Raw genomic sequence first — 72,089 nt, forward strand, 5'->3', positions numbered from 1 at the left:
ATATGATAATAGTCGGCATCATGAGAATTTCAGAGGTTGCGTTCCGGCGATAATAGAATGGATGACAAAAGAATGCCCTTTAATGGTCATTCAGGAAGTCTCTTCCCTAAAGCAAGCAATATGAGCAAAGTTAAGCTTAAGGGACTATGTGCGCCAGTTACACTAAGTGTCATCCTCGCGAGCAAGGAATTTTATTATCCTTGGTACAAAAAGCATTACCACAAGGAGAGTAAGGGTAATCGATGATGTGAAAAGACATCAAATATATAGAGGTAAAATATCTATAGGTAGATCGTCGTAGTACTAAATCTTAGTACTCCCCTGAAGGGGGGAATATGGTGTGATATGATATTAAGTCGGAGTTAAGCGGTTCAGTTAACTATGGAATGGTAAAGGTAGAATGTGGTAAAAAGGAGAAAGGGATGATGTTGCATTTATTCAGTTCCTGCAGATATGTTGCGACTCCAGAACATTATACAAACATGATACCGGGGAGAGGCAGTAAAAGTTTCCGGGCAGGATGTTATTGATAAATAAGTGTGAATGGACACTTGATACATCATGAGCTAGTGGTGAGAGATAAGTTAAGACAAAGGATATATCCCAAGAGGGATTATGAAGAATATATATATATATATATATATGAGAATGGACCAACGAGTAATTAATAGTTGATTCAGGAAGAGCCCAGTTATGGCTAGACAAGAGGTCACGGATAAATCAATAGATCATGCATGATAAATGTAGTGAATCGCAGCATAGTGAATTCAGTCTCGCAGATACGAGATCGCAATCATTTGAAATTTTTTAGATAGGAGTTGAGGCAATTAAATGTACCATTTTTAAGGTTTATAAAAATAAGAGAGAGTGCCACTAAGGAGAGAATAAAAATTTGAGCTTAGAAGTAACCCTACGAGCACAAAGGCATAAATTTATGTAACTAAGGATTATTATGGGCGAGTAAGAATAACGAAAATTACCTTCGGGTGTGCGATATATCAAGCTTGCAACTTTACAAGAGCCAGAAGGTCTCCCTAAGTGCTACAATGAAAGACTAGCTGAGGAAATAAGGAAGAAGGTTTCCACCTAAGCATAGTGAGCTAAAGAGTAAATTATCCTATAACAACAGTCTCACTACAATATTGTATACACTCCATAAGAAAGTGGCACCTATCATGGCTAATGAATGGTAAAAAAAAAACATCAAAGGTGATGTTTGAGATCATATGAGGTACAGGAAATTATAGTATTCGTGGGAAAAAAGACAAGCCAAGTATTCATGCAACAAGTGATAGAACGACCAGCAAAAGTAATTGCTTACATTTAAGGACAACTGAGAAGGCACGAAAGGAAATTTATAGTGCTAGCAAGTTAAAGGAAGGTTGCGAGTAGTATAAATAGATCGGTGTAGGTCCTAAGGTAAAGTATTGTAGAGCAACAAGGTTTTAGGTAGATAGGAGTAAGGATATGAAAAGGTGAGTGAGAAGGTGACTAGAATATGCATGTCCTCGGGATTAAACCCATCAAAACAAGGGAGATGATGATTTCCATATGTAATAAAAAGCTCGGTACAGCCTGAATGAACACAGAGGAGTCTGAGACTAGGTGCATTTAGAAGAGATGGAATGCTGCCCTGGCGGTAGAATAAGGGTGTAATTGTGATAGATAAGAGGATGATTCTTAGGCCTTTGATTGAGTAATGATTTAACGAGAAATGGATTTCATTAATTGCACGGGATTAGAATACCCCCATAAGATGAATCGCATTGGGATGCAATGAAATACGGTTATTGAAGTATAGTATTATCCCTAGGTGGATCAGAAAAATCACTTCATATGTTCCCCGATAAGATGTGAGCCCTAGTGACAATGTATTACGTAAGAGGTTGCAAGTTATCAGTGATAGATTATAGATCAACATTAAGGTGAATAAACAATAGATGGGTACAAGTTCCAAAGTTCGAGATGAGATTTGTTTGTTATTCTTAGATGAATAATAATGAGGAAACACTAAAGGACTTAAATTTATACATATAGGATAAGCAGCGAGAAAGTAACCTGGAGTTGGGTAGCAAACCTCGGTAATAATAAACCGAAGTAAGTTTTATGGTATAGTATAACCTACCTAGATGTAGTAAATCCATAAGGATAGATATACAAGGCTATGAAGCAAGAGATAGAAATAGTCTTAAGTTCGATAAAGTACCAAGCGAAAGACATCAGTACACCTATACATGCCTAGAGGGACAGCTTGTCATAATTCTGTATATGTTCATAAAGTAAGGCTTAGAGATTGGCTAAAAGATGGAGGAAAAAGAGAATACGAGTCGCTAGGCGCTCATACAAGGACACAGTCGTACATACTGCATGACATAAGGTATCAAATGTTACGATCTTGGAAGAATTCCAACCACATGCCATGGTGTGACAAAGAGGCCTAAAAGGGGGGAATGCCCAAGCGTTTGGATTTATTCACAAAACAATTGCTTAGATGGAAAGATGAGCATTAAAGTATTCGTAAGAGCCATAGTTTATGAAACTGACAAGCGCATCAGTCAACATTCGAGGACAAATGTTCCAAAGGGGGGAATGATGTTACACCCCAAGTTTTTATACGTGAGAGTACGTCGTAAGTCATTGATGTAAGCTCGGAAATGAGATTATATTTGGAAGAAAATAAAGTAAGTTAATCATGTTACCTTGGAGGTTACAAATATTTAAGATCATGAATAACGAGTACCAAGAGGGTTGGAAATCATAGAAGCTAAACCAATTGAAGAAAATAAGTTTCGTCGAAAGTCGACAAGTTTCGAATGTTAAAACATGTACTTTGGGGTGAGACTAGGGTTATTAACATGATAAGGAGGTTATTATATGAGTTATTTTAGTCTTATGATATTCATTTTCTACATTTTGAAGGCAAGCAAGTTGTGGAACAAGAGTTGGCAAAGGTCATCACAAGTTACATTCATAAATTTGCTGAATTTTAGGTCAAATGTATTTGAGAATTTCCCCAAATATACTTGGAATCATGGAGTGTTATACCTACCAAATTGAAGATCTACGAGTCTAGTTTCTAACTCATTAAACCGTTCGTCAATATGACATCGGAGTAGAGAGATATTCACATTTTCGCGAGACCGCGCAAGCAGCTCCCAATGGGACCCACTTAGGCGGTGGTTGACCTACTTCAATTTATAAACGATTTGGACGCCTATTTTTGCTCATTGTTCAACTAATATTCGTCTCTAAACTTATCCTAACCCTCCTAAACATATACCACAAGGGTTTGAAGTGATTCCAAAGTGATTACACCATATTTCAACATCAAAACTTAGTTCTAGTGAAGAACAACACCTCTTTGAGGTTGTTGTGTCATTGAGGATTGTTGTGGGCTATATTTGGATGAAATTCCAAGTTGTTGCTGCTGTATAAGGTGAGTATAATAGCCTACTAATTGTGCTTAAGCTTGCTTGTATGTTGGTTAAGTTGCTAGGATGATAAACTACAAGATAATACTTGGATTAGCTTAAGTCACTTCTATGGTGTTGTATTGCTATTAAGGGTTGTTGTAAAATGAATATAACTTGGATTTTGACTTGAAGTTACTGTAGGAGGTATGTATATTGTGTTATTGCTTGTGCCTAAGGTTATCTTGATATTGATTAAGTTAAATGGATGGGCTAGACATGAACTAGTGAATAAAGTTGCTAGTTGGGGATAGTTGAAGTTGTGGATTTTTTTCGTTGTTATAAATATATGGTATAAGGCTGGAATAATTGATTAATGACTTCATTATCAAGTTAATGATACTTTTATGTTGAAGTAAGAAGTCTATAAGGATTGATAAGGGGTATACGGATTCCAATCGGAGCTTGCCGCTCGTCGTAATGTAGTTGTGACTTGTTGTGGTTATATGGTGTCTTGATATTGATAATTATGTATTGATGGATTGCTCTGGTCATTGTTGTTTGTATATGGTATTGGAGGAGGCCCTTGTTACAAGGGAGATGCTGCCAAAATTTACGTAAACGAGCTACTAGCTTAAGTTATAGACTTAGCCTTTGCTCAACACTGATTTTGAATCTCCTTATACTATGATAGATTGAGTTGACTTGTTTGAAGAGTTGCTTGGAAGTGATTAAGGACTCAACGGGTTTAAGGTATGTTAAGGCACTTACTTCTTTCTTTTGGCATGATCTAAAATGAAATGAACATAAATGATACGTTATTTCATAATGACTCTACTCCTAGCAACTAAGGTTGTCCATGTTGTTCTTTCTTTATAAAATTATTCTAAGCAAGTGTGTATGATCCTTGAATCCTACTAAGGTTCATATTGAGGGTATGGATGTCCATAGTATTCTTAAGTCACTCCAAAAGGTTTAGAAGGTGATTCCATGAGTCTAGCATGCATTATATATAGTATCTATTTTACTCTACCGAGCCGCTCTATAGTCGGCCGGGTACGGAACCTATTGTACAACCATTGATCAGTTGGGTTTACCGAGCTCCATGTGGCCGGGTACGATTCTATCGAACCTTATGATGGTCGGGTACGCTTTTACCGAGTCCTCTTTGAGGCCGAGTATGATATGATGATGATGATGCCTGCAGAGGCTAATGTTTTAAAAAGTTTATGTATATATATGTATTATGCATTTCATATCAGTAACCCCAGAGGCACTCTGATGTTACAGGTTGTATCTCCTCTATCTCTCTCTTTACATTACCGTTCTTGTTTATGGTTTCCTGCCTAACATACTCGGTACTTTATTCGTACTAACGTCCCTTTTGCATGGGGACGCTGCATTTCATGTCTGCAGGTCTCGATTGATAGGTTGACAGTCCTCCAGTAGGCTATCAGCTCAGCGAAGGTGTTGGTACACTTCACTTGCTCCGGAGTTGCATATTTGGTCAGTATGCTTTGGATATGTATTGATTGGTATGGCGGGGCCCTATCTCGACCTTTATGATTTTATGTACTCTTAGAGGCTTGTTGACAGATGTCAGGTGTATGGATACTTGTATGGCCTTGTCGGCCTATGTTTCGAGTTTACTAATGGTCATGTCGGCCTTATAGGCCCGTATGTCACATATATTAGTTTGTATATCATGTTGGGTCTTCATATGTTGAGTATTCCCTTATGTTTTATTCTTGTTCTCTCATGACGGGTTTTCTGGCTCATTTACTCATGATAACTTGTTAAGAAAGATATGTTACGTTGGTACTCGATTGAGTAAGGTACCGGGTTTCCATCGCGGCCCTTCGGTTTGGGTCGTGACATGCCGCTCCAAAGCCTATCCCAAAGAAATTTTGAATGCCTGATCTTCTGAAGTACAACGGACCCTCGGACCCCAACGAGCACGTCACTACTTACACTTGTGCGGTGAAGGGAAACGAAATGAGGGATGACGAGATCGAATCCGTCCTGCTAAAAAAGTTTGGAGAAATTTTTTCGAAAGGGGCCATGATGTGGTATCATAACCTAGCTCTGAATTTGATAGACTCATTGGCCATGCTGGCAGATTCCTTTATAAAGGCACATGTTGGTGCCATCAAGGTGGCTACAAGGAAATCCGATGTCTTCAAAATCAAATAAAGAGAAAACGAAATGCTGTGGGAGTTCATGTATCGCTTTCAAATGGAGTGAATGGAATTACCACCAGTCTCCTATGACTGGGCAGTACAGGCCTTCACCCAAGGTTTGAACGAACGAAGCTCAATGGCTTCGAAGCAGCTGAAGTAGAATTTGGATGAATATACCATCGTGACTTGGTCGGATGTCCAAAAATGATATCAGTCGAAGATTAGGGTCGAGGAAGACCAACTGGGAGCCCCCTCAGGCTCGATATATCCAAGTAGACTCCTGGCAAATGAGCCAAAGTGAAACAAAGAAAGATACCAACCATATACCGAAGATAGGAGAAATGCCCCAAGGCGTAACATACCTCGAAATGATCGAAGGACAAATCGAGGTCAGAATCCTCGGGGACTCGTGAGCAGAGCCGGATTTGACAGATACGCACAACCGATGGAGGCACCCCGCATGTCGGAATACAACTTTAACGTTGTCGTTCCAGAAATTGTATCTGCCATCGGTAAAATTAGAGACACCAGGTGGCCAAAACCTGTACTATCAGATCCGTTGTAGAGGAACCCCAACTTAGTGTGCGAATTTCATGCCACAGATGGTCATAGGACCGAAGAGTGTAGACAGCTCCTAGAAGAAGAAGCCCAGCTACTCAACAAAGGGCACCTCCGAGAGTTCCTTAGAGACCGAGCCAAAAATCAGTTCCGGCAAAGAGAGGCGAACAAGACAAATGAAACAGATGAGCTGCAACATATCATCCACATGATCATCGGAGGGATCGACATCCCGCAAGAAACCATTATCAAACGAACAAAAATATCCATCACCAGGAAAAACGGACTCGAGGTTACATACCCGATGACGCTCTCACATTCAACGACGAGGACATTGAGACCCTGTCTTAGCCTCATAACGACGCACTACTAATTTCTTTACTTGTGAATACATTTCAAATTAAACGTGTACTTATGGATCCAGGTAGCTCAGCCAACATTATCAGGTCGAGGGTGGTGGATCAGCTCGGACTACTTGACCAAATCATGCTAGCCTCTCAAGTTCTCAACGGATTCAACATGGCAAGTGAAACAACAAAAGGGGAAATCACCCTCCCGGTCAACGTGGCCGGCACGACCCAAGATGTCAAATTCCATATCATCAAAGGAGATATGAGGTACAATGCCTTGCTCGGAAGGCCATGGATACACTGCATGAGAGCAGTACCATCAACCTTAATCAAATGATGAAGTTTCCGATGAAGGACAGAATAAAAACCGTGTTTGGGGAAAACATGCAGCGAGGGAAATGTTCGTGGTGCACGATGTGGCACCGACATTGACGCCTTCAATATCGAAGGAGCCACAAGATCAGCAAACAGTGAAGTAGCAATCTCGAGTCACATTCTCAGCTACACCCGAATAAAACAAGCAAAGGACCGTGCTGTGTCCCTGGAACAAACGTTGGAAGCATGTCGAGGCTCAAAGCGCCATCACTGCTAAGGTATAATTGTCTCCTTTTTATTTTATCTTACAGTAACCTTTGTGCAGGTGTCCGATCAGAACAGTCGAAGCATTGTCCAGCTTGAAGACCTTAGGTTTTAAATCATGCGTTGCACTCTTTTCCTTCGATCGGATTTTATCCCAAGAAGGGTTTCGCCGGCAAGGTTTTTGACGAGGCAACATCTATATGCTACCTAAGGAGAAATCAACAAGTATCCAAGGCTTCTCTCCAGTAAACCCCTAATACTGGGGGGGCATCCCCCGGGAGATCACCTCCTTAGAGAAGTCAAAAATGTGCCATAAAGGGTCTCGATAGGAAAACGATGTATCGGGCCAAACGGTCGAACGAACCGTGTCCTCATAGAATAACCGAACGCCTGACAACGAAAACATGTATACTTGTTCCAAGTAGTCAAAGAATATTTTTCCTCCATCAAAATGCTTTACACTTCAAAGAAGTCTGTTATTTTTTACAAGAAACGACTCTAGAGCCAGAAATTTCCCGAACCCTCGGGAACTGACGTCAAAAACTCGAAGCCATACGACCTCCGGGTCGGAAACTTCAAACTCGTAAGCCCTCAATGAGGCAACACTAAGTTTACAAAGAATGGCTCTAGAGCCAAAAATATTTTGACATCTCGGGGACTGTCGTCAACTGTCATCCCTTCGAGCAATCAGAAACTCAAGGCTGTAAGACCCCAAACAGGCAACCTCGAGCCCGAAAGCCCTCCATGCGGCAATACTAGAAAATGTAAAACCTCCAAGAGGAATTATAAACAATATAAGACCTCTGTGAACACCTAATATTTGCCCTATATGAAAATAACTCCTAAAAATTAACCAAAAATGATTTTTAAGGGATTGTAGAAGTTTTTCTTTATTTAGTTGCATTTCATGCATTTTTAATATTTTTAAATCATAGAAAAATCATTAAAATTGTCACATTTTAATTTCATGCCATCTTAGGTTCAATTTGCATGTAGGAATTAATTTTATTAAGAAAAATCACAAAAATGGTCATTTTTACATATTTAGCTTTTAGTCTTTAGAAAGTAGTATTTTTATTTAGTTTTAAGTTAATTAGTTATTTTAATAGATAAACAATTTTAATTTTTACAAATTAGATTGATTTAGGATTTTATTAAATTTTAAAATCAAAGAAAAAGAAAAATGAAAAAAAAGATTTTGATTTAGTCTTACTATATTGGGCCAAAGTTAATTAGCCCAAATTCATGACCCAAATCCCTTCAAGCCCAAAGCCTAATACCCTAAAAAAACCCTTCTCCCTTTAATAAAAACTAAGCTAGACCCCTAGACCTAGACCTTAGACTTTTTCATCCGCCGTTTTTCAACATCAAAATCCCCCTCTATCGATCATCTTCTTCAAGCAGCCATTTTCCATGGCTGATTCTTAACCAAACCAACGACTCCCTGCTCTCATCAAACATACAAACAACCATTTCCCTTTCTTCTTCAATGAAAATGGTCTCCAAGACTTGAAATCTAAGCAGCGAAAATCAATAGCAAAACTCCCCTCCTCCCTTCACCCATCGTCGCTTCTGCTTCTTCCCGTTCTTAACAGCTCTCCGAAAAATGCCATAAACGACGACCCCCACATACATGAACAACACGCAGACACAAAGCAAATCAGAGGTGCCAATTCGAGGTTCCGTCGTGTTCGTGTCCGGTTAGTTCTTTTTTGGTCGTTGCTCAATGTTTGGCTCATTTTTTTTCTAACTAAACAGAGCTGCAAACTCAGAAATTCTATTAATCGGAAAGAAATCTGCTCACTTGTCTATTTATGCCTCTAAAATTTTCTGTTTATTATTTGAACTTTGGCTTTCTTCTTAAATTCTAGAAGACTTTTGATCTGCGTTAATATTCATTTAGAGTTAAACTTCACCCTCGCTCTGTGAAATTTTGTTGATGTTTAATTGTATATTTCTTGGTATTGTATCTAATATCTATCTTGGGTTTTTCTATTTACCTTTTTGTGATTAGATTATTTTGACTCGTAAGAAGGAACCTTGGAGGTTGTTGGATATCTTTGTTTTGTTTTCTTGCTGAATTTCTTAGCGGGATAGCCAACTTTTCACTTAACATCATGTTTGTTTGGCAAATTCTTATGTGAATTGTGATGCATACGTAGAGTTCCATTTGACTTATAATTCTCAGTAAGGGCTGTCTAATGATCATGTTTGCTGATCATCTTCATGTATACCTGTTCTCGATAGAAATAGCTTATCAATGAGCTAATTTGGCCACTATTAGCTAAATTTGTAGCAAAATGCCTTGAATCTCTTTCATTTTTGGGCTGAATTCTGAGCCCAATACAAATTCAATGTTGGTTTGGCCCTGACTAAATAACCTAATGGGTATATAGCTTTATACTAATTTCAAATTAGTATTAAATATGAACATCCTTAGTTCGCTTTAGTTGAGTACAATCCTTCAAAAATAAATCGAGGTGTGCCATTCACAATTGAATCACCTAATCTATGGCCCTCACATTAATATTATAACTTAGTGTAAAAAACATTTTGAACATTCGTAGTTTGCTTTAGGCGCATTTATAATAAAATCCTTATAGCTACAGGTACGGTTCCTGTGACGTAGCTGTGATACCTAATTCCAAATCCGAGGGTACATTTATGTGACCCGACCACAACTTCTAATAACTTTAATAAATTAAACATGATGTAGATCGTGGGTACAGTTCCCCTGACATGATTCACACTGTGTATCAAACAAACAAGTGTACGACAATCGTGAATTGTTCCAGAATAATTCCATAAAAATAATTAAAAGCGGTTATAAGGTTAAAAATGCACAATAGGTTTTAAATGTGTAGTAAATCAGATAATAGGTCAATTATTAATTGTTTAAGCGACCGTATTAGAACCACGAAACTCGGGAATGCTTAACACCTTCTCCCGAGTTAACAGAATTCCTTATCTAGAATTTCTGGTTCGCAAACTTTTAAATAAAGTCGATACTTTCCTCGATTTGGGATTTAAAAATAAACTGGTGACTTGGGACACCAACAAATAAATTATTCCAAGTGGCGACTCTAAAAAATTAAATAAAATAATTCCATTTCGATTAATGTCATTTTAATTGGAACAACTCCCTTATATCCCCTCTCGGGCGGTAAAAAGGAGGTGTGATAGCTCTGGCGACTCTGCTAGGGAAAGTCACCCAGAACTTTGGTTCAGGGTTCAAGAATTCAAGCTTAGAATAACTGTTATACTTGGCTTTATTTATTATCTGATTTTTACATGTTTGGGCCTAATGTGCTAAATGTCGCTCTTTACCGCTTTGATATTATTTGAACTGTATATAAACTGTTACGAAACCCTTCTCTTCTCATCTTCAGGGATGTGAATGCTGGCGTGACTCCTCTTCTGTTAGTATCATACCTTAAATTAGAAAGAGGCTCGGACAAGTTACAAAGCCGGATGGCCTTTTGGTTCCCGGTACGTAGCCCTCCCCCCCGGGCTCGAGTTGTCCGCTCGGGTACACCAAGTCTAGAACAATATACCAAGGTTTTAAACCTAGAATAACTCAGCCTCATGCCGGATCTCTAGTAGGAACGTTTGTTTGCATCATGTGCATTTTACTTTGGGAACTCAACACAGGGGTTGGATCCGTCCAGGACAGGTGGACTCCAAAATCAAAAGACCATCTTGATGCATATTTTATATGCTACTTGTACAATTATTTGCTTCGATTTGCATGTTGATCGGTTGCTAGATTAGGGAGGAAATTGGAAAAAACAATTGAGGTATGAGAGAGATAATTACCCACTTTTGAAAAACCTGGTGTCCAAAATATACCGAAATTCTGCCGAAATTTTGAGAGAAAAGAAATAAGGAAGAGAAAATGATTTCAAAATACTTCATGTTTTTCTATTATGTCAAAACTGGCCGAACTACGCGGGTCTGATTCTCACCGGATGTGAGAGACATAGGCAAACCTCATCGGTTCTAACCCCAATTTTCAAAAATCCAAAATAAGTTTCCTTTAGTTCCTTCTTATCTATCCTTAGAAAATCCAAAAAAAGAAGTTGTTTTTAAACTCAAAAAAGAGTAGTTTCTTTCTTTCCGAAGTCTTTCATACGAGAAAATGAAATAAAAAATATTAAAAAAAAAAAAAAAATCAGTCAAATTCCAAAACACGGGCTTCCTTCATTTTGAAGTATTTTTCCCAAAACCAAATCAGAAACAAAAATCCAAAAATATTCTTTTCTTTTTTAGAAGTGTTTCTTTTGTAAAAAATTTGAGAAATAAAAGTCCAAAAATATTTTTGTTTTTCTTTAAAAGTACATTTGTAAATTAAAGAGAGAAAAAAAGAATGAAGAGAAACTCAGAAATCCGAAATATTTTCTTAAAAAGTCCTTTCGAAAATCCACAAGCCAAATCAAAATTCAAAAAAAAAACAAAATTTTTTTTCCTACCTTTTTAAGAAGTCTTATCCCGAAATTTCAAAAAAATAAGAATAAAAATAAAATTCTTTTCTTTGTTTAAAAGTCTTTTTTTCATTTTTTTTTTAAATTGAAGTCCAAAAATATTTTTGTTTTTATTTAGAAGTACTTTTGTAAATAAATAAAAATAAATCAAAAATTTGAAATTTTTTCTTAAAAGTCTCTCTTTCGAAAATTAAGAGGCAACATCCAAAATCCAAAAATATTTTCTTTCTTCTTTAGAAAAAGAAAACAAATAAAAATTCAAACAAAAATATTTTCTTTTTACTTTTGAAATGCCCAAATTCAAATCAAAAGAAAAGAAATTTTCAGAAGTCTTTCTGTAAAAAACAAAAGGTCAAAATCAATAATCCAAAAAAAATATATTTCCTTTCTTCTATTAAAGCATTACTTTCGAAAATTCCAAAAAAAAAACAACAAAACAAAAAATTAAAAAAAACATTATTTTTCTTTTGCCTTAAAGCTTTCATGGTCTCAATGTTATAAAAACAAGAAAAAGAGAAAAAAAGTTAGTTTATTTACTCCATTCCCAATCTTCCCGAACTACGCAAGATCTGATTCATGCAGCGTCATGATACGTCGGCAATCACCATCGGATTCGATCATAACCATAAAAAAAGTGAGTGAAAAATAAACTGAAAAAAAATGAGAAAGAAAAATTGAGTGAAAAATAAAGGGAAAGAAAAGAGTGAAAAAACAAACAGAAAAAAGAGAGTGACAAAAAATAAAAAGGTGATAAAACAAAAAAAAGGAAAAGAGAGTGCCAAGAAATAAAAGAGCGACACAAACGAAATGAAAAAAATCAAGAGTGATTAGAGAGAAGCAAGAATGAAGAAAAGAGGTGCAGATTAAAAAAAAGGTTAATTAAGGCCGGGATGAAACATGCAGCCGTTCAAACACATGGTAGAAGTGTTTAACTGTTAGGTGCATTGCATCCCAACGTATGATTTCCTATATGTTAAATGTCTCAAAACTAACAAGGTTGTTGGGTGTGCAAACTAGCCAGGTTTTGTTGGTTGGTTTTGTTGGTAGTCTAGCCTCCCCTCCTTCACAAGATCCAAAGGCACAGATGGCCTCCGCAAGCAATCTACTAATCGTCAGTCCTGAGGATAGCCCGACATCGGCTATTCTACAGCTAGAGTCAGCATCTGCTGAAAAGAATAAGATGTTGCGTCTCTGCATATTGGAAATGTGGGATGCCTGGTCTAATGGTAGAGAGCCGCCAAGTGCAATCCCTGGGTTCCCTGAGTTGACCCTCAAGTCAGGTGAGGTTACCAACGCCCCTGTTCCCAACCCGCTCATCCCATGTGGGCACTCTTTAATGTTGTTCAATGATCCTGGCATGCCTTCTGTGGTTCGCCCCCAGGCATCGGTTTCAAGGGTACCGTCTCCAATGTTCACCTTTCAGGATCCATAGCTTCAATCAAAAATAACATATGTGACCTCGTACTCTTTCACTCAATCTCCGCAATATAATCTCCCGGTGGAGCAAGAAAAGGTTGTTAAAAATCCCGAGCAAGAGGAAATGGCTTGGAACATGAAGAGCCTGGAACAAAGCCTGAGAAACATGCAAGGTCTGAGTGGCCAAAAGAGTGTCTCATACTCTGACCCCTATATATTTTCCCATGTCCATTTGCCAGCTGGATTCAAGATGCCAAAATTTGAAAAGTACAATGGGCATGGAGACCCGGTCGCTCACCTGAAACGATACTGTAACCAGTTGAGAGGTGCTGGTGGAAAAGAGGAGCTGTTAATGGCATATTTTGCGGAAAGCCTCACCGGAATCGCTTCTGAGTGGTATACGCATCAAGAAATTACTCATTGGCATGTGTGGGACGATATGGCTCGAGATTTTGCCTGCCAGTTCCACTATAATGTGGACATCGCTCCCGACAGAAACGCTTTGTCCAATTTGAAAAAGAAAACTGCTGAAAGCTTCCGCGAATATGATGTCAAATGGCGTGAGCAAGCTGCCAGGGTAAAGCCTCCAATGGACGAAATTGAAATGGTCACTGTCTTTTTACAGGCCCAAGAGGTGGACTACTTCCAGAACATGATGTCTGCTCTGGGAAAGTCATTCGCTAAGGCTATCAAAATTGGGGAAATGGTTGAAAATAGTTTAAAAACAGGTCGAATCTTGAGTCACTCTGCTTTTAAGGCCACATCATAGGCTGCTCAGAATGGTTCGGAGGGTTTGATGAATAACAATGGAAGTGAAGAGGGAGCCATGACAGCTTCAAGCTCGAAAGGGGGCCCGCAGGTCATTCAGCCAATCAGATATGCTTCTTGAGGTCCATCAACACTATTATCCCTTTCAAGATGCTACTTATGCTGTGGCATCGCCTCCCTATGCGGTGATGAACGCGCAGCCTTACCCGCGGCCACAAATTATCCAGAAAACCGAGTCCACCTTCCAGAAATGCCCATCCTTACCAAGCTTCATATAATCCTCAACCAAATGATCCCCAATACAATCCTCGCCCAAGAGATCCTTTCAGAAAGAATCAGTTCACCTCTATTGGTGAATCGTATTCAAGCTTGTTCTAGAAGCTAATCAGGCTAAATCTGTTGTAGCCAGTGGCCCCGAACTGGCCAAACCCCGAGTCCCCCTCACACCGAGCTGATGCTAGATGTGAATACCACTCTGGGGCAGTACGATATAGTACAGAGGACTGTTGGACCCTCAAAAGGGTAGTTGAAGATTTGATTGAAGCCGAAAGAATTGTTTTTCAGGATGAAGAAGCTCTTGATGTGATGAACAATTTGTTGCCTGCCAACAACAGCAGGCCAATAGTCAGAATAATTTTTGAAGATGAGAAATTTGATCCGGCATTGAAGGTCATTATAGCCATTGTCGAGACAGAAGAAAAGCCGAAAAACGGTCGCCAAGCCTAAACGTTTCCCATCAGACGGGAGTCTCGGTAGCCAGTCTTGCTATCCTTTCTGTGTCCGAATTATTTCAAGGTGTGATCTGGATGTTTTACTTTATTGTTCTACTTTTCGATGTAAACCCTTCTAACTTCAAAAATAAAATAAAAAAATTCGAAAAATCAAATAAAATTAAAATTTCATTGTCCAGGAGTGTCTCTTTTCTTAATCTTGTCATTTTTCTTATTCTCTTTTTAGTTCTTTTAAATGCAGATTTCAATAGCATGACATGCTTTCGGACTTCATGCCCAAATCCTGAAACGCTGTCAGACTTTGAAATAATGAATCAAGAATTAGATCGCAATGAAGACAATGTTTAAGGAAATAAAACAAAGAGTTGGAAGAGCTGAATGAAAATTGGTTCTAGATTGGAAAGGTCCATACATTGCAACAAGAGTACTGCCAAAAAAGTGCATTGTACTTGGGACACATCGAAGGAAATGTCCCTGTAATAATTGTCAATGCAAATGCAGTCAAAAGGTACTATGTTTGATCCTCTATATAGTATTAATATTCTCCGGTTGGGATGACGAAGGCTTTCATTCTTGCTACCCAAACACCATGAACCCTTTTGTAAACTATTTGAGCCGGTTACTCTTCTTTGATTACCCTCTTTGGAACCTAAAAGTGTTATTGAAAAAAAAAATTAAAAAATTGAGAAAAAATGAAATGAAAAAAGGAGAAGAAAAGAAAGATACAAAAAAGGAAGAAAATACAAAGAAAATGAAAGAAAAAGAAACGAAAAAATAGAGAAAAAATGAAAGGAAAAAGAAAGAGAAAACAAAATAAAACAAAATAGAAAAACAAAAGAAAATCAAAAAAAAGTTTCCTGAACTACGTTCGACTTGATTCCGAAAGGATACGTAGGCAGCCTCTCTCTGGGGTTCAGTCACACCTGTCACACCTCCTTTTTTACTTACACCCCGTAAGGGGTATAAATATAAATGAGTTTTTTCAATTAAAGGACAATCAAAACGGGATCGTTTATTTGTTAAAAATCAGAGTCGCCACTTAGGATAATTTAAGGTGTCCCAAGTCATCGGTTTAAAATACCGAATCGAGGAAGTTGACTCTATTTACGATCTGCGAACACAGAAATCCGGGTAAGAAATTCTGTTAAACCGGGAGAAGGTGTTAGGCATTCCCGAGTTCCATGGTTCTAGCACGGTTGCTTTGGTTATATTTGGCTTACTAAATTGTTTACTTACTCATTTTGGAACCTATGTGCTTTCACCTCTTAACCGCTTTTAAATTAAGAAAATTATCTTGAAACGGGTCACGCGTACGTGTACCCATTTTTGGCACGTCAAAAATCATGTCACGCGAACGTGTCCACAATTAATAACGCTTTTATTATTATTGAGAAAGTTTAGCCGAAGTTGCGCGAACGCATACTTGATTTATTTTTAGAAATCGTAACAGTGTCACGCGAACGTGTCCACAATCACGATAGTATTTTAAACGGCCCTAAGGTTTCTCTACGAACATTTGTTATTTACATCTACATTATGAGATTAACACAAGAGCCATTTGTTACTAAGTGTCTAATTATGGCTCACCTCTTAATTATTCGAAATGGTCTGACTTAAATAAAGAGGAAGCCCAAAAGAACTCAAAAATGGTAAGTTAAAACTAAAGCTTAAAATGGAATAAATAAACAATGGTCCGTTCCTTTTGAGTCCAAACCCCATGACGTATACAACACTTACGAATTGAAATAATTTGGGCCAAACTCGTTAACAGTCCCAGTTTGTACACACGAGGAGGAAAAGGGGAGATTTAGGATCAAGGCCTAATGCCTTATTCTCATCCCAGACCAGCTCTCTGCGTTTAGGCTCAATAGAGCCCAAATTGAAACACGGTAGCCTTAGCAAGAAATAGGACACAAGTTCGAATCCATAAACCAAATAGGAGATTGACCTCTAGCATTTCACATCTCCAATCATCAAACAAATGGACAAAACTATGGGTCATGACTATTGAAGCACTGAATAAAGATGCACTTTACTGTTTTATCTTTCAAAAGGAAGACTCATTTCCCCAACTGCTGAATAACCCCCTAAGGCTGGTTCAAACAATTCGAGCAACGAACACTTGGGACTAACTGACCTCTATAAAGCCATAATCCCAAAGATGGCTCTGTTAAGCTGTAACATTTATGGACAGACCCTAATGCGTGAAATGACCAAGTACAAACACCAGTAAACTGAATTTGACAAACTGCAGCTACCAATTATCATCCCCTAAACATTTTTCAATAGCGTACATGCTTAAATCATCACAATCAACTTGAGATTAAACCATAATTTGCAAAAATATAAACAATAAAAGAGCAGATGCAGCGAAACTCATACCCAAAAGCACAAAAAAAACTGTATGATTGTTTAACCAACATAATTCAGCTGAGTGTCTTTCCCATTCCTATTAAACTACTATGCAACTAGTCAAACAATAATTGTTGCAGCTAATTTTCATGTTAGCAACCTATTAGTTACAGCCATCATAATAAACCGTCACTGTACTAAGTAAATAACAAATCATAGGACACGGAAACAGTAGCACTGATCTAAGGAGCCAAGACATATTGGAGCTATTTCATTTCATTCTGCAAGTCAAAACTTCATACATGGCTTTAAATTCAGAAAATGTGTACCTGGAGAGAAAAATAAGAGAAACGATGGGGATCAGCACAACAAGATAGTATCAGCAGATAAGCAGCAATACCAGCTACAACACAACCCCGGATTGAAGAAATTGAACCCACAGAATCGATTATAAGTCCAATAGAACAGTAATTTTAACACAGCTTGACCCAAAATTTTCCGGAAATTAAACTCAAACCATGTTAAATCTATGTGAATCAGAAAACTACTTTAGAAAATCAAAGAAGTTTTCTAGATTTCTAGCTTTTCCAAATCTCCTGTGATTTTTTTTGCAGTTTTCTGTATTTTTTTGGATTTCAGCCCTCAAAAAAAATCCCCCTTCATCCTCAAGTAACAATGCCTTTATAGGCAAGTTACTAGGGCAGTTTTAGGGTCTAGTTATTTTATTTTAGTCCTTTTCAATTTTTTTTTGGCTACTTAGTCCCTAAACTTCTGACTTGTTGGCCAAGTAAGGCCTTTTTCAGCTTTTAGGAAGCTTCCTAGACAGTTATCAAAAGATTCCTTACCCAGGCTTCTCAATTTACCCTTTTAAACCCTGTTAATTACCCCTGGGCCAGGCAGAGCTATGGATCGAATTGACCCCATTTGAAATGTTGATGGGTCAAGTTTGACCCCAACACTTAACAGGCCCCTATGAAGGATTCGAAAATATCCTCAAAGCCCAAACAACATCGAAAGCTCAAACAAAATTTCTTGAACCTTTCATAACTAAAATAAGCCCAACAGACTAATTTTTTTTTAAAATTAAAACGACGAGCTACAAACAAACCACATATTCGAATTAACCTGATCCAATCATATGATTGGACAAGCATAACAGAACTCGAACGGGCAATATGCATAAACTAAAATGGAATCTTCAAGAACTTTTACGAGAAAATTTTAAAAACTCACGGCATAAATACAAACACCATATAAACACAGAAACTTGTAATCACTGCTTTAATACTTTACCAAATTCAAATCAAGAAATCTAACTAAGGAGAGACCTGAGGAGAGGGAGAGAGACAACGAGAACGAACAGAAAAGAGAAGAAGTAGAAAGATAGAAAAAGAAAAAGTAAAAAAAATACCTACCAAAACTCGGACAGTGTAGAATGGAACCCGACTCTTCAAATCTTCGAATTTTCGGCCAAATCTAATATTAATCATGTGTTCTTGAAAAGAATACACGAATAATGTCATATTAGACCTAAATCTTTCACAGCAACTCGATTTGGGATTTTTGAATTTTTAGGGCTCATCTTCAAATCCAGATTCGACGAGTCTGGTGAAGATTCGAGGAAAAAGGGGTGTGGATTTGGACTGAGGAGAAGGAGAGGGAGCTAGGGTGTAAATTTTATGGCCATCGGAGACCTACCGCCGTCGTAGGGCGATTTTCGGCAGCGGTGCACGACGAGGTTACATTGGGAGGGTTCTGAGATGGTGGGAGACGAAGAGACGGGGGTCTGAGAGGGGAGGGGGGATCCGTTCAGACATTTATATATTATTAAGACCCACGGTTCATGTCCGTTGGATTGCAAGAGATCAACGGCTCAGATATGGGGATATCAAAACGGCGTCGTTTGGTTGGGGAAGTGGGGCTGGACCGGGTCGGGGCGGGTTTGGGCTTGGGTCCGTCGGGTTTCAACGTGAGAGATTGGTTTGGGGCTGGAAAATTTGAATTTTGGCCCAAAATGATCTTTCATTCGTTTTCCCTTTTTATTCTAAAAAAAATTTTCTTTTCAAAATTAAAACCTAAATTAATTTCTAAACCAAATTATATTAACTAACTCTAAATAATCACCGCAACTAATTAAAAACCAAATTCAAGGAAAAATTACCAAAATTCTAAATTAAAATTAAAAAGTGCAAAATAAACTATTTTTTGTGATTTTTCCAATTTTTATAAAATAACTAATTTGTTAATTTAATCCTAAAATGTAGAATTAAATCCTAAATGCAAATGCATCATATTTTTTGTATTTTTCACTAATTAAAATGCACAAACACAATACAAACAATTGACAGTAAATGCCACGAAAATCCACAAAATTGCAAACACTGAAAGAAATTATTTATTTTTGAATTTATAGGATTAGTTCATATAGGGCAAAAATCACGTGCTCACAGTTGCCCCTCTTTGCCCGGAAACGCGAAGAGTTTTCGTGCAAAGATAAGTGAGCAGATATGAGCGATTTTTACTCGTTTGAATACTCCGTGGGAAGCATCTTTGAAAGATTTGACCGCACCCTGCTTTCGAGGTTGCCTATATATCCTTGGCTAAAAAGGAATCAGGTCAGTGTAGTTTAGGAATGTTTGGTAGCTGGGACTACCATGGAGCTGTGATTTCACTGTTGTTGTTGTTGCTGTTGCTCACTGATCCCCTTGTTACACCATGTCAAAAATAAAAGAAGCTAGACTAGACTGTGATCTATGCTTTACAAAATCCTATCTAGATCTTCAAGCTTGATGTTGTGTTTCTTGTTGCCTTGTTGTCTTGTATTCTCTTGGTAAAATTCCTTTGTTGCCGTCTTGAATTGTAAACTGAGATGCTTCCCTTTTTCCAGGCGGATGCCTGACTGCTGAACTTGATATGTATTCCCATGCTATCCAGGCGGGCTCCTAACTTCAAAACGTGAATGTATTCCCATGCTATCCAGGCGGGCTCCTGACTGCTAAACTTGAAAGTATTCCCTGCTCTCCAGGCGGCTCCTGACTGCTAAACTTGAAAGTATTCCCTACTTTCCAGGCGGGCTCCTGACTTCGACTTGAAAGTACTCCCTGCTCTCCAGGCGGGTTCCTGACCTCAAAAATAGACAAAACAAAGAGTTTGAATGCTAAACTTAAATTGTACTCCCTTGTTCTCCAGGCGGGCTCCTGACTGCTACGTTTGAAAGTATTCCCTGCTCTCCAGGCGGGCTCCTGACTTCAACTTGAAAGTACTCCCTTCTCTCTAGGCGGGTTCCTGACTTCAAAAATAGACAAAACAGAGAGTTTGAAGGCTAAAGCTTAAATTGTACTCCCTTGTTCTCCAGGTGGGCTCCTGACTGCTACGTTTGAAAGTGCTCTCTGCTCTCCAGGCGGGCTTCTGACTTCAAGAAGACAACACAAAGAATTTAAAAGCTAAAATTTAAATTGTACTCCCTTGTTCTCCAGGCGGGCTTCTGACTGTTGCGTTTGAAAGTATTCTCTGCTTTCCAGGCGGGCTCCTGACTACTGACTTGAAATGTATTCCCTGCTCTCCAGGCGGGCTCCTGACTTCTACAAAATGACAAAACAGAGGAAATTTTTATGCCCCCAGTTTGGTGGCTGGGCGCAGATGCGAGTGTAAAACTAAATCATATTACCAAGTATTACTAAGAATTTGAAAGCTAGGTCCCATTATTCAGGGGGGGGTCCTGACAACTCTTAACTAAATGACAATTTTAGATCTAAGTTATATCTTCTACAGGTGTGACTTCTGGTAAATCTTGTTATCTAAAAGAATCTTTAAACTACTCCCCATTATCTAGGAGGGTCCTGAAAATCAAAGGTCAAATTTTATCTTAAGGGCGACAACTTTCATGTCTGAATTATACTACCGTACAGCAGAGTTTATGCTAAATATTGTTATCTAATTGAAATCTTAAACTAAGTCCCATTATTCAGGAGGGTCGTGGCAACTCCTAATTGAATCCTATCTCGAACCTGCAAACTTCTAAACCAACTTATATTCCTTTGGGATACATTTATTCTAGATTATGCTATTTCTGAACTTTAAACTAGGTCCAATTTTCCAGGAGGGTCCTGAAAACTCTTAAATCAAACCTGTTCAGTGACTGCCTTTATCCACGGAGAGTTCCTCTGAAACAAACAAACTTTTCTGCCCCTGTTTCAATCAAAGACAATTTGTCAGTTTAAAATGGTGGTTAGCTGATGGCATTCTTCCTGAAGATCTTTCCGCTGCATTGTATTGTTCTGACTGGCTTCCCCGAACTGGACTTGAACTGCTTTGACTTTCTGATTGACTTTCACACCCCATGACCTTTGACAAACCGAGTGTTCTATAACCATGATGTTGTTTTACCTTTGACCTTTTTATCTAAACCTTTGCATCTCCCATGACATTACCAATCCATTCCACCGATGAAACTTTCGGTGATTCCTTGTACCCCTCTCTTACATCATGTTATCCTTAGTATGCTTTGACCACTCCATGCTTTGCAATTTTGGAAGTTGGTAGTGAGCTTTGAAATCTTTTTCACTTGATTTGAACAAGACTGACATTGAAACATCTTTAGATAAATACCCCAAAGAAAATGAAATGCAATGACTTTGCGGGTTAAGGATAAGAAGAATCCAAAACCAGATGACTGCTACAAAAGGAAAAAGAAAAAGAAACTTATCTGAGTGGAACAGCTGATACCAATGATCATTACATGCATTTTGGATTAATCGGCCCAATCTGTCCAACCAATCAACTTTCAGTTGTCGTACTTCGTTGCCCCAGAATTTCCATGACCTGATTACTTTACCCAAACCTTGACCTTGTTCATCCTGCGGCGCCTTGAAAGGTTTTCACCAGCAGACCTCTTTCATTCGTTCATCTCTCAACTCACTTTCGCCTTACGGTGCCCATGAGGGTTTTCACCAATAAGACTCTCTCATTTTAATTCCCTTCTTGCTTGAACCAGAGTGTTGCCCCCGACATGAATTACCTTTACCTGTTTGACTTGGCATTTCTCAAAGACTAATCAGAAGGTCTTTCTTTGGACCGTAATGTGGGCTTTTGGACACGGCTAGGAAGAAAGGGTATAAAAGGCTCAAAACAATTCAAATGGGTTAGAATTACAACTTTCGGAATCAGGTTTCCCACAACAACCACGGCTTCTGCCCCAGTTTATTGCTTGGGGACTTTTGAATTTTTGTTCCGATGAGATCGAACCGTGAGGCTGCCTATGTATCCTTAAAAGGAATCAGGTCGAACGTAGTTCATGTCATAGAAATTACTTTGTTGTTGTGATTTTATTTTCTCTCTTTCTTTTCTTTCTCTCTTTTTCTTCTGTTATTCTTCTCTTTTTTTTTTCTTCTTTTTCTCCTTTTTTTTCTTTTTTCTTTTCTCTTTTATTTTCTTTTCTTTCTCTTCCTTCTCTCTTTTCATTTTTCTTTTCCCTTTTCCTTTCTTGTTCATTCTTTCTTTTTCTTTTCACTTACTTATCCTCCGCACTTGCATTTTTGAATTGTGCCGTTGATCCCGAAAGAGGGGTATGAAAGAAAATAAATAAGGCTCAAAAGGAGGTAACAAGGGATAAAGTGTTTAGATAGCAGAACAAAACGCCTTCGTCATTTCAATCTTCAAAATATGCCAAACACAAACAAGTGCAATCAAACAAAGAAATGATACATAGTATCTCTTGACTGTATCGGAATTGATAGTCATTTCTACACATTTGCCTTCTATATCTATCAAATACAATGCGCCATTGGACAATACTCTGGATACAACAAATGGTCCCTGCCAGTTTGGGGCGAATTTTCCTTTTGCTTCAGCCTGATGAGGAAAAATACGTCTCAACACTAACTGACCCACTTCAAACTTCCGTGGACGTACCTTCTTGTTATATGCCCTCGCCATTCTCTGTTAGTACAATTGGCCGTGACATACTGCTGCCAATCTCTTTTCATCAATCAGACTTAGTTGCTCCAAGCGGGTTTTGACCCATTCAATGTCATCAATTTCTTCCTTAGCGACAATCCGAAGCGATGGGATTTCAATTTCTGCGGGTATTACTGCCTCCGTGCCATACACCAACAAATAAGGAGTGGCTCCTACTGAAGTACGGACAGTGGTGCGATAACCCAGCAATGCAAACGATAGCTTTTCGTACCACTACCTAGAACCTTCCACCATTTTTCGAAGTATTTTCTTTATATTCTTGTTGGGTGCCTCGACTGCTCCATTCTCCTTGGGGCGATATGGGGTGGAATTGCGATGTATAATCTTAAACTGCTGACATGTCTCCATCATTAGATGACTATTGGGATTAGTGCCATTGTCCGTGATGATTACCTTCGGAATCCCAAACTGACAGATGATATTTGAATGCACAAAGTTGACCACTCCTTTCTTGGTCACAGATTTGAAATTTTTCGCTTCAACCCACTTAGTGAAATAATCAATGGCTACAAGAATAAATCTGTGTCCATTTGATGCTGCTTGCTCGATTGGCCCAATGACATCCATTCCCCAAGCGACAAAGGGCCATGGTGCCGACATGGTATGCAGTTCAGATGGTGGGGAATGAATCAAATCTCCGTGCACCTGGCACTAATGACACTTGCACACAAAACTGATGCAATCTCACTCCATAGTGAGCCAATAATGACCTGCTCGGAGAATCTTCTTTGCCAGAACGTACCCACTCATATGCGGTCCATAAACCCCGGAGTGTACCTCGGTCATGATAGTTGTGGCCTGTCTAGCATTTATGCATCTTAGCAATCCCAGATCGGGAGTTCTTTTGTACAATACCCCTCCACTGAAGAAAAATCCACTCGCCAATCGGCGAATTCTTCTTTTTTGATCACCTATGGCCTGTACCGGATATACCCCCATCCGGAGGTATTCTTTGATATCATGGCACCATGGTTCCCCATCAAGTTCTTCTTCTACCATATTATAGTAAGCCTGCTGATCACGGACCTGAATCTACAAAGGGTCCACATAAGCCTTATTTGGATGATGTAACATTGACGCCAGAGTAGCCAAAGCATCGGTGACTTCATTATGGATCCTTGGGATATGCCTGAATTCTATTGACTGAAACCGTTGACAAAGATCATGCAAACATTGTCTGTATGGTATGAGTTTCAAATCTCGTGTTTCCCATTCTCCCTGAATTTGGTGCACCAAGAGGTCCGAGTCACCCAAGACCAAGACTTCCTGGACACCCATATCCACAGCTAACCTCAAACCCAGAATACATGCCTCCTACTCAGCCATGTTGTTGGTACAGTAAAAATGAAGTTGAGCAGTGACAGGGTAGTGCTGCCCTATTTCAGAAATAAGTACCGTTCCTATCCCCACGCCCTTCATGTTTGCAGCCCCATCAAAGAAAAGTTTCCATCTCGGCTTCTCAACTTGCTCCAACTCATCAATGTACATTACCTCTTCATCGAGGAAATAAGTTTTCAAAGGTTCATAGTCTTTATCAACCGGGTTCTCGGCCAAATGGTCCTCCAAGGCTTGTGCCTTAATTGCCGTTCGAGTCACGTAAACAATGTCAGACTCTGTGAGCAGAATCTGCCACTTTGCAAGACTCCCTGTGGGCATAGGCTTCTGATATACTTCAATGGATCCAAGCGAGATATGAGGTAGGTAGTATAAGATGACAAATAATGTTTCAGCTTCTGTTCCACCCAAGTCAGGGCACAGCATGTCCTCTCAAGCTGAGTGTACTTAACCTCATACGGCGTGAATTTCTTACTGAGATAATATATGGCCTGGTCCTTCCTGCTAGTGATGTCATGTTGACCCAATACGCAGCCGAATGAATTGTCCAAAACAGTCAAATATAGAATCAACGGTCGCCCTGGTTCTGGCGGGACCAACACAGGTGGATTTGACAAATACCCCTTTATCTTATCAAATGCCTCCTGACATTCATATGTCCACTTGACCGCAATGTATTTCTTTAACAGTTTGAAAATTGGCTTGCAAGTTGTCGTGAGCTGAGCGATGAACCTACTGATATAATCCAATCTCCCGAATAAACTCATCACCTCAGTCTTGTTCCTCGGAGGTGGAAATTCCTAGATGGCCTTGACTTTTGATGGATCCAGTTCAATGCCCCGGCGGCTGACTATGAACCCCAACAACTTTCCAGACGGCACCCCAAAAGCACACTTTGCAGGATTAAGCTTGAGATTATACCTGTGAAGCCTTCGGAAGAATTTCTTGAGATCCCTAACATGGTCAGACTGCTTTCTAGACTTTACGATCATATCATCCACGTACACCTCGATTTCCTGATGTATCATATCATGGAATATTGTTGTCATTACCCTCATGTAGGTTGCCCCAGCATTCTGCAAACTAAATGGCATGACCCGATAGCAGTACGTTCCACACAGCGTGATGAATGTCGTCTTTTTTGCATCTTCCTCATCCATTAAGATCTGATGATAACCCGCGTAACAATCCACAAAATAACCAATCTCATGTTTGGCGCAATTATCAATCAAGATATGGATGTTCGGCAATGAGAAATTGTCTTTTGGACTCGCCTTGTTGAGATCCCGATAATCAACACACACCCTGGTCTTGCCATCCTTCTTCGGCACAGGCACAACATTGGCTAACCAGGTGGGATACCGGGTGACCCGAATGACTTTGGCATCGAACTGCTTGGTGACCTCTTCTTTGATCTTTACACTCATATCTGTTTTGAACTTCCTCAGCTTCTGTTTGATAGGAGGGAATGCTAGGTCAGTGGGCAACTTGTGAACCACTAAATCAGTGCTTAGGCCCGGCATGTCGTCATAGGAACATGCAAAAACGTCTTTGTATTCGAACAGTGGTTTAATTATCTCCTCCCTGAGTTGAGGTTCCAGATGGACACTTATTTTAGTTTCACGGACATTTTCTTGGTCCCCTAGTTTAACTGTTTCTGTGTCATTCAAATTAGGTTTGGGCTTTTCCTCAAAATGACTTAGTTCCTTACTAATTTCTTCATAGGCCTCATCATCCTCAAATTCCAACTCGTCATCACACTCAATTTCTTGTATTATTATTTTAGAGTTAGATTGGCTTTTAAAACTGGGCCGAAGATTCCTCATGCATGTCATGTCATTGATATCAGCATAAAAAGAACTGTACAAAAGAAGAAAACAAAATAAAATTAGAAGAAATTAAGGGAAAGGAACAATTGCATTTCATTGAATATAAACATAACAGGGTTTTAACACATCCAACTAGACGAAACATAATATCTGAATTATAGACCCTCGAATAATCCAGACAACTAAAAGAAAATCAAAGCCCACTACCAAGACTCTCTCCGGGTAGGAAGAGGAGTAGCTTCCCAATTGTTGACTTTTGTGCATGGTCCCATGAATTGCACATCTGCCTTGCCGGACCCTTCCCCAGCCTCAACCATGTTGATCTCAGCGAATAACCTTTCGAACCCCATCTCCAAGTCTCTATCGGCACCAATCAATGGTCCAGGGACCTTTGACAATAGTTGCTTTCTGATACCCGGCCTGACGAATGACCTAGACAGACGTCAGATTGACTTTGGCAATTCCCATGCTTTCTATTTCATTTTTTTAGCTATTCTCACGTCTGCAATGGTAGGCTTGAACCCCATAGCAAAAGTATCCAAATTCTTTGGAAGAGAAACTGGCTGCACGATACGTTGAAGAGATGCACCTAAACCCTTGCCCGGTACGAAACCATTTTTCAACATTTCAACAGCTACCATAACTGATGCCGCAGCCATCTTTGGAGTTAGAACGCACTTTCTTTCCGGAATTTTCTCTACCGATACTGTGTTGAAAACCTGATAAACCCATGGTCCCTTGTCATCGTCAACCTCTATTAATAGAACAATGGAACTGTTGGGCACACAAATTATCTTCGCCGTGTACAACAATTTCCTGTCGATCCCATTCAAACTTGACCATTTGATGCAAATTAGATGGGACTGCTTTGGCCGCATGGATCCAGGGTCGTCCCAACAGCAGATTGTACGAAATAGCCACATCGAGCACCTGGAATTCCATGGTAAATTCAACTGGCCCTATTGTGAGCTCAAGCACTATGTCCCCGACTGAATCCTTCTCTCAACTGTCGAATCCCCGAACGCAAATATTGTTCTTGTGAATCCTTTCATCCTCCACTTTCAGATTGGTCAATGTGGAGAGAGGACAGATGTTCGCGCTAGACCCATTGTAGTAACGGGGAAGGTTCCTGGATCCAACCCAAGCTCCTGACTCAATTGTCGCAATATCCTCTTTCTTCTTCTTCCCGAGCACACCCCCAGTACCGTTTTGAATGGCCTGAGTGGTTGCCTTGATCGCTGAGTGACTCATGATCTTGTTGGACTTGAGTCCCTCTTCAACCATGCCTCCCATTTTCACGACTTCATTAAAGGACTTACCTACTGTTGACACCAAGTGACCGAAATAAGTGGGTTCCAAGGACTGCAAGAAATAATCAACCATATTGTTTTCTTTCATCGAAGGGTCAACCCTTGCTGCTTGCTCTCTCCAGCGGAATCCATATTCCCTGAAGCTCTCACCGGGCTTCTTTTCCAGCTTTGTCAACGATAGGCGATCTGGGATAATTTCGAGGTTGTACCGAAAATGGCAGGCGAAGGCTTGGGCCAAATCGCCCCATGTGTACCACCTGTTGTGATCTTGTCTGGTGTACCATTCTAAGGCCGATCTACTTAAACTTTGGCTGAAATATGCCATTAGCAATTCATCCCTTCCACCTGCTCTTCTTATTTTGCTACAAAATCCTCTTAAGTGTGCTACCGGGTCACCATGGCCATCGTACAGATCAAACTTGGGCATTTTGAACCCTGCTGGCAACTGAACATCTGGGAATAGACATAAATCCTTATAGGCCACACTCACTTGACCTCCCAGCCCCCTCATATCTCGGAATGACTGTTCCAAGCTTTTGACCTTTCTGATCATCTCTTCATGCTCGGGATTTTTGGGAAGTTTCTCGGTCTCTGTCGGAATATCAAGATGAGAGGTGTAAGGATATGGTTCTGGAACTTTGAAGGTGGGTTCAGGGAGATAGTACTGGTTGTCGTGAGTTTGGAACAAGGGTTCACTGGAAAATCGGTGTAATGTAGCAGGTGGAGGTGCCACAAAAACAGGTGTAATTGGTGAGGGAGGGTATGGTTCTTGTTTGGGTGGTGGAGCTTGAGAAGTATGGGAAGTGGCGCCGTGGCATTGTTGGTAGAGGGGAAAGGCTGGAGATGAGTTCACAGTGGGAGACTCCGGAGGTTGGGTTGATGGTGGGATATAAGCAGGGTTGGCGGGATAAATCGGTGGTGGATGCCCCTTCGCCCAAGCTTGGTACATTTCAGCCATCTACTACTTCAGCTTATACATTTCTTCCCTCATCGCATTAACGTCCATTTCTTCCACCTCTTTCGATGGGTCGACAATACTTGTTTCCGATTCCTGGTCGACCATATTCAGCCTGTCTTTCGATCGGGTGTTGTAGGAGTGAGTTGCCAAAATGCCAGTCAACTAACCACCTGCCTGGACTCAATACATCAAACAACAATCTTGTTAGCGGTTAGGCTTTAACATATTAGAAACCGCACATTGGGCATGAATGCACCTAAGCAGCTAACCGTCTCCATTATGTATTTGATCGGTTGCATGCGTCATCCCGGTCTTTTCTTACTTTCAATTGCAAACTTCCCCCTTTTCTTTCTTTTTTTTCCTTATTTCGTTCTCTCTTTATTTTTTATTCTCTCTTGATATTTATTTTCTCTCTTTTCTTTCTTGTTTTTCTGCTCTTTCTTTCTCTCTTTTATTTGGTTACGGTCGAATCCTATGGAGATTGCATGAATCAGACCAAACGTAGTTCTTGGGGATAAGTGTGAAGTAAAACATTTTGGGATTTTCAGTTTTCATATATACATATAAAAACGCTATTACAAAGACTGAAACTAATAGACTCGAAAGAAACTAACATACTCAAAAACAAACAACCCACATACTCTGATAACAGAACTACAGACTCCAAAACAACTGGCAAACTTTAACGGAAAGAAAATATAGACTCAAGAAATTACGAATACATCAATGCCTCAATTGTCCCTGGGACCCGCGGGGTGTCATTCAGCCTTGATGCGGGCCGACTCGCCAAATCCCCCTGAAGGTGGTAGAGATCTTCCATTACCCGGCGAACAAACATCATCATATTAGCGAAGAACATAGATATAGTCATATCCCCACAGCTACTGCACTTCATTGCGATATAGTTGGCAACCCTTTTGACTCGCTCTCTTATGATGACCTTCTCTTGCAACAAACACCCAATTTGTTCGGTTCTGGCCTCCAAAAATCGTTCGGCTACCTGGTTCTGCTCTTGGAGCTGTTGCAAGTCCCTTTCTAGCCGTGCCATTAAGGCATAACAATGTTTTCTTTCAGCCTTAAAATTTTTGGCTTGTTTAGCTATTTCACCCTCGAGGTTGCCAATTGCCTTTTCCCAACCTATGACCCCTCTTTCATATCTTTCTTTCATCTATTGAACAAAAGTTGCACGACCTTCGACACTTTTATCCAACCTTGCATGTGCTTTTGCTAGTTCAGACTCAGCTTTCTGCAGGTCATCTTCATAGTCACGTACCTTTTGAGTGAGGTTATAAATGAGTCTCTCATCTTTCCTGCTTCGGCCTGGGCTCTCGGCTTCAATTTTCAACTGTCAAACCTGAGCTTTGAGGGCCTCATTTTCTCGCACCAATCTTCTCCTTCACCTTAGGCCTCTTGTGCCTGCAAATCATTGTTGAAGGTGACATTTCCAATTCTTCTCGTAGACTATGGATGATGGCCTTATATTCCTTTTCCTTCTCCCCCCAAGCTAACCTCTCTTGAATTTTATCATCAAAGGCTTGAACATGAGTCCTTTTGGCGGGCCTCTTGGGCTCTGGCTCATCATTTACATAAGACATTCTCTCAAACCAAGTAGCATAGTTTAGATCTACTTCCCCCTTGGCGATATCTGGTACCTGGGTGCCATTTTTTAGATACCGACAGCTATTCCAATCATGCAGAACTACAGCCTCGGGCAATGCAGCTTCTGGATGTAACTCTATGACCTGGGTGCTTAGATCTTCATCTTCAGGCACAATCTGATACCTTCCCAATTGCCTCAAGACCCTCTGCGGTGCATATGGCTGAATACTCCTTACGCCCATTATCCTCAGGTACCCTTTGGTAGCAGTCATATAGATGGCCTCTATCCTCGGGAGCTATCCTATAGTCCATTCGACCTGACCTGCGTCAAGAACTTTCAAATAAGAAACCCATGCTTCAAACCCTTCTGGTGTGTTGTAATCTTTTATCCTCTCCTCATAACTAATGATGAAGTTATTTGAGCTCAAACCGTAACTCATGAATCTGGGATGATGGCGAAGGTGCTCGATCAACCACATTTGCAGTATGATGCTGCAACCTTCAAAAAAATGAGCCCCTACTTTGCATAAAGTCAATGCGCGATAGATATCTGCTAGCACCAATGGGGCAAGTGTATGATTTTCCTTGGTAGTAAGGATTTGTGCAATTCTAGCCATACGAATATCCACAGTCCCTTTCTCATTTGGAAAGACCATGATTCCCAAGAATGCCACAATAAATGCAAACTGACAATGAATTTGCCAAAGGCCCTTGTTTTGTTTGTTGCTCAGACCCTTTTCATGCGTTTCAAAACTAGCAGAATGCCCGAACCTGAAGTATATGAAATGGAAAGTACAACACCCATTGCTCACACGTTCCTTATTCGTCTGTTTACTAATATTCAGGAGGTCAAAGAACTTGTGCACCGATGGAGCCCTTGGAAATATAATTTGTTGCTTCCTCAAATCCCGTCTGAATTCGATGTACCCGACTATCTCCTCCAAAGTAGGGGTGATCTCGAAAACTGAGAAACGAAAGACATTGTGGACAGGATCCCAGAACGTTACCAAAGCTTTGATCAGATCTTCCCGTGGTTTGATTTCAAAGATGTCTATAAGAGCACCCCAAGTGCTTTTTCACCTATTTCTGACCATCTTCGTCTAGATCATTCCACCACATATGCAAGTGTAGCCGAGCCTGTTCCCTGACCACTTTTGGCGGTTCTTGGATGGTATTCATTTGTTCCTGTGGAAGATTAAGGTTAGGGTTGACTCGAGTTGACCCTTTTGTAAACAGTTTTTTGAAGAAGAAAAGAAGAAAAGAACCATAATCTCTTCCCCTATATGCCAATTTAACCCAAATGGCTGTTTTTGCAAATGCAACCCCTTTCCAATTTCACGCAAATTTTGAGGCTGGGGGAATTATTTTATGACCCCTCATAAACTTGTCCATTCTTTTACGAAAATAGCCTTTCGACAACTAAAAAATACTCTGAGGCTACCTCGGCAAGAACGGTTTAAGACATAGCCGAAGCTGGATCGGCTTATTTTGACCAAAATCAAGATTACATTCACTCGACCACCGACTCTCTTTTCTTGTTTTTCTTTTTTTTTTTTCAAAAATAAGGCCGAACCTTATGTAGGTTGCCTACGTATCCCACATCCGGTGAGAATCAGACCTGCATAGTTCGGTCAGTTTTGACACATTTGAAAAAACACAGTGTTTGACTCTTTTAAAATAACTCTTTTTTTGAAAACTTTTGGGCAGAGTTTCAGGAGTTGAGCCCCTGATTGGCGTATCTTGACTTCTCCGAGTAGGTGATCTTCCGGCTGGATGGCCCCTGGTATTTGAGGCTGGTTTCAAAAGAAGCCTTGAATACTTGTTGGATCTTCCTTAGGTAGCATATAGATGTTGCCTCATTAAAAATCTCATCGGTAAAACCCTTTTTGGGATAAAAACCCGATCGAAGGAAAAGTGTTCAATGCATGCTTTTGAAACCTAAGGCCTTCAAGTTGGAGAGTGCTTTGGCCGTTTCGATCGGATACCTACATTCGGGTCAGTGTAGAATATAATTGAAAGAGAATGGAAACGGTCATACCTTAGTGTACGATGTGTCGGTGATGTTTTGAGCCCTGATATGTTTTAGTTGCTTATGATGAGGACGCGGTACAGTCCCGTACTTTGTTTAGTCGGGATAGCCGGGAGTGTAGTTTGTTATTTTTATTTTACTGTTTGCTTATCCTTCGACTCCTTTGAAGGTGGATGTGCCAGTGTCGGGGCCACATGTTGTTCGCCGTAGATGGTCTTCATACCATCCTTTGTTGGGAATTTCATCATCTAATAGAGGGTGGAAGGTACTGCTCTCATGCAGTGTATCCACGACCTTCCGAGCAAGGCGTTGTACCTCATGTCTCCCTCGATGACATGGAATTTGGCACTTTGGATTGTGCCGACCACGTTGACTGGAAGGGTGATTTCCTCTTTTGTTGTTTCGCTCACCATGTTGAATCCGTTGAGGACTCGAGAGGCGCGCATGATTTGGCCAAGCAATCCAAGCTGCTCTACCACCCTCGACCTGACAATGTTGGCCGAGCTTCCTGGATCCACAAGTACACATTTAATCTGAAATGTATTTACAAGAAAAGAGATTACCAGTGCATCGTTGTGGGGCTGACACAAGGTCTCGATGTCCTCGTCGCTAAATGTGAGGGCATCCTCGGGTATGTAATCCCGAGTTCGCTTTTCTCTGGTGATGGATATTTTTGTTCTTCTCATCATGGGTTCTTATGGGGCATCGATGCCTCCCAAGATCATGTGGATGACATGTTGAGGCTCATTCTTTTCGTTCTTCTTGGCTGCCTCTCTTTCCCCCAATTGGTTTTTGGCCCGATCATTGAGGAATTCTCAGAGGTGACCTTTATTGAGTAGTCTGGCCACTTCCTCTCGGAGCTGGTGGCAATCTTCGGTCTTTTGGCCATGCGTGTTATGAAACTCACAAACTAAGTTATGATTTCTTTGCAAAGGATCTGATTGCATAGGCCTAAACCACCCGGGGTCTCTGATTTTACTGATAGCGAACATGATGTTTGATACATCTACGTTGAAGTTGTACTCCGACAAACGAGGTGCCTCTGCTGGCCCCGTGTTCCTGTCGAATCCGGCTCTGTTGATGAATTCCCGAAGATTTTTTCCTCGGTCCATTCTTCGGTCATGGCGGGGCATGTTATGCCTTGGGGCGTTCCTCTTGTCGCCAGTGTATGGTTGGTACCTTTCCTTATTTGGCTTTGGCTCCTTTGCCAGAATCCTGCTTGGGTATACCGAGCCCGAGGGGCTTCTAGTTGGTTGTCCTCAACTTTGATTTTTGATTGATATCGGTTGTGAACGTCCGACCAGGTCATGGCGGGATATTCGACAAGGTTCTGCTTCAGTTGCTTCAAGGCCACCGAGCTTCGCTCATTCAGACCTTGAGTGAAGGCCTGTACTACCTAGACGTTGGAGACCAGTGGTAGTTCCATTCATTCCATTTGAAAGCGAGATATGAACTCTCACAGCATTTCGTTCTCCCTCTGCTTGATCTTGAAGACGTCAGACTTCCTTGTCACTACTTTGATGGCACCGGCATGTGCCTTTATGAAAGAATCTGCCAACATGGCAAACAAGTCTATGGAGTTAGGAGCTAGGTTGTGATACCACATCCTGGCCCCCCTTCGAGAGTGTTTCCCCGAACTTCTTTAGTAAGACGGACTCGATATCGTCGTCCTTTAGGTCGTTGCCCTTCACTGCGCAAGTATAAGCAATAACGTGATCATTGGGATCTGAGGTCCCGTTGTATTTTGGAAGGTCTGGCATTCTGAACTTTTTTGGAATAGGTTTTGGAGTCGCTTTTTCTGGGAACGACCTTTGTATGAACTTCTTTGAGTCCATACCTTTCAGGATCGGGGGTGCGCCCGGAATTTGGTCGACCCTAGAGTTGTAGGTCTCGACCTTTTTGTCATTGGCCTTTATCTTCTTCTCGCCCGATTCGATCCTCTTTGTGAGGTCCCCGAGCATCTTTACGATGGTGGGGTCGGCTACCGACCTGTTGTTGCTTGACCTCCCTGGTACCTGCCCGGCTAGGGGAGCCGTCCCCGGCGCAACCGTACTGGGAGTTTTCTGGCGACTTTGCAGCTGAGCAATCGCTAGTAGTTGTGCCTGCAACATTTCAAAAATAACGTGAAGGATAACCTCCCATTCTTCCCTAGCCTGGGTTTCCTGATCTTCTTGTCGGTCCCCTTGGTGCACGCTCATGCTAGTGTGGGAGCTTACATCAACGTGTTGAGCATCGCACGAGACCGCGTCCACGGGAATCGGTTCTGGTGCGTTCTCAGGGTTTCGTGGTGGTACACCAGCACATGGAACATCTACACCATTTTCTCCATGGTTCTCAAGATTGTTGTTCACTGAGTCAGATATTTTAACCTGAAATCAAAGATCTTGGGCAAGAAAAAGTGTTAAAGATAGCTTGCGTTAAGTGGCTAAACCAGCAAGAAACTAATCACTATTATTTTTAGCCCCACGGTGGGTGCCAAACTGTTTACTGCGAAAATGGTAATAACAATTAAATTTGATTTAGTGGTTCTAAAAATATGTGATCTATTTTTATGCTAGTTATTAGGTAGTTGATGCTATGTGAAAGACTTAGAAACGAGATACAAGCTTAAAACGAGATGTTAACCAAACTGAATCGCTGCCAATCGAGGCCTCGAGCATGCCCGTTTGAGGGCCTCGGTGTCGAGTTCGAAGATCGGCTGGGAGCTATCGAAGGTGGTCGATGGGGAATAATAGTTATAGACAAATCAAAGGCGGCTCTTTATGGACAATAATAAGCAATAAATGAAGAACAATAGATAGAACACAATAAATACAAGAAATAAATGAGATAACGAGACCAAGAGAAAGTATTAGAGAGAAGAGAGGATGTTCTTGTATATTTAGTATAGAGTAACAGATGCTTACAAAATAACAAGGATCCCCTTTATATAAGAGGGGGAATCCCAACATAGTACACGTGCATTTATTACAAAGGTATGGAGATGGGACACCTATTTAATGCCACGATACGGGGTCAGACTAGCCTGACAGATTTTGTCGGCTCTAGCTTCACGCTTTGGGAACTCCCCACTTTCTTTCCGTAACCGTTGATCTCATACTGCCCGAGGTCGAGCGTCGATGGCCCTCGAGGGATGACTCGACCGCGATTTCGAGCCTACGAAACGTTATACCGATGGAAAATTGGACCTTCCGATTTTATCGTATACGCACAAATTCTGCACACAAGTCCCAAATGATATAACGATCCTTTTCCAACTACTCGAACAACAATACGAACTCGGTAGCCTCAAGGTAACCTACGAACCTTCCAAACCTTCAATTTTTCTAACTTTCGCTAATTAGAGACAAAAACAACCTAAGAACCACCAAATTCAAATCTGGACATACGCCAAAGTCCAAAATCACCATACGAACCTATGAAATTATCAAAACTTGAATTCGAGATCGTTTACAGAAAAGTCAAAATCTTGATCAACTCTTAAAACTTAAAGCTTCTAAACTGAGAATCACTTACTATTCCCAATCAATCCCGAACTTTCCGAAAATTAAAACCAATCATATACGCAAATCGTAATATATTATATGAAGCTACTCAAGACCTCAAAGCACTGAACGAAATGGCAATGCTCAAAACGATCGTTCAGGTCGTAAAAGATGAATAGAGGAAGTGGTGAAAACGTTTTTCAGAAAATGAAGAGATGACTTAAAAAATAAAAAATTTTAAAAATAGACATGCGGCGTCTTTAGATGCTTCAGATACAACTTTTACAGTTCACTTGGCTCATTTAATTTGTGTGTAATAGACACGCATGTCGGGTAACCCACTCTAAACAGTCGAGTGTGTAAAAGGTTGCATGTATTGGAGAAGCGTGTTATCGGAATTTGGTCTCAAGGTCAAGGGTGTTAAACTATATATTCTACCTTTTTTAGCCTATAGTTTTTGATATTTTTCAACTGTTATTTAATCTCCCTAGTCTAGGGACTTCTTGTAAGGGCCCCTTATTTATGGAATGGGTAATGTGTTAAGATATCTTCCAAACAGTTGGGATCGTTGCTCCGAATCTTGTTCTCCCGGTGTGAAACCAGTTGGTTCCGTAGTTTTAGAATTCTGCTGATCCCAAGCAGGGCTAGTCAGCGCCCCGAAGTACACAAAATATCGGCTGGTACAAAGCAGGTCAGGAAGCTTGACATGACAGAAGTTCGAGGTCTTGTACCAAATGAATAAATTATATATATTTACCAGCAAATAATATAATATGAAGAATGCCCCTGAGCAATTAAAAATATATAAATATTTCTCTAAATAATTGAAAAGGTTCAAATATAACTCGACATGACTTTCACTGTTAGTGAGAGGAATATTTGGACCCTTTTAATTGTTCAGGAGAATATTTGAGACATAAATAACAATGAGTACTTCTATGAGCGGATAACTTAATGACATCAATCCAATAGGTTAGATGAATTTTGGTCCTTTTCCGAGAGAAAAAAAAAAGACTGCAAAAATCTTATCGAAACAAAAAAGTAATTTCAGGCAACTCCAAATTAATATATGCTGTCAAGCATTCTATTTTACATATAAGGAAGCAGTAAAAAAGCCACAAAAATCACATATCAAGACTCGCAAAAGCAAGTAATTGTTACACATCTATGAAAAGGAAAGATTTAGAAAGTCAAATAAAAAAAACAAAAAGGTAACATTACTTGATACTTTATGAATTCTTGTCTGGCAATTCCGATTCATTTCTCTGATTGAACGATCTTTGCAAATCCGATTCACTTCTCCGATTGAATGACCATTCTCGGATGGTGGATAAAAGTGGCTTCCACGGTCGTGATTTATTTGATCCTTCTCCCATTCTGTATGATGTTATAATTCCATTCTCTGATTCTTGAATTGTTGAATTGTTGGACTGTTTCTTCCTTGAACCATTTTTTGCTATGCAACTGAGTTTTCTAGCTACTGGAATCAAATCCATAGGAGAAACACTTGAGTGAAACAGGGAACGAGGCAACAAATAGTAAATATGGCCTTGTTCTAACATGGTATCAGGCTTGAGAGGCTTTGAGACAGTGGATAAAAGTTGGGCATGAGTGAAGACAAAGTTCTTCTGGGATTTGCCCATTAGCTCTTGTACGCTAACAGGATGACCAAAATCCTCAACATGACCATTCAAATGTACCACTCGAATTATCTTAGAAATATCAGAGGATTTGGAAGAGAAGCAACAATACATCTTTTTCTTATTTTCTGTTTCATCCTTTTCTCTCAAAGGAGATGTCCTTTTATATAGAGAAAAAAGTACTAGGCAGAGTTGTTTAGATAAAAGATAAGAACATGCTACTTAAGCCGTTTTAGTTATCTATTTAAGCCTGTTTAGTACGAGTTAATTCATTTACTAAGAAATACTTATTATGAGAAAATCATTTTGTGATATTTGGTTGTCACATCAAAATGAGTAAGATGGGTTTCCTTAAAATTATCCTAATCTTTGAATGATTTTTCTTAATATTGTCTAACCTTTTAATTTCATATTATTTACTTCCACTAGCACTAAGTCATTACTATTAATCTTTAGTACTCAAAAGTTTTATCAAATGTTACTCTCCAATTTACTAACATTGTTATTCAGAAATATTTTTAACCAAACACCGAAAAATGTTTGAAACCAATATTATTCGTATAAAATGACTTTCATTGTATTAAACATACTAACTTCAAAATTAGCTTTGTCCGGGAAACTGCTATTTATGACAAGGAACGCAGCCCTTTCGACCAAGTTTTGCCGTGGAAGTTGGGGGAGTCAAAAGAGTACATATAATACAATCACTATCGTCATAGTTAATAATGTTAAATTCCAAGAGCATTACGCCAATTCGAGTGTGCTGGTTAAGTAATTGCAAGGTCATATATTACTCCCGTTTCAATTTATGTGGTTATATTTCTTTTCTAGATAGTTACAAAAGAATAATTCATTTTTAAATTTAAGAATAATTTCACAGAAACTTTTTTATATTATTCTTATTGACAAACTTTTATAGTTAGCGGTATATGTTATGTTCACACTATTTTGTTATTTTGCATATGATTATATTATTGCACTCCCTTTCCCTTATTTGGTCTATTTTAAGATATTATTATCACTTTTCTTGCTTCTTTTGTTGTTACTTATCTCTTCTTTCGTTTCTTTTCTGAAATTATTATCTCTTCTGTTGAGCCGAGGGTCTCCCGGAAACAGCATCTCTACCCTTCCGGGGTAGGGGTAAAGTCTGCGTACATCCTACCCTCCCCAGACCGCACTAGTGAAATTTTACTGGGTATGTTGTTGTTGTAAACTTTTATAGTTAGACAAATATAATGTCTTGTTTAACACCATAAGTTTCAAAAGTTTAATAACTAATATAATACTTCTTCTGTCCTGTTTTGTGCGTCCATTTTTAATGTGTCCCCAAAATAATGTCATACTTCATATTTTGAAATAATTTAACTTTAAATATTTTACTTTCCTTTAATAAAAAATTTACAGCCACATAAATATTTATGTTTGTTTTAAACCACAAGTTCCAAAAAAAAAATTCTTTCTTAAACTTCCTACTGAGTCAAACGCTGCTACATAAGTTGAAACGAAAAGTAATATATACTTACCATAAATTTTAAAATTCTTTCTTTCTTTGTTAAACTTCATATCTAATCAAATAAAGTCACTTAAAATGAAACAGAGAGTAGCAATTTTCCGTTTCATTTAACCTACACTGCTGGAATAAAATTGTAGTCTCCCATCTCACTCTAGATCCGGAAGATAAGTCTTGGCTTGACTTGTAAAAAAGAAAACCAAAGAAGGTTGTAATTTTATAAGAAACACCATTGAAAGACTACAGCACTAGCTTAGACCAAAATTCACGATATGATGTCGGATGGCATTTGGCCAAAGTATCCGACAGAGGTTGAACGACCTTGACTATATAGTGAAAGACTTGACAAAAAACAATGACATTTGTGTACTTTTAGGAGTCGTTTGTTTACCATAACAAGGATACTAGTGCCGGGATAAAATATAAATTTATATATATCTTATATTTTGTTATAAGGTGAAATAGCTAATTTCATACGATTTTCCAGCCCATAAAATGTCCTTATCTATCACAACTGGTAACCAAACGACCCGTTAGGATTTCTTTTATAAAAATCCTTGAATAAGACTTTTATTTCAAAATGAACTTTATCCTCCACAAGTTATCGAATAACGAAGAAGAATAAGTCCAAGTACATAAAAATAAAACAAAATCATTATTCCTTCTCATCCCAAATACGATTTCATTTTGCGTTTCAAATATTAGACACTAGTAAAATTATACTATGGAAAAATACAAAAGTACATATGCAATGATTTGGATGTAAGTGGAACGATCTGGCAGGTCGTTTCGAGAGTTATAGTCCTATTTCTTCATTTACTGCCCCTTATGTGCTTTATAGCCGTTGTATAATTTACCGGGTTAGTCGGTTTGGGTCTGGATGAATTTCGGAATGAACTAAGACGCTTAGAGCCCGTTTGGCCAAGCTGCCAAAAACTGTTTATTTTGAAAAATAAATTTTTTCAGAAGTGCTTTTTCCAAAAGTACTTTTGAAAAAAATAATTTGTGTTTGGACAATTCATTTAAGAAGTACTTTTTGCAATATTTAGTAAAAAAATTGTGTTTGGTCAATATTTCTAAAAAGTGCTTTTGAGTGTCAAATTACCAAAAAAGATAGTATCAAGGTCTCATAATTATTTTAAAGAGAACAATAAACTTAAATATTTATCGTAAGAGACTTTTATTATTTTTTATTTTATTAAATTAAAATATAAAACATAAAGTAAACATACATATTAAAGATTTAAATCAATATAACATATATAGTTATACCCAAGCATATAATATTATCTAGTATAATTCCTTATAGTCATTATTTAGTATGAATTAGAAGTCTATTCCACAAATTACTATATATCACACAACGCCTTCTTATTAGTAGAAGACTTGTCTTGCATTTCTAAAGGAATACCAGAAGGCCCCTCTCCTTCCTCGATCTCTGCAGTAATGTTTTTATTAGCATAATAGTTGAACTCTTTATCGGTGGAAGAATGTCGTTGGATGAAATTATGTAGAGTCATGGTAGTTGTAACAAGATGATTCTGAGTGTCAGATTTGAAAGATGACATTAAATGTAAAACAGAAATTAAATATTTAAAAATTATTGTTTTCGTACAAACAAAAAATAGTTAAGTATGTTTAAATTCAAATTCAAGAAGAGTAACTAATTATTAACAATACATAATGCATAATTTAAATAATAAAAAAAACTAATTATTACGTAACCTAACTACTTTGTCGTAAATTGCCAAGTGACATTGTTTACCTTGAAAATGGTAATTACAATTAGATTTGATTGCGTGGTTCTAAAAATACGTGATCTGTTTTTATGCTGGTTGTTAGGTAATAGATGCTAAGTATGGGACTAAGAAAATAAGATAAGAACTTGAAAACAGTATGTTTAAGCAAACCGAGTGGCTGAGAACCGGGGCATCGAGTCTAACTATACGGGACCTCGAGGTTGAGCTCGATACCAAGTTATGGACAACCAATGAAGGACTAACAGTTTTGAGAGCTTTGATGAGGGCTCTTTATGGTCAATAATAAGCAATAAATGAAGAACAATAAACATAACATAATAAATGTAATCAATAAATGTAAGTAGTGAAATCAAGAGAATATGTTTATGTTAGAGAGCAGAGAATGTTCTTATATTGAATGTTGTAAGTGATATATTGTGTGTGCAAAAAATAACAAGGATCCCCTTCATATAGGAGGGAAATCTCAACATAGTACATGTGCATTTATTACAAGGAAACGTAGCTGGTACAACTACCTAGCAGTCTGGTACAGACCGGTACTATTCTTGTAGGTGTTGACAGTTTTGACCATATCCCTAGGGAACTTCCCGTTTATCCATGATGACCACCGATTTAAACTGCCCCGAGGTCGGGCATAAAGAACCCTCGAGGTCGAAACCTCAAACCATTCCCCCGGGCCTTCAAAGTAACACTACAGAGAGACGTAATGATCGTAAAATCGAGCTCTTCGATTTTATCCGTGTATAGACATATTGTGAGACTGTCACTTGGTTTAATATGGAGGTTTTTTCTTCTTCTTTTAATAATACATTGATTGTGTGATGCAATTGTAAATTTATTGCATATTGTTGATACCCAATTTTTCCCTCATAAATTTTTAACATGCCAAAAATATTGCACATGCATTTACAAACGTGCACAAGTATTTCTATAATTTTTTCCATAATTTTAAAGGATTTCAACCAATTTATTTCTGTATTTTTACTATACAAATATCCAATAATTATATCTCATATTATTTTTATGATGATTTAGTCATCTAAATTCATCATTTACGCCCAAATAGTGCTTCAATATTTTAATTATATTTTTTATAATTACATTCGCATTTTTAAGCTAGAATTGCGTATTTTGCAATAATAGCACATATATATATGCATAATTATATTATCTATACAAAAAATGGCTTTTTATATTTTTATAATATTAAGAAATTATTTTAAATTATTTTTATACAGAAACGACATTTTTTTTATTTATGTATTATTTTTATAAATTATTTTACTGATTTAATTGGGTATTTAAAATCTAGCCCCTAAAAATACTCGATTTTGGACCTAGCCTAGCCCAATACTCATACCCGGCCAACCCAGACCCAAACCCATCCAAATTAACCCCCCCGATCACAATCTAATCCTAGCTGTTGATCTTAGAAGATCAACGGCTCACAATACATCCGCCCCTTTTGACCTAACCAAACCCAACCCTAATCCCTCATAATCCCAAACCCGCCACCCCTGAATGCTCTCAATCTCCCTTCTCTTCACTCTCAAACCCTAAAAGCGCCGTCACCAAAAATTCCCTCCAAATCCTTTTGATTCCCAACCAGATATGGAATCATCTGGTGATTTACTGCCTTATCCGGCTCTCTTTCTCTACTAGCTAATCGATTATGGCGTTACATAATCACTTGCCTAACATGGCAAGTGGATCTCTTTTATTTGAACCAAATCTGGTTCGAATCTTCATCTCCTTCCATCTATGTTCTTTCTCCGTTTCCTTATGGTTTGAATCTCTGAGATTTTTGCGTATTCCTTATTTTACCCTAAAGGCTAGAGTTTAGATCCTTTGAAATCCGTTAAGATTCAGTACCGATTTTCATTAAAAAAGCATATCTATGTTTCTGCATGACTACCTGGGCTTCTTTTCATGAATTTATTAAAGTTTTCTGCTCAATTTTACTTACCCTAAATTAGGACCCAGATCTTTCCAGATCTATCAAGGTTCCTTAATTTTGAGTATTTTTTTAATGTTTCGTGTATCTATGCTATTTCTATAGTTGTTTCTTTAAAATAATTTATTCTTCCAAAAATTAGGATTTCAGATCTTTCTAGATCTAATTCGACTTTCAATTTCTTAACTACTTTCTTTAATACTGTTATTTATGTGTCTCTATGCATTCCATCACAACTCTTTGCTTCTTGCTCTAAATTTTGGAGTTTTGATTCTTCAGAATCAAACTAAGTCTGTTCGATTTTGGTTTTCTTTTTGAATTCTCCTATCTACATTATGTACCTTATTTTACTGTTGATTTTTTGGTTTGCTGAAATTAGGGTTTTTAGATCTTTTACTATAATTCCAGTCTTGCCTTTCTTGTACGATACTACACTTCCTTATTTTGTTCGATTTACCTGTCATTACCTTATTTGGACCAATGTCTGATTAATAATTTATGCTAATTCCCTTTGACTTAACCTTACTAGCCTAATTTTATGCTCTAGTTATTTAAGTCGACTTCTAATTGATTCCGGAATTTTCCTTACCTTATTTGACTATTGATTGAGTCCATTAACTGATGCTAGCCCGATTTTACACCGTTAATTGATCTATGCCGACCTAAACTGATTATTAATTAATTTTTAATACCTTATTTGTGTGTGATTGGTTCATTACCTTGTGTGTTCTGCTCTATTGCATGCTATAAAACCTTTCCCCTTCTCTTTTTTTTTTTTAAAAAAAAACACGGGGAGTTCTCATATTTTTCACTACAGCTTAAGCTCTCTCTCATGCTTATGTTCTAAGTGGCTATTATTTGGCCGGCTGAAAGCCAAGGCCAAGCTATTTTGGAACCTACCTATTTCTGCATATTTACTTTCTCCTCTACTGCTATGTGCTAACCCCTGTTATTTCGTTCTATTATGTATGTTCATGTAGTCAGCTTTATCACAGCCCTCAATATGCTCTTGTTTGATACATAATTCCTGACCATCTCTTTTCTCAACTGCTACGCCTTAGCTCTTGTTATCTTGTTCTTTCCTATGTGATAATATGATTAATTCACTTCAAATCTTGATATGCTCATGTTTGCCATATGTTTCCTGTTTGCTTTCATCCTAACTAGTATGCCTAACTTCGGTTAACCTACTCTGTTCTATATGCTTGTGTGGATAGTTTACCTTAGCATGTCTGACCCATGATCTCTATTTCCTTTTCCTAGACTAGTATGCTTTAGTTCCTGCCACCTTGTGCTATGTGTTTGTTTGGTTAGTTATTTCAAACTTCAGCATGTTTCTGTTTAACACATGCCCATATGGTCCTACCTATAATTAATAGACTAAGTATCCATTAGTAATATGAAATCTTGATGGATTCAATTGTATGCTCCCTATTCAGAATAGGTCTCAGGTATTACCAATAATGGGTAGACAGTTTTGTCTGTAATTAAAGTACCCCTGCTCTTGTTATGATTGCTTTAATATCACCCATGGCTGAACTAATACCAATCTGATAAATATGGATTCTACCCTGTTTGCAGTCTTGTAATTTGAATATGTGTGTTTCTAAAAATCAAACTGTTTTTCTAAAACTATCCCCTACCCTTTATACACTATTTTAAACCTTTATTCTTAGTTATCTAGGGTCCTACCACCCCCAGTGTGAGCACTGCCTAGGATCTATGAGACTCCTTTAAACTCTTACACATTGGGCTGGTCTTCCAACCTGTTACAAAACTGTTCTCTTTGAAAGGTTCTAGTGTGAGCATTGCCCGGGGTCCCTGAGGCCCTTGGGAACTTTGACACATCAGAAGCCCATTTCTGTATCATAGATGGACTACATGTGTACATCAGACTTACTTGAAGGCCTGGCTTTCAGGTTGACATTGGGCTTGCCAAGGCTCCCTATAGTATAATGGTTCTTTCATTGTGTAATTTATTCATATTGGCATGTAATAATGTAACAATCCTTGTAAAAAATAGATATGGGGTTATTAGTAAAAGCCTGGTTTTTTTTTCTATATCTTTACTTGAAACTTGGATAGAAATCATGCCTAAAGGATTATTGATGATTATGTGAGCGTTATACTTGTTTAGAAATCATGTCTATAGGGCTTTCTAATTGTTTTGTTCTATACTTCACTCATATGCTAGAAATTCTGTTCATAGATTCTTTGCATTAGAAATCATGTCCACAGGATCCATGCACATTTTATGCATTAGTAACCATGTCTATAGGATCTTGTCTGTTTGAATAACAATTTTCCTGGCAATATGCTTAAAGAATTCTGCCTACACATGATCAATAGAGATCCTGCCTATAGGAACTAAAAATCACTTAGATACCATGCATATAGGAAATAAAATAATCAATTCTGCATATAGTTATTGTCGCACCTCCTTTTTCCGCCCCCGCGAGGGTGCAAGGGAGTTTTTCCAATTAAAGGACAATCGAGACGGGATTGGTTTATTTATTTCAGAGTCGCCACTTGGGAGATTTAGGGTGTCCCAAGTCACCAATTTTAATCCCGAATCGAGGAAAAGAATGACTCCATATTACAGTCTGCGTACCAGAAATTCGGATAAGGAATTCTGTTAACCCGGGAGAAGGTGTTAGGCATTCCCGAGTTCCGTGGTTCTAGCACGGTCGCTCAACTGTTATATTCGGCTTGATTGTCTGTTTTTATACAAATATGAACTTATGTGCAAATTTTATCTTTTAACCGCTTTATTATTATTGTTTTTAAAAGAAATATGAACATCGCTTAAAACACGTCTTTGGACTGCGTTACATGAAATGCACCCACAATCCGGAACACGTTTTATTTGATGTTTTGGGATTTGGATTCGGGTCGCATGAAATGCACACCCAGGCTTAAGAAAGTAAAATATTAGACACGCGCCTAAAGAGACTATCGCGCTATTATTTTGGGGAAGACCGTGAAATTCGCTAAACGGTCCTTCCGAATTCTAATTAAACCATACATTTTGTGAGGGCCCCGCAATCTATACGTTTTATTTGGCGAGGCTCGTCTCATTTTTATTTTTACAGGATAAACCTACAATGACTATATTTTCTATTAAGTTCGTCTCTAAACTAAAAGAAAATCTCTTAATTATTTACATGCTGAAAAACGTAACTTATTAGTTATTAGTTTACGGCTAATGCGAATGGAAAATTGCGATCGAGTTTGTACAAAGAAAAACTGCTTTCATTTTATATTCTGTTATTCAATAATACTAGAACATGAGATTGACCATAATATCAAAACAGATTAATTATTCTCCGTAATTTAAACTAACATTATTAGATGAAGAAAGTATACATATGCAACCTCATTATTCATTAATCATTCAACTATATCTTTATACGAAGAAAGAAAAATTATATTCAACCACAAATCTAAACAGGAGGAATTCAACAGGAACAAAGCCTGATTAATATTTTATTTTTTGCTTCAAGCCGAGATTGTACAAATGTGTACCTGGAAACAGCAGTACAAGAACAAAAGAAGGAGAAGTCAGCAGCAGTAATAACACAGCAACAGCAGATTCAGCAACATCGCAAATCAGTACAGTAGGAATAGCAGAAAACCCAGGAGACTATAAACGACTCCAAGTATAGTGAAGAAGTAAAAGGCAGGAAGGTTCTGACTATTTCAGATCTTAAGCGAGGCAATGAAGCAGTAACTATTTTTTTTCAACTTCAAAACTCTCCAAAATGAATTCTGCCCCTGTATATTCAGTGTATACAGAATGTATATCGGGTGTATACTTCTCACTCCGCCCCCTCTTTTTTCTTCTCTCTATCTAGTTTTTTCTCTCTTTTTTTCCACCCTTCTTCCTAAATTTTCTCTTCTATTTATAGCAAAATTTTCGAAATTTTCAGATTTGTTTTTTATTATTTTATTATTTTTTTAATTAAAAGAAATCCCACTTACAAATTGCTTTTATTTTTTAGAAAAAGAAATCCCACCTTTATTTACTTTTATTTTTAAAATTCCAACTTTAATTACTTTATCTTATTTAAAATCCCATTTTTTATTTTTTTTAAAAGAGAATCTCACTTTATTTAACTTTTCTTTAAAAAATAAACCACTATCTTTTCTTTTTCTTTTAAAAATGCTACTTTCAATTACTTTAAATTTTTTAAATTTTCAGATATCTTTATATTTATTTTTTAATTCCAACCTTCTTTTACTTTTAAATTTTTTAAAACTTTTTACTTTTTTTTTAAAATTTTCTACATTCTTTTACTTTTTTTTTTATTTTTTTTTTATTTTTTTAAAATCATTTCCGAAATTACTATATATATATATCATTTCCGAAATTACTATATATATATATATTTTTTTTTTAAAATAAAAATAATAAATAAATAAAATATTTTCGGATTTCTTTTTTTATATATATAAAAAAACAAAAAATAAAACTATTAATAGTGATAATTTATTTTTTATTTTTTTTTTGGTTTTGTTTTGTGTTGGACAAAAATGAAGAAGGGGTGTTGGGTTAATGGACTGGGTCGACCCAGTTCGAAATGGACTGGGTCGTAGGGAAGATTGGGCCATTTTTTGGGCCTATAGCTTGAAATTGAAGAAGAGGCCCAATTCCGACTTTCTTTATATTTTCGCTCTCTTTTCTTCTTTTATTTTTCTAAAACTAAATTATAAAAATACTTAAACTATTATTAAGAACTAAATTAAGTTATAAAGGCGCAAATTAACTCCCAATAACAATTAACGCACAATTAAGTATTAATTAAGCATAAAATTGTATATTTGGACATTAAATGCTAAAAATGCAAACGATGCCTATTTTTGTAATTTTTAATTTTTGTAAAACAATTTTAATTACTAACAATTGTAGAATTAAATCCTACATGCAAAATGCGACATATTTTTGTATTTTTTATTAATTTAGCGAATAAACACGCACAGACAAATACAAATAATTCTTCAAAATATCACAAAATTGTACACCAAAGAAAAATCATTTTATTTTTGAATTTTTTGGGAGTAATTCTCATATATGGCAAAAATCACGTGCTTACAGCTGCCCCTCTTTGCCCGGAGACACGAAGGGTTTTCGTGCAAAGATAAAGCGAGCGATTTTTGCCCATCCGAGTACTCCGTTGAAGCATTTTTTTGAAAAAGATTTGACCGAACCTTTGCTTCAAAGGTTTCCTACATATCCTGGGCTAAACAGGAATCAGGTCAATGTAGTTCGAGAAATTTTGGTAGCTGGGACTACCGTTGGACTGCAATGTTACTGTTGTTGCATGCTATTACTACTGCTTACCGATCTCCTTGTTACACCGTGCTTAAAAAAAACAAGAAGCTAGGCTAGAGTACAATTTGTTTTTGTTTCCTTGCTTCCTTGTCTGCTTGCATTTCTTTCGGTGCTTTACTTCTTTTGACACATGTACTTGAGTTTGTACTGTGACCTCTTGTTGCAACCTTCTGTTTCCCGGTGCCGGGGAATTTTATTGTTTCCTGCTGGGGATTCTTATTGTAACCCTCTGTTTTATTGTCCTCTGACTTGATTTTGAAATGTATGCCTCTGTTATTTGGGCGGGCTCCCAATTTTAATACTTGAAAATTAAAGACTTGAAATGTATGCCTCTGTTATCTGGGCAGGCTCCCAAGTTCAATGCTTGAAAATTAAAGGCTGAAATGTATGCCTCTGTTCTATGGGCGGGCTCCCAACTTCAACAACAACTTTAAAAATGAATGTCAATCCTCTCTTCAACCAATACATCGCCATTCTGTTCTTCAGGGGGGGACTCCTGATTTCAACAACTTTAAAAAATAAAATCCTATTCGAGGGCGGATGAACCCGAAATATCCTATTCGAGGGCGGATGAACCCAAAATATCCTATTCGAGGGCGGATGAACCCAAATATCCTATTCGAGGGCGGATGAACCCAAATATCCTATTCGAGGGCGGATGAACCCAAAATATCCTATTCGAGGACGGATGAACCCAAAATATCCTATTCGAGGGTGGATGAACCCAAAATATCCTATTCGAGGGTGGATGAACCCATATATCCTATTCGAGGGCGGATGAACCCAAATATCCTATTCGAGGGCGGATGAACCCAAATATCCTGTTCGAGGGCGGATGAACCCAAAATATCCTGTTCGAGGGCGGATGAACCCAAATATCCTATTCGAGGGCGGATGAACCCAAATATCCTATTCGAGGGCGGATGAACCCAAATATCCTGTTCGAGGGCGGATGAACCCAAAATATCCTGTTCGAGGGCGGATGAACCCAAATATCCTATTCGAGGGCGGATGAACCCAAATATCCTATTCGAGGGCGGATGAACCCAAATATCCTATTCGAGGGCGGATGAACCCAAATATCCTATTCGATGGCGGATGAACCCAAAATATCCTATTCGAGGGCGGATGAACCCAAAATATCCTATTCGAGGGCGGATGAACCCAAAATATCCTATTCGAGGGCGGATGAACCCAAATATCCTATTCGAGGGCGGATGAACCCAAAATATCCTATTCGAGGGCGGATGAACCCAAAATATCCTATTCGAGGGCGGATGAACCCAAAATATCCTATTCGAGGGCGGATGAACCCAAAATATCCTATTCGAGGGCGGATGAACCCAGAATATCCTATTCGAGGGCGGATGAACCCAAAATATCCTATTCGAGGGCGGATGAACCCAAAATATCCTATTCGAGGGCGGATGAACCCAAAATATCCTATTCGAGGGCGGATGAACCCAAAATATCCTATTCGAGGGCGGATGAACCCAGAATATCCTATTCGAGGGCGGATGAACCCAGAATATCCTATTCGAGGGCGGATGATCCCAAAATATCCTATTCAAGGGTGTATGAACCCAAATATCCTATTCGAGGGCGGATGATCCCATTTTCAACATCTTGGAATTGTCTTACCTCCGACTGTTTTTCTCCAAATCTTGTTGTCTTGCTATCTCTTAAAACTTGAATTGATTTCCTTGTTCTTCTGAGAAAATTTTCGACCATGGCAGAAAATCTTCTGCCCCAGTTTTGATGCTTTTCCTTGTTCTCCAGGTGGACGCCTGACTTCTGATATTTCAACTGTTCGTCCTTGTTCTCCACGTGGACGCCTGACTGCTAATTCAATTCTTCATCCTTGTTCTCCAGATGATTGCTATTTCTTTTCTTCATCCTTGTTCTCCAGGTGGACGCCTGATTGTTGTTTCTTTCATTGCTCTTCCTTGTTCTCCAGGTGGACGCCTGATTTCTGATATTTCATTGCTCTTCCTTGTTCTCCAGGTGGATGCCTGATTACTAATACTTCAACTACTCATCCTTGTTCTCCAGGTGGATGCCTGATTGCTGTTTCTTTCATTGCTCTTCCTTGTTCTCCAGGTGGACGCCTGATTTCTGATATTTCATTGCTCTTCCTTGTTCTCCAGGTGGATGCCTGATTACTAATACTTCAACTACTCATCCTTGTTCTCCAGGTGGATGCCTGATTGCTGGGGATAATACCACTGGGGGAGTCTCATTTCTTTCCTTCCTTCGCTGGGGATAAAAGTGTTATCTTCTTGGGATAACGTTGTTGAGGATAACGCTGCTGGGGAATTTTATCCCTTCAAATCGATGCTTCATTCTTCTGGAAGCTGCTGGGGAGGATAATGGCTCTTTGCTTTTCTGAGCACAAATGTCATCTCTTTGTTTTGTCTGCTGGGGATCAACTTCCTCCATTGGAAGCTTATTATGTTGGGGGAAACCCTGGTTCAAAGACCACTTCCTTGGTGCTATCTTTATTCTTCTCCAAATGGGTACCTGATTTCCAGAAAATTTTCTAACTGAAAAGAAAATTTTCTTCCCCAGTTTGCATTTTCCCTTATGGTCTTCACTGCCATTCCATTTACCTGTTTCAAACCAAACAAAATTTGTTAGTTTAAAAACCCGGTGGTTGGTTATGATACTCCTACTGGGATGGTTTTTTCCCTTTCTCCCTTCCCCACTCTATGTTGTCCGACCCTCTTGGAACTTGGTCGAAAATCTGTTGGGGATGCTCCTACATCTCGATGATCTGTCGGGGGCCCTCTTGGAATTAGGTCCACAATTTTCTCAACTGTTGTTTTCCTGTTTTTCTCCAACTTCCCCTGGAAATTTGGTCCTATTGGGATCTAGGCCCCTTTCATCATTTGGTCTTGCGACCAACTTCTTTTCTCTTTATCGCCTTATCTTTGGCGTGTCCTATTCGCATTTTGCTTTGCATCATTTTGGCAACTGGTAGTAAGCTCTGAAAATCCTTTTCAAAAACAAACTGCTGGGAAGGTAAGTCTTTTAAACCAAGAAATGAAAAAGTGATGATTTCAAAAAATAGAAAAAAGAAGAAGTCTTTCTGAACAAATGCTAGGGAAAAGGAAAGAAAAGAACTTATCTGAATGATATAACCGATTCCAACGATCATGTCGCGCATTCCGGATTAATCAACCCAGTCTATTTGTATCAATCAACCTTCCAGACGGCCTCATGTTGCTGGGGATAAACATGCACTCAACTCTTTGCGGATCCTTCCCGCCAATCTTGTTTTGTCGCCTCATAGTGCCCTTCGAGGGGTTTTCACTAATAAGACTCTCTCATTTCTCTCAACTCCTGTCGCCTTATGGTGCCTGTGAAGGTTTTCACCGATAAGACTCTCTCATTTTATTTTATTTTTCAGCTGGGAATTGGAGTGTTGCCGATATGACTCTCTCTGTTGGGGATTCTTTCGGCTATCAATTCAGTTCCAGCTTATGATCTTCTTCTTTGCTAAGGATCAGAGTGTTATTCCCGACTTCCATTTGCATTGATTTAGCACTTCTCAGATACTGATCGGGAGGTCTTTTTTGGACATCAATAGGGATTTTTGTGTATGGTTGAAAGAAGAAGGGGGTATCAAAAGTTCAAAAATAATTTTTAGGGGTAAAATAGTACAACTCTTGGAATCAAACTTTCTTGCCAAAATTACAAGCGCCAACTTCTGCCCCAGTTTTTCTTGCTTGGGGATTTTTATTTTGTCACAATATGTTACCTTATGCACACTATGCTACACTATGACCGAGCCGTGAGGCGCCTACGTATCCTTCTTTGAGGAATCAGGTCAAACGTAGTTCCTATTCCTTTTTTTTTCTTGACTTTTCTTTTGTTCTTATTATCATTACTTTTTTCGTTTTCATTACAGATTCCAAAAGAGGGGTATGAAAGAGTAAATAAGGCTCAAAAGGGGAAGCAAAGGTCAAAGTGTTTGGATAGAAGAAAGAATTGCCTCCGTCATTTCATTCTCTGATAAATGCTAAGTACAAACAAACAACAATTACAACTACCAGAAATCATAATATCTCTTAACTGCGTCAGAATTGATAGCCATGTCGACGCATTTCCCTTCGATATCTGTGGATCATAAAGCGTCGGGCTTGCTCTGTTTAGATTGCGATGATCAACACATACCTCGGATTTTCCTTTTTTCGGATTTTCCGTTTTTTTTTTTTTGCACCACATTAGCCCACCAATCAGGATATCGAGCGGCCCGAATAACCTTAGTATTCAGCTGTTTGGTCACTTCTTCCTTAATCTTCCCACTCACGTTGGTTTTGATCTTCCTGAATTTTGCTGGACGGGGGGTAATGCCGGGTCAGTGGGCAATTTTTGAACCACTAGATTGGTGCTTAAGCCCGGCATGTCGTCGTATGACCATGCAAAATGTTTTGAATTCAGTAAGTGCTTTGATTAGTTCTTCCCTGATGTTTGGTTCCATGTGGATGCTTATCTTAGCTTCCCTGATGTCATCCGCATCCCCTAGATTGACGGCTTCCGTGTCATTTGAGTTGGGCTCTTTTTTTTTTTTTCAACTTGGCTCAACTCTCTGTTAATTTTTCTGAAGGCTTAGTCCTCATCGTATTCCGACTTATCATCACAATCTTGTACTATAAGTTCGAAATCAGATTGATTGATTTCTTTTTTTAGACTAGGTTGAAGATCCGTCGTGCATGCCATGTCATTAGAATCAGTAGAAAGAGAACTGTTCAGAAGACAAAAATAAGAAGAAAAATTAAAACAAAATAAGGAATGAGGGAAAAAAAACTTTCACTTTATTAAAATACGGGATAGCAAGGTTTCACACTTTGGCGAGCACAAGAAAGATTTGGATTACAACCCTGGAATAATCCAGACAACAAAAAAGAAAATCAGAGCCCACTACCAAGACTCCCTTCGTATAGGAAGAGGAGTAGCCATTCAATTGTTGATTTTTGCTTTCAACCCCACAAATTGTACATCTGCCTCATTGGACCCTTTTCCCAACACCATAACTGGCTTGTTATCCACCTTTTCCAACTATACCACCGTTTTCCCACTGGTTAACATTTATTTTGAACCGACACGGATCATCATCACTGTTTGTGAGGGTTTCTTTAGCTTCCCTCCTTCGTGCATTAGCTCAATCATGTGGGTTTCAAGTTGTGCCGGCAACGGGTTCTGATTGATGTTGGGTGCCTCTGGTGTCTAAACCTCAATCTTGTTGGTGTCAATAAGATTTTGTACTGCATGTTTCAACTTCCAACATTTCTCGGTATCATGACCGAGAGCCCCCGAACAATACTCACAGCTTACCGAGTGGTCTATATTTTTGGGAAAGGGATTTGGCAATCTGGGCTCAACAGGACTCAACAAGCCTAACTGCCTTAATTTGTGGAACACGGCAGTATAGGTTTCCCCTAACTCAGTGAATGTTCTTTGTATTTTTTCATTTCTGAAAGCCTGATTTCCCCGGAAACCTACCCCTGGAGGGTTCTTGTAGGCTCTTGGTGGTGAATAGGTGTTTTGCAGTGGTGTATGTGTGTTCTGGGGAGCCGGTGCGCGCCATTGCGAGCGAACCGGAGGCTGAGTATATGTTTGGGCTTGGTTAATGGAAGAATGGGGCTCTGTAAGGTGATAGTAGTGTTGGGATGAATTGTGGTGGTAAGTTGATTGGCGAGGTCGTTGTTGATTATAGTAAGGCGGTGAACCTCTGGGTCCCGACCAAATTCCTGAACCAACTACCGCTGCTTCCTCTCTCTTCTTTCTTCCGATTTCTCCTACCCTGCCTTGAATAGCTTGAGTAGCTGCCTTAATTGCTGAATAGCTCATAATTTTATTTGTCTTGAGGCCTTCTTCCACCATACCTCCCATCTTCACTACCTCGTTGAATGATTTCCCTACCGCTGAAACCAAATGGGCATAGTAAGTTGGTTCCAAGGCTTGGAGGAAGTAGTCTACCATTTCACTCTCCTTCATAGGAGGATCCACTCTTGCTGCCTGTTCTCTCCACCGAAAACCATACTCTCTGAAACTTTCATTATGTTTCTTCTCAAATTTTGTCAAAGATAATCTATCTGGGATGATTTCCAGATTGTATTGGAAATGGTATGTGAATGCCTGTGCCAGGTCATCCCAGGTGTACCATCTCCCATGGTCCTGGCGTGTATACCACTCCAAAGCTGATCCGCTTAGACTTTGACTGAAGTAAGCCATCAATAATTCATCCTTTCCCCCAGCTCCTCGCATCTTGCTACAGAAACCCCTTAAGTGGGCTACTGGGTCGCCGTGCCCATCGTATAGGTCAAATTTAGGCATCTTGAAACCAACTGGTAATTGTACATTTGGGAACAAGCACAAATCCTTGTAAGCTACACTGACTTGCCCACCTAATCCCTGCATGTCTCGGAATGATTGTTCTAGACTTTTGACCTTCCTGAACATTTCTTCTTGTTCAGCATTTTTGGCTGGCTTGTCAATTTCGGTTGGGATATCAAAACGAGGAGCAGTTGAATGGATTTCGGAGGCTTTGAGGGTGGGCTCCGGGGGTAATATTGGTTGTCCTGGGCCTGGAATGTAGGCTCACTAGGAGATTTGTGGAATGTAGCCGGGGGAGGTGCTACGAAAACAGGAGTCACAGGTGGAGGAAAGTATGAAACTGGTTTTGGAGGTGGAGACTGCGGTGTTTGAGAGGTGGTTCCTCGGTAGTGTTGGTAAATGGGGAAATTTGGGGATAATTCAGTGGTAATATTATCCTGAGTTTGGGTCATTGATGGAGCAGGGTTAGTTGGGTAAGATAGGGGTAACTGCCCTGTAGACCAAGCCTGGTACATTTCAGCCATTTGCTGTTTGAGTTTAAACATCTCTTCTTTCATTTTCCCGACATCCATCTCCTCTAGCTCAATACCTGTGTCAACATCTGGGATAGACATACTTTCGGGTATTCGTCCTTTTGATCTCGTATGATAATGATAATATGCCAATATACTCTTTAGAGAAACTAACTGCTTGAATTCTGGAAATGAACAAACTTGTTAGTTTTGAGAATTTAACACATATATAATTACACGTTGACATGCAATGCTCCTAGACAAATATCCCCTTTCTATTATGCATTTGCTCGACTGCTTGTGTCGTCCCAGTTTTCTTGAAAATTTTATTCACTTATATTTTATTTTATTTTCTTATATATATTTCATTGTGGTGGTCGAATCTTATAGAGATTGCCTACGTATCATGCCCCTGCATGAATCAGACCTTGCGTAGTTCGGACCAATAAAAGATAAGCAATACTAATCATTTTTTTTTCAATTTTCATATTGGGTTTCAAAGGTTTAAAAATGACCTACAAACTAGAAAATCAAACGACCCACATATTATAATCAAAAGTTTTACAAACTCCAAAACAAACGGCCAGCTTCCTTTCTCCGTTTGACAAATGCAACCAAACGATTATTTTTGCAAATGTGGCCCCGTCCAAATTTTGAGGCCGGAGAGGATTATTTTATGACACTTTACACACTTGTCCGTTCTTTTATGAAAATAGCCTTTCGACAACTGAAAGATACTCTAAGGCTATTTTGGCAAGAACGGTTTAAGACGCGACCGAAGCTGGCTCGACTTATTTTGACTAAAAAAAAACAAACGGTATTCACCTGACCGTTGACTCTTTTTTTTTCTTCAAATTGCAATAAAAACCAGGTGTTGCAAACACGGCCCTTCAGCGCCTCGGGGACGAAGATTTTTAAGGCTGTGTGGGTCAACTAAACATGACCCAAAAGGTGGCTGTTTATGCAAAGTCAGCATTCCGGCGTCCTTTTCGGGAACATTCGGCTATGTCTTGATAAAAGAGCGTCACCCGACTTCTTTATGACAAAATTAAAATTTGACATATATTTTTTTTTGGCTATTTTTTAGTAAATGGGGAGGTTGGACACCGCCCGACGTATTTATGACAAAAAATTAAAATTTTGACACGTTATTTATTTATTTATTGGTTTTTGGCTATTTTAGCAATAAAGGGGGTTGGACCCGACGAGGGTTGCCTACGTATCTCACATCCGGTGAGAATCAAACTGGCGTAGTTCGGGCATCGTGAATAAGTAAATGAACTAATATTTTTTTTATTGGAACTGTGAAAGAACTGCTCAAAGGAAGTATATATATATTTTTTTTTTGATTGATTTCTTTTTGAAAGAAAAACTCGTAAAAATTCCTTTTCTTTTGATTTGAACTTTGAGAATTTCAAAAGTAAAAGGAAGTTTTTTTTTTGAATTTCCATTTGTCTTTTTTTTTTATTCTAAAGAAAAAAAATATTTTTGGAATTTTACTTTTGATAAAAGAAATGCTTCTAAAAAATATTTTTTTGAATTTTGAATTTTCTTTTCAATTTTGAAAGAGGAATCAAAATATTTTCGGATTTTTTTTCTTAAAAGAAAACATTTTTATTATTTTTGTTTTATCAACAATGGAAAATAAAGATATTTATATTATTTTTTGCAAGACATATTTTTTGGAATTTTATTTTAAATTTTCTTGGCAAGAAAAATACTCTTTGCATCAAATAAAGATATATATATCTTTTGGAAATAAAAAAAACTTTTCGGATACCTTTTTTTTTTTTTTTTTGCATTTTCATAAGCAAATAAAATAAAATAAAAAACCATTTTAAAAATAAGACTCTTTTTTTTTCATTTTCTATTTTTCCTTTGCTTTTAATAAAACAAACTAATAAAACATTTTTTTTTCATTTTCTCAAAATTTCGGCAGAGTTTTGACAGTTATTTGGGCATTGGTTTTTTTTTTCAAAAATAAACAGTCAATTCCCTAACCGCTATTTTTTTTTCAATTTTAAAATATTATTCATGATATTCAAAAGTCAGTCAACACACAAATCCGGATCAAATAAATGCGCAAGTAGCAGCAAGTAAGATGCATCAGGATGGTCATTTTTTTTTGGTACACCTGTCCTAGACAGACCCAACCCCTGTGTTGAGTCTCCAAAGTCAAATGCACGTGATGCAAACAATCGCTCCTACTAGGGATCCGACATGAAGCTGAGTTATTCTAAGTGAAAAAACCTGAGGCATATTGATCTAGCCCTGGCTTACCCAAACGGACAGTTTGAGCCGAAGCGGGGGCAACGTACCGGGAGCACGAAAGTCTACCCGGCCTAGTTACTTGTCCCAACTTCGTCTTATTTGGTATGACTTTAACAGAAAGGTGGGCCACGCGCACGTGTGCACCATAAATTTAGAAGACTCAGAAAGAATGGGGTTTCGTAGCAGTTGTATATATTCATAATTCAAATAATATTAAAGCGGTAAAAGTGTCATTTAGCACATTGGGCATATATCATGTAAAAAAAATCAGATAATAAATAAAGCCAACTATAACAATTATTTTAAGCTCGAATTCTTGAACCCTGAACCAGTGGTTCTGACTCTAGTCCCCAGCAGAGTCGCCAGAGCTGTCGCACCTCCTTTTTCCGCCCCCGCGAGGGTGCAAGGGAGTTTTTCCAATTAAAGGACAATCGAGACGGGATTGGTTTATTTATTTCAGAGTCGCCACTTGGGAGATTTAGGGTGTCCCAAGTCACCAATTTTAATCCCGAATCGAGGAAAAGAATGACTCCATATTACAGTCTGCGTACCAGAAATCCGGATAAGGAATTCTGTTAACCCGGGAGAAGGTGTTAGGCATTCCCGAGTTACCGTGGTTCTAGCACGGTCGCTCAACTGTTATATTCGGCTTGATTGTCTGTTTTTATACAAATATGAACTTATGTGCAAATTTTATCTTTTAACCGCTTTATTATTATTGTTTTTAAAAGAAATATGAACATCGCTTAAAACACGTCTTTGGACTGCGTTACATGAAATGCACCCACAATCCGGAACACGTTTTATTTGATGTTTTGGGATTTGGATTCGGGTCGCATGAAATGCACACCCAGGCTTAAGAAAGTAAAATATTAGACCGTGAAATTCGCTAAACGGTCCTTCCGAATTCGGGGAAGACCGTGAAAGTCTCTTTTTCCAATTAAAGAGACTATCGCGTTATTATTTTGGGGAAGACCGTGAAATTCGCTAAACGGTCCTTCCGAATTCTAACTAAACCATACATTTTGTGAGGGCCCCGCAATCTATACGTTTTATTTGGCGAGGCTCGTCTCATTTTTATTTTTACAGGATAAACCTACAATGACTATATTTTCTATTAAGTTCGTCTCTAAACTAAAAGAAAATCTCTTAATTATTTACATGCTGAAAAACGTAACTTATTAGTTATTAGTTTACGGCTAATGCGAATGGAAAATTGCGATCGAGTTTGTACAAAGAAAAACTGCTTTCATTTTATATTCTGTTATTCAATAATACTAGAACATGAGATTGACCATAATATCAAAACAGATTAATTATTCTCCGTAATTTAAACTAACATTATTAGATGAAGAAAGTATACATATGCAACCTCATTATTCATTAATCATTCAACTATATCTTTATACGAAGAAAGAAAAATTATATTCAACCACAAATCTAAACAGGAGGAATTCAACAGGAACAAAGCCTGATTAATATTTCATTTTTTGCTTCAAGCCGAGATTGTACAAATGTGTACCTGGAAACAGCAGTACAAGAACAAAAGAAGGAGAAGTCAGCAGCAGTAATAACACAGCAACAGCAGATTCAGCAACATCGCAAATCAGTACAGTAGGAATAGCAGAAAACCCAGGAGACTATAAACGACTCCAAGTATAGTGAAGAAGTAAAAGGCAGGAAGGTTCTGACTATTTCAGATCTTAAGCGAGGCAATGAAGCAGTAACTATTTTTTTTCAACTTCAAAACTCTCCAAAATGAATTCTGCCCCTGTATATTCAGTGTATACAGAATGTATATCGGGTGTATACTTCTCACTCCGCCCCCTCTTTTTTTCTTCTCTCTATCTAGTTTTTTCTCTCTTTTTTTCCACCCTTCTTCCTAAATTTTCTCTTCTATTTATAGCAAAATTTTCGAAATTTTCAGATTTGTTTTTTATTATTTTATTATTTTTTTAATTAAAAGAAATCTCACTTACAAATTGCTTTTATTTTTTTAGAAAAAGAAATCCCACCTTTATTTACTTTTATTTTTAAAATTCCAACTTTAATTACTTTATCTTATTTAAAATCCCATTTTTTATTTTTTTTAAAAGAGAATCTCACTTTATTTAACTTTTCTTTAAAAAATAAACCACTATCTTTTCTTTTTCTTTTAAAAATGCTACTTTCAATTACTTTAAATTTTTTAAATTTTCAGATATCTTTATATTTATTTTTTAATTCCAACCTTCTTTTACTTTTAAATTTTTTAAAACTTTTTACTTTTTTTTTAAATTTTCTACATTCTTTTACTTTTTTTTTTATTTTTTTTTTATTTTTTTAAAATCATTTCCGAAATTACTATATATATATATATTTTTTTTTTAAAATAAAAATAATAAATAAATAAAATATTTTCGGATTTCTTTTTTTATATATATAAAAAAACAAAAAATAAAACTATTAATAGTGATAATTCACTTTTTTTTTTTTTTTTTTGGTTTTGTTTTGTGTTGGACAAAAATGAAGAAGGGGTGTTGGGTTAATGGACTGGGTCGACCCAGTTCGAAATGGACTGGGTCGTAGGGAAGATTGGGCCATTTTTTGGGCCTATAGCTTGAAATTGAAGAAGAGGCCCAATTCCGACTTTCTTTATATTTTCGCTCTCTTTTCTTTTTTTATTTTTCTAAAACTAAATTATAAAAATACTTAAACTATTATTAAGAACTAAATTAAGTTATAAAGGCGCAAATTAACTCCCAATAACAATTAACGCACAATTAAGTATTAATTAAGCATAAAATTGTATATTTGGACATTAAATGCTAAAAATGCAAACGATGCCTATTTTTGTAATTTTTAATTTTTGTAAAACAATTTTAATTACTAACAATTGTAGAATTAAATCCTACATGCAAAATGCGACATATTTTTGTATTTTTTATTAATTTAGCGAATAAACACGCACAGACAAATACAAATAATTCTTCAAAATATCACAAAATTGTACACCAAAGAAAAATCATTTTATTTTTGAATTTTTTGGGAGTAATTCTCATATATGGCAAAAATCACGTGCTTACAGTTATCATGCCTATATGAAATATCAGTTTGCGCGTAGATATCATGCCTGTAGGAAATAAGCGTAAAAACAGTTTCAACACCTAGATATCATGCCTATAGGAAACACATATAAAATCAGTCTTGACACTTAGACATCATGCCTATAGGAAGTAAGTGTAAAAAATTAGTTTTTGTGTTTAGATATCATGTCTATAAAAATAATGCTTATAATCAGTTTCAACACTTAGAAAGCATGCCTATAGGATCTAAAAAGATTAAATCTGCACATTAAAATCATTAACTGGTTTACAGCATTAGATACCATGTCTATAGAGTTATGTCCGACTATCACCTAGGCAAGCCTGTCGTTTGATTTAAATTTTGGGTCTAAAAACTGTGATTACTTGTTTGACATATGCCCGGATTCATAGTATTAACAAAAGCAGTAGGCAAACTGATATGTACTCGTCTGCTCGCTTTAATAAACATTGTTGTATATTCTATTTTGTGCTCATTTAGATATCCTGCCTATAGGATCCTAAAATCATTTAAAATTGCTTGTTTGAATAGCGTGCATTTGTTTGTCTATTTGTGGAGGTTAACATGAGCCCACTTAATTGCTCCTTATGTGACATTCCTACTTGACTTTTGTTTGTTGCTTAGTTTTCTCCTTTTAAACAACATAGGTAAGTCTAGAACCACCTTAAATAGAGGTCCTAAACACCTCCAAGGCCAGAGGTAAGGGACGGGTAGTGCACGCATAAGGTACGTACTGGATGTTATTAGAATGCTTAGGTAATAACTGAAAAAGGGAGGGTGATTGGGTAGTAAAGGAGATGATGACCCGTGTGCTAATGCTATGCGTAACACCTCAATTTGGGGAAGGTTACCGAGTATTGCGTAGAAGTGATCCTATAGGCTAATAAACTTAGGACACCTTTAATTCCCATTTTAAGATAATCTTTATTTGTTTAAGCTGCTTTATTTCCTTAAAGACTAATTCGCTTAAGTTGAGTTTGGTCGGGACCCACCGTTGTGGACCTCGAGGGGTACCTAACGCCTTCCCCTCAAGGTAATCTCGAGCCCTTACCCAATTTCTGGTAATGTAAACTAGTACATGAGTTACTTGTTCTAGGTGCCCTAACATACTTTAATCCTTTAGGTGGCGACTCTTCAAATCTCATACCCAATCCAAAAGGAAAGGAGCTATCCCAAAATGTTGAAACCCGGACTCCGCGAGGAAAAAGAGGGCGTGACAACATGGCGACTCTGCTAGGGATATTTTTAAGCTCTTACCATAACAAACTTGTTTTTTGTGAATTAGTCTTAAGTATGCTTTATTCTATTAATACGTATGCACCCTTTCCCCTACCCCCTTTATCTGGAGTTAATTGCCTATTTCAAGTATTTATGATTTCCTTTACTACAGAAACTGACTTGTCTCCTTATTTTCTTTCTTAAACGCCTTTCAATTATTAAATACCACATTTATCATTTTTAACGTGAAAATACGTGATAACATGCTATTTATTGTTGCATAAATCATGCTCAATATCATATTCCACTCGTGCATAATCAATCCTATAGCAACGCTTGATGAGTGTTTGCGCCCTTCCTATATAACACCCTTTTAATTCAGAAAGACGTATTTGCAGTAAAACTAGTCGATCAGTGGTGCAGTCGACGGTTTCGTGCCTTTCCCCCTCAAGTTGTCCACTTGAGGGTACCAGTCTTGACCTCTATAGAAACCTTACTCGGATTAATTGTACATGCATCATGATCAAACCTAGCTGGGTTAGTATGTTGTCCACACAATAACCCTTTAAGACAAGCCTCGTTCAAAAGTCCATCGGGTTTCCATAATCCCAACGGACGCAACCATGATTTTGCACATTAATTTTGGAGAAAATAAGTGCCAATATGCTAATCATTGTTGTATAAATAGTCAGATCTGGAGAGGAAAAGGGACTAACCATATTTATTTTGTAGAAAATGAGGCAAGAAGTTCCCAGGTTCGGCATGGTTCGTAACATACCACCATTGTTGCTAGATTGGTAAGATGATCTTCCACCAAGTGATAAAAATCATGTGAAAAGGGTCTTGGGAAATTGGCCTTCTCTATTGGACCTCCAGCCGAACAACATGTTGATCGAAGCTGCCATAATGTTTTGGTACAAAGAAAGAGCCGTGTTTCGCTTTGAAAACATAGAAATGGCCCCTCTCTTGGAAGAAATAGGAGGATTCACTGGGCTACCTTGGGATAGTCCTGGTTTATTGGTGCCAGAAAATCGCACTACTACGGGGTTTGTTAAGATAATGGGTCTGAAAAAGAATGATGATTTGGAGTGCCTGGAGAAATCTTACATACCTTTCGACTCCCTCTATGAACGATACGGTCACACTAGATCTTATCGTATTCTTGATGACGAATTTTTCCATCTGTTCCTTGGGTTGGATTCATCGCAGGGTTTTTGTTTTCATCGTCTGCTTCTTAGGTATGATAGTATTCCCGATCCAAGGGGATAGAATCCATACCAGACTAGCCATGGTAACCAAAACCTTTATACATGGGATCGAGGGGAAGACATATACCATTGTCCCTGGGATCATAGAAGACATATATCGGGCCTTAGAGCGCTGTCAGAAGGGGTACAAATACTTCAAAGGTTGTAATCTGTTGCTACAAGTTTGGTTGTTAGAGCATCTCCAAAGAGGTCAATACCATCAAGAGCTTCCGCGAAGGTCGTGGAATGATCACATAGCTTTCCATCATCCTAAGAAAATGACCTATATCCCAGACAGGTTTGCTCAACCCGAGAATGCTACACGATAAGTGCAATTTTTCAGCAATTAGACCGAGGATCAAGTTCAACGGATGTTCGAATAGTTCCCTACCGACGAATTCATCATCAAATCTAGGGATGTTCCACACTTTGTACTGATCGGGTTAAGGGGAATATACCCTTATGCTCCCATTAGGGTTATGAGAAAGGCATGCAGGAAGCAGGTCATACCGCAAGTTGCTAAAATGAGTCACTACAGGGCAAATTTTTAGGATTATGACGTCCCATAAAAATGTGAAGCTCATCATATGTGGCATTTGAAAATTATCATGGAAAAGGATACGATTGAGCCAGATCAATATTACACCGGTCATGTGTACTTCTACCCATCATGGTTAGAAGAGAATATATCAGGAATATTTGAGCCAAGGGTTGGTCCAGGAAATAAAGTCATAGATGAAGTTGCCAAAGCACAAGTGAAATATAACAAATTGCGCAAAGAGTTCACGAGTCCGAGGCCGAGCATCTGGAGCCACACAAAACCGATATGGAACTAATTAATAAATGGAGGGAAATGGTTGTTAGATCAAACGAAAGGTTGGAATATCTGGAGTACAGTCTGATGGAATTGGAAGGAAAATGAGGCAGAGAGTCACTGATTGCCAGAACGCTGAAGGAAGTGAAGGAGGACATTTATCGAGGGCATACCTATTGCTGAACCTACGTGAACTGGGGAATTTGATTGACGAAGTCAAAAACATCCAGCTTGGAGAAGGTCATTCTAGGACCAAGTAGATTAGGTTTATTTACTTTTTCAAATGTAATAAGGCCAAGTTTCATAAGTGACTTATCTTATTTAGTGTCGTTTTAGATTCAACTATTTTTACATTAATGAAATGAGGCAATTATTGGCACTGAAAGTCTCCAAATCAACATGTTGCTAGGCATACCTTGGGTATAATGAGGCTCCCAAATTAGGACGCGAATTTACATTCTCGCAATATGTGATTAAATACTGCAAACATTTTCAAAATTCTTACTGACTTGTTTACCTTTTGTTTTTCTTTATTTTTATTATTCCCATCCCATATGTTTGGTTCGCACATACTGGCATCATCTGCATATCACACCAGATCTAGAGGTCCTTTACCCTCTCTTCCTTCGAGTAATCCAAAAAGTAGAGGAAAAGCTAAGATGGATGATTTGAGTGGTATCCGAAAAGAAAATGCTGTGAATATTGAAACTTCAGACGGTCGGAATACTCCGGCCTAGAATAATTTGGTCCTACGATTGGAGCAGAACATACTGGAGTTACAAGAAGAACTTGAGCAGGTCCGTAACTTGGCAAACCTCTCCCTCACTCTGAACGTCCCAAACATTAACCAACATAATGCCCAAAAACCAGCACCTCCTCAAAATACGCCAAACCAACGTCCATAAAATCCTCCCAAACCCCATCAATATGCCACACCACCTCAAAATCTCAATCCTCTACCAGTGCCAACTCCTCTACAACACCATCATCAACCAACCCAGTACCCATAAACCACTACCTATCACACTCCACAAAACACACCACAACCTACTCCGGATCCTCAAAACTCGATCAACGACCACCACTACACCCAAATCCCTGGCACCCACCAAAACAACCCCATATACGTGGAAATACTACCTCACTCCACTAAACCAATCTCCTATACATCGGAATCTGCTAAGAAAGACCCGCTCATTAAGAACATGGACGAGGAGCTCAAGAAGTTGACAAGTCGAGTTCAGGGTGTTGAAGGATGTAAAGGGATAGAAGGTCTGAACTACGAGGATTTATGCATACAACCAGATGTGGAACTGCCAGAGGGTTATAAACCTCCTATGTTTGAAATATTTGACGGAACGGGTGATCCCAAGGTTCATTTGAGAACTTATTGCGACAAGCTCGAGGGTGTCAGAAAAGATGAAAGGATTCGAATGAAGCTCTTCATGAGAAGTCTTACCGGAGATGCCCTGTCCTGGTACATAAGCCAGAATCCTAAGAAGTGGGCCAATTAGGTGAGCATGGCATCAGATTTTATGGACCGGTTCAGGTTTAATACAGAGAATGCACCGGACGTCTTCTATATCCAGAATATAAAGAAGAAGCCAATTGAGACCTTCCGCGAGTGTGCTACTCGGTGGAGGTCGGAAGCAACTAAGGTCAGGCTAGCATTAGACGAGGAATAGATGAAAACATTCTTTGTCAGGGCACAGGACCCATAGTATTTAGAAAGGCTAATGGTCATTGAGAATCATAAGTTCTCTGATATCATCAAACTCGAAGAAAGGATTGAAGAGGGTATTAAAAGCGGGATGGTGACAATTTTTGAGGCACTGCAGGCCACAAACAAAGCATTGCAATCAGGCGGCATATCGAAGAAGAAAGAAGTAGGGGCATTAATGGTGGCCCAAGGCCCAAAATATCCACTCACATACCAAAAAACTCCACCTACATACCAACCCTCACCTCCTAGATATTCTAAACCCGCCACCACCTATCACTGTTATAACACCCAGCCACCCTACTATCATTCACCTCCAACTCATTCAAATTACTAGAAACCCCGACCTAATTTTTTGATCACAAACCACCCAGACAATACACCGCCATTGCTGAACCCATCGATCAGATGTACGAAAGATTGAAAGCTGCTGGTTATGTCGCCCATATTCTCGCTGTAACAATGGAGAATTCATCTCAATGGCTCAACCCGAACAAAACCTGTGCATATCATTCCGGTATGAAAGGGCACACTATTGACGAGTGCCAGACATTGAAAGGTAAGATCCAAACATTGATTGATAATAAGGTCATACAGGAAAAGGAAGCCGCACCCAACGTCCGCAACAATCCTCTTCCAGATCATAGGGGATAAGGGATTAATGTGATAGAAATTGATGAGGAGTGGGATCCCGAGGGATCAATTGGACTTATCAAAGAGGGTGACAATCCTAAGAATCCTGCAGTCACACTCAATCCTATTGTGGTCCAGGTACAGCTGCCAATTAAAGTTGAGGTAACCGCATCGGTTCCATTTGAGGTAGAGGTAACACCACCTGCAGCCACACCCATTCCATTTGAGGTAGAAATGGTCACACCATTCACAGTAACAGTAGCAACCACACCTCCTTTTAATTCCAATGCTATACCTTGGGATTACGTTGCCGATACTAGGCAAAAAAGAAAAGCAAAGATGGAAGAATTTGGTGCCGCACAAGGGATGACCAAACCTGGAAGGATCTATACACCTGAAAATTTGGGAAGGTCAAGCAGAGAGACTTCTACCAAACAACCTGTCATTGAAACTGGACCAGACGATTTTGGAGGAAAGTACAGGCGAGATAATACTCTGTCGTCGATCATTTAAACAAGACTCCCTCCCAGATATACATCCTGTTGCTATTGCAAAATTTGGTGGCTCATAGGAGTGCTCTAATGAAGTTGTTGAATGAAACTTATGTGCCCTACAATATCACTATGTGGAGAGATGGCCAACATGGTAGGGCAAGTACTGGAGAGTCACAAGATCACCTTCCACGAGGATGAACTACCGCCTGAAGGGTTAAGTCACAACAGGAAACTACATATCACGGTACAGTTTGAATGCAAATTCATTGCCAGGGTCCTAATAGATGGGGGTTCAAGCTTCAACATTTGTCTATTGACTACTCTGAAAAGGTTGGGCAAAGATTTCCATGAGATACGGGCGGAAAGTATGAACGTGAAAGCATTTAATGGGTCTCAAAGGGCCACGATTGAGGAGATTAACCTTTGTCTGCAGATGGGACCAACTTGGTTCGATATTGAGTTCCAAGTACTAGACATATCCTCTACATACAATCTTCTATTGGGCCGACCTTGGATACATGCCGCTGGGGCTGTGGCTTCTACGTTGCACCAGGCTGTGAAGTTTGAATGGAACCATCAGGAGGTAATCATTCATGGAGATGGAAGTAACCCCATTTACACCAGTCAAACTATCCCGGTTATCGAGAATAAAAGAAGGCTAGTGGAGAAACTTATCACCACATTGAGCATGTCAACGCAATTGAGAAGGACAAGTGGTGGAGTAACAAAATAGAAAGCATACTGGCATGATCTTGGTATGAACCCGGCAAAGGGCTTGGGAAGAAACTCTAGGGCATTACCAAACCAATACAGTTGAAACGTCACGACACAACTTTTGGGTTGGGATATTCATATACCTGGCAAGAATATATTGATTGGTCGCCGCCATAGCGTGGTCTTTATTACTCTCTCGAGAAACCAGTGCCACATCTGAGTTAGACTTTTCACCAGGCCGATAGAATATAGGGATCTACAGAGGAAGAAGCTTTGGCTAGGCTATGGAACCTATTTCTAGAAGACGAGGATATGGAATGCAGTGTGATAGTGGAGGAAGAGGCGTAAGAAGGCCTCACCATTCATAAGGGATTTGTTCTCAAGAATTGGACTGCCACACCATCTTGGGCCTGCCGAGTTCCTGGGTAGCTTGGAAATTAGCCTGACTTGTTTTAATAGCCATTCTAGGCATTTAAGATATTTTTAGTATTTTCTTTTAAATACGCATTTTGTTCTGAAATAATTGCTCGAGTAATCGAGTCGTACCTGTTTTGGATATTTTCAAATTTAATTAATGCATTACTATTTATTATTGATTATTATCTTTCACATTTTTAATCTACATCATTATTATTAGTTTCTTTGATAAACCGATGACTGTGAGATGTAATGAGACAACACAATATAAGGATAGTGAATAAGAAGAAGAGGACGAAATACCTGAGGAAATTGTCAGGGAAGTTGAGAATTTTGAGAAAGACCTAAGTCCAACCAGGACGAAACTGAGGCAATCAATTTGGGAGATTCCAAAACCGTCAAAGAGACTCTCATAAGCATTCACCTATCGCCATCAGAAAAGGAAGAATACACGTGTTTCCTAAAATAATATGAGGATATTTTTGCATGGTCATATGATGACATGACCGGCTTGAGCACATCCATAGTGGCTCATAAGTTTCCTACTAATCCAATATGTTCGTCGGTGAAACAGAAACTCAGAAAGTTTAAACCAGGCATGAGCCTAAAGATAAAGGAAGAAGTCACTAAGTAGATCAAAGCCAAAGTCCTCAGGGTAGTTGAGTACCCAACCTGGTTAGCCAACATCGTACCAGTTTTGAAGAAAGATGGGAAAGTAAGGGTGTGTGTTAACTATCGAGATTTAAATAGATCAAGCCCCTAGGATGATTTCCCGCTACCAGACGTAGAAAAAACGACCTTCATTACACCATGGGGAGTGTACTGCTACAAAATGATGCCATTCGGTCTAAAGAATGCTGGGTCTACCTACATGAAAGCCATGACGACCATCTTCTATGATATGATGCATAAGGAAATAGAGGTGTATGTTGACGACGTCATCATCAAATCTAAGAGGGCCGCAAATCATATAGCAGACTTGAGAAAGAGGTACAATCTAAAACTGAACCCCATAAAATGTACACTCAGGGTTTATGAAGGAAAGCTATGGGATTCATTGTCAGCCACCGAGGAATCGAGTTGGACCCATCCAAAGTTAAGGCTATCCAAGAATTACCACCACCAAAGAGCAAAAAGGACGTGATGATCTTCCTAGGACGCCTTAACTACATCAGCCATTTCATAGCAAAATCCACAATAATATGTGAACCCATCTTCAAAATGTTGCTGAAGGATGCTGAAACCAGTTGAACCGAGGACTATCAGAAGGCTTTTGACAAAATCAAGGAATACATGTCTACACTGCCAATCCTAGTCCCTCCAGAACCTGGGAGACCTTTGCTACTATATCTATCCGTATTAGATGGAGCTTTCGGATGTGTTTGGGAAAACATGATGAGACGGGAAGAAAGGAGCAAGCCATATACTACTTGAGTAAGAAGTTCACACCTTATGAAGCACGATACTCTCTACTAGAACACACTTGTTTTGCTTTGACTTGGACCGCTCAGAAATTGAGGCATTACTTCTATAACTATACACATACCTCATATCCAGGATGGACCTTCTGAAGTACATCTTTCAAAAGCCCATGCCAACTGGGAAGTTAGCTAAGTGGCAGATGTTGTTAAGTGTGTTCGATATCATCTATGTAACTCAGAAGGCGGTCAAAGGACAAGCATTGGAAGACCAACTTGGTAAAAATCATGGGGGAAGAGAATACGAACCATTAAAACGTATTTTCCTGATGAAGAAGTATCAATCGTATGGGAGGACATTGTTGAAGCCTACAATGGTTGGAGAATGTTCTTCAATGGGGCTGCAAACTTCAAATGATAAAGATACTACCATACTTGTATCATGTGCAAGAATTGATAAAGAGATTCACAAATATAGAATTCAAACATGTGCCCAGAATTCAAAATGAGTTCGCAGACGCACTGGCCACCTTGTCATCAATGATACAACATCCAGATAAGAATTTCATCGATCCCATCCTGGTGAGGATTCACAATCAACTAGCTTACTGTGCTCATGTTGAAGATGAAACGGATGGAAAACCTTGGTTCCATGACATCAAAGATTATTTAGCGAAAGGAGAATATCCAAAACAGGCAAACCACACTCAGAAGCGCACACTGGGAAGGTTGTCCAATCACTTCTTCCAAAGCGGAGGGACCTTGTATAGAAGAACTCTTGATATGGGGTTGTTAAGGTGTGTTGATGCAAATGAGGCTTCCAGATTTCTTGAGGAGATACATGCCGGAACTTGCGGACCACATATGAACGGTTTTGTTCTAGCCAAAAAACTACTCAGAGCTAGATATTTTTGGATGGCCATGGAAATATATTGCATCAGGTACCTCCAGAATTGCCACTAATACCAGGTATATGCATACATGATAAAGGTACCACCAAACAAGCTCAATTCAACAAGTGCACCTTGGACTTTTGCTTCGTGGGGAATGGACATCATTGGTCCGATCGAGTCCACCACTTCCAACGAACACCGGTTCATTTTAGTGGCTATCGACTATTTCACAAAATGGGTAGAGGTTGCATCTTACAAAGCTGTAACCACAAAAGTCGTCGCAGACTTTGTCAATGATCGTATTGTTTGCCGATTCGGGGTTCCCAAGTCCATTATCACTGATAATGCCGCCAATCTCAATAGTGATCTGATGAAAGCCATGTGTGAAACCTTCAAAATCAAGCACAAAAACTCCACAACATACATGCCTCAAATGAATGGAGATGTGGAAGCTACTAACAAAAACATCACGAAGATACTAAGGAAGATGGTAGAAAATAACAAACAATGGAATGAAAAGTTACCCTTTGCCCTATTGGGGTACTGCACTACGGTCCGCACATTAACTGGGCAACTCCCTATTTACTGGTTTAGGGTATCGAAGTTGTCATTCCAGCCGAGGTAGAAATTTCTTCTTTAAGGATCATACAAGAAGCCAAACTTAGCGATGCAAAATAAATAAGGAGCCACTATGAGAAACTAGCCCTCATAGATGGAAAAAGAATGAACGCAGTATGCCACGGTCAGCTTTATCAAAATAGAATTTCCAGAGCATTCAACAAAAGGGTCAGACCAAGAACATTCGCACCAGGGCAGTTGGTGCTGAAGTAAATTTTCACGCATCAGGATGAAGCCAAAGGGAAATTTTCACACAACTGGCAAGGCCCTTACATGATTCATCAGGTGCTAACAGGAGAAGCACTCATACTCGCAGAGATGGACAAAGAAATTTGGCCAAAACCTATCAATTCTGATGCAGTCAAGAGATACTATGTTTAGATTGTTTACATTTCTTCATCTAATGTAACTGAACTACGCTTGACAAGATTTCCGTTTAAGAGGGAATACGTAGGAAGCCTTGTGGATTCATTCACATCTTAATAAAATTTTCATTTTCGCAAAACCAGAAACTGGGGCAGAATTTTGAGGAGGACCCTCAAAATTCTAGAACGAGTCCAGCCGATGCCATCATATACCAGAAGTCAGAAATCGGTTAAGTAACTGGGGCGGAATTTTAAGAAGGATTCTCAAAATTCCGGAGCTGATCCAACAAAATTCATTGCACGCAGAGCGACTAAAGGATCAAACTGGGGTAGAATTTTGAGGAGGACCCTCAAAATTCTAGTGCAAGGAAGGCGTAATGTCTCTAAAAGTGTTACAATCACTAGTTCATCTAATTTACTTGATATTATATACCATTATGTTTCTAAAATAATTCTATTTCATCAAATAAGTGCATATTTTCCGAAAACTTTATTTCTATGGCAGCCTGGTGTTACCTGGGACGACTCGAACAAGGCTTCTAGAGCAAAGCAAGCGGACAAAGGCACGAACCAACCTCCCCTTACAAAACTCACGATTCTTCTTTTGATGTAGGCACTGTGAACATAACAGGAGTATTCACAAATATACACATATCAAAATCACTATCAGTCAGGCCACCAGATGAAAATATATCTCCAACTAGGAAATATTCTACTCATATTTGCTACTTGATCACTGCTTAAGGCTAAGCATTGCTTTCTCTTTGCATGAGACTAAGCCCTGTCTCAAATCTTGCATAAGGCTAAGCACTGCCCTCTCTTTGCATGAGACTAAGCTCTATCTCGATCCTTGCATGAGGCTAAGCCCTACCTCCATATTTGAATAAGGCTAAGCACTGCCCTCTCTTTGCATGAGACTAAGCTTTGTCTCGATTCTTGCATGAGGCTAAGCCCTTCCTCTATATTTGCGTAAGGCTAAGCACTGCCTTCTCTTTGCATGAGACTAAGCTCCGTCTCGATCCTTGCATGAGGCTAAGCCATGCCTCCATATTTGCATAAGGTTAAGCACTGCCTTCTCTTTGTATGAGACTAAGACCTGTCTCAAATCTTGCATGAGGCTAAGCCCTGCCTCCATATTCGCATAACGCTAAGCATTTCCTTCTCTTTGCATGAGACTAAGCCTTGTCTCAAATCTTGCATGAGGCGAAGCCCTTCCTCTATATTTGCATAAGGCTAAGCACTGCCTTCCCTTACATTAGACTATGCCATATCTAAAATCTTGCATGAGGCTAAGCCCTGCCTCCCTATTTGCATAAGACAAAGCACTACCATCTCGTGAGATTACGCATTGTCTCCCTCTGCATAAGTGTTGCTCCATATTCAAATTTGCATTATCTTCTTTTCTCAGAGCTAAGCTCTACCCACAAACTATGCACGAGGTTAAGCATTGCCTTGTTATACCTTTGTTATAATGTCTCTGCACTTCATAGGCTGATATATAGCCAACTTGTCCAAAGACGTCATAGTCCGAAGGCATCATCCTCATAGCCTGAAGACACCATGTCATGGCCTGAGGATCTCTCAATACTACACATCATTATTCAAAGGCGTCATGGTTCAAAGGCACCACTTATCATGCCTATAGGTTCCTTGGTTTAATTATGTGAATCTCTTATCTCATAATTCATGGCACGGGACGTCATGGTCTAAGGACGTCATCTTCACTGTCCCAAGACAACCTTCATGGTCCAAAGGAAATTTGCATCATGTTTAAATTCTCGAAATAATCC

The 72,089-nt window shown here is 38.8% G+C and overlaps 2 protein-coding genes across 2 annotated transcripts; one reads left to right on the forward strand and one right to left on the reverse strand.

Annotated features, from left to right (window-relative positions):
• Positions 1-8,405: 8,405 nt before the first annotated feature.
• Positions 8,406-14,689, forward strand: LOC142162832 (uncharacterized). The gene is made up of 2 exons (XM_075219803.1): positions 8,406-8,777; positions 10,467-14,689. The coding sequence occupies exon 2, from the start codon at positions 13,099-13,101 to the stop codon at positions 13,741-13,743; it is 645 nt and encodes a 214-aa protein (XP_075075904.1). The 5' UTR covers positions 8,406-8,777; positions 10,467-13,098; the 3' UTR covers positions 13,744-14,689.
• Positions 14,690-19,449: 4,760 nt separating this feature from the next.
• Positions 19,450-28,233, reverse strand: LOC142162831 (uncharacterized). Its single transcript, XM_075219802.1, has 2 exons — positions 20,953-28,233; positions 19,450-20,406 (listed from the first exon to the last, which is right to left on the reverse strand). The coding sequence occupies exon 1, from the start codon at positions 28,231-28,233 to the stop codon at positions 26,968-26,970; it is 1,266 nt and encodes a 421-aa protein (XP_075075903.1). The 3' UTR covers positions 19,450-20,406; positions 20,953-26,967.
• Between the last annotated feature and the right edge of the window lie 43,856 nt (positions 28,234-72,089).

The sequence above is a fragment of the Nicotiana tabacum genome, chromosome 8 (genome assembly GCF_000715075.1).
Source record: "Nicotiana tabacum cultivar K326 chromosome 8, ASM71507v2, whole genome shotgun sequence".
Lineage (NCBI taxonomy): Eukaryota > Viridiplantae > Streptophyta > Magnoliopsida > Solanales > Solanaceae > Nicotiana > Nicotiana tabacum.

Coding starts and splice junctions, on each gene's coding strand:
- LOC142162831 (XM_075219802.1), bottom strand. CDS start 28,233: ATGGCTGAAATGTACCAAGCTTGGGCGAAGGGGCATCCACCACCGATT.
- LOC142162832 (XM_075219803.1), top strand. CDS start 13,099: ATGGCTTGGAACATGAAGAGCCTGGAACAAAGCCTGAGAAACATGCAA.